Raw genomic sequence first — 60,948 nt, forward strand, 5'->3', positions numbered from 1 at the left:
CTTGCCAGGTCTGTTATGGGTTGTTTGTGCACTGTCTTGCTAGGTTTTTTTTTTTACAGAACTCTTTATTGCTTTCTGGGACTTGCTACTAGCACTCAGTGATAATTGAAATTGTGACTAAAATGCACACATTATTGAATTTCTCAAAGTCTGCATTATTGTGACTGGCTGGATTTGACAACCAATTAAATGAAAATAGAGAGGATGCATGGCTTACTGCACCATCAGTTAAATAAGTAATGTATTGACAGTGCCCTCCAGTGATATTGATCATTGATCAATACTGGTCATTTCTACACTTGATACACAGACATAAGAACAATTTTAGGATTTCAACATGTCGTTCATCTGTCTTCTTCTCTAATAGATTAATAAAATAAAATAAAAGTTCAGCAGTGTTGCTTTTACGTGAGAATATGTTTGCAATTTTGTTTCCCTCTCTCACTTTTTTTTTCAGTGTGCTCTTCACAGTACTTGGTGGCTTCAAGACAAAGACTGTCTCTTCATGTTACTGATTGTTTAGCCCTGGTTCCTCATTTTGCTTCCTCTGCGATTTTGCAATAGGATGTGGAAGAGGAATATGAGTGCATAGTTCTTCCTAAAGTTGATATAGCTTTATTTATTTTGATATTCATGCTCACCAATTTCTTTAGAGTCTCTAAAAACAGCTGCAGCTGATGTGCTTGGCATGTCTCACGAATTGAAACACTTGACACGTGCTCTGTTTTTGTAGTTCTCTGTATTAATCATCCTGTTTCAGAGAGTAGCCAGTGTGCAATTCAGGCTCCAGTCCGTTGGGCCGTGTCTGCTCTGCTATCTCCCAATCAGAGCTGTACTACTGCAGCTCACACCATCCGGAAGACATTATTTGTCTGCTTCTAATTAGGAGTAGGCACTGTTTGTTCACATTTGATTGGGTGGACCTCCTTCAGGATTCTTGGCACATTTAAACAATTTCTAAGCATCCTGTTTAAAACTGTTCTCTATATAAAGAACAAGACATACACAATGTACTGGACAGCATAATGGTGCATGTGTTCAGTACAAAATGTAGATTGTTTTACTTTGAATAGTAATTAATTTAATTAATTCCCCAACGGCCCAGGTTTGACCATGAGCTCAGGTTACTGTCTGTGCAGAGTTTTACATGTTCTCCCCATGTTTTTGTGGGCTTCCTTCAGGTTCTTCTGTTTCCTCCCACTGTCCATAAACATGCAGGTAGGCAGATTGGCTGTGCTAAACTGCCCCTAGGTGTCAATGAGTGTGTGAATTGTACCCTATAAAAGATTGGCACAATGTTCTTGAGACCCACCATGACCCTGGATTACAATTACAGTTTCCCTTCACTGGAACTAAGAGGCCCAAACCTGTTGAGTATGGCAATGGCCCTGTATACAAATCGAGCTCCATGAAGACATGGTTTGCCAAGGCTAAAATCGAAGAATTCAAGTGGCCTGCATGGAGTCCTGATATTTACCCTACTGAACACCTTTGAGATGAACTGGAACACTGACTGCACCTCAGACCTTCTCAACTGACATCCGTGCCTGATGTCACAGATGCTCTTGTGGCTGAGTGGACAAATCCTCACAGCCACACTCCAAAATCTAGTGGAAAGCCTTCCCAAAAGAGTGGAGATTACTATAACAGCAATGGGGGAATAAATCTGCAAAAGGATGTTCAAAATAGACATTTGGGTGTGTTTTTGGCCATGTAGTACAGTGCCCTCCACTAATATTGGCACCCCTTGGTAAATATGAGCAAAGAAGTCTGTGAAAAATTGTGTTAATTGTTTAACCTTTTGAACTTTAGTTAAAAAAAAATCACAAAAATATTCTGCTCTCATGGATATCAAACAATTGAAAACAAAACAGAGGTCTTTGTAAATCTTTGTTAAATATAGGTGTACAACAATTATTGACACCCTTTTAGTAAATACTTTGTGCTACCTCCCTTTGCCAAGATAACAGCTCTGAGTCTTCTATAATGAGGTTGTAGAATTCATGGCAAGGGATCTGAGACCATTCCTCCATACAGAATCTCTCCAGATCCTTCACATTTCCAGGTCCACGCTGGTGGACTCTCCTCTTCAGTTCACCCCACAGGTTTTCTATGGTTTTCACTTCAGGGGACTGGGATGGCCATGGTAGGACCTTGATTTTGTGGTCAGTAAACCATTTTTGTGTTGATTTTGATATATCAAAATCAATTTGGATCATTGTCCTGCTGGAAGATCCAACCACGGTCCATTGTAAGCTTTCTGGCAGAGGCAGTCAGGTTTCCATTTAATATCTGGTGATATTTAATAGAGTCCATGATACCATGTATCCTAACAAAATGTCCAGGTCCTCTGGCAGAAAAACAGCCCCAAAACATGAAAGATCCACCACCATATTTAACCGTGGGCATGAGGTACTTTTCCATATGCCTACCTCTCTGTGTGCGCCAAAACCACCTCTGGTGTTTATTGCCAAAAAAGCTCTATTCTGGTTTCATCTGACCAAAGAACACGATCCCATTTGAAGTTCCAGTAGTGTCTGGCAAGCTGAAGACGCTTGAGGGTTTTTTTTTGGATGAGAGTAGAGGCTTTTTTTGAAACCCTTCCAAACAACTTGTGGTGATGTAGATGATTGTAGTTTTGGAGACTTTCTGACCCCAAGACACAACTTGTGCAATTCTCCAGCTGTGATCCTTGGAGATTTATTGGCCACTCGAACCATCCTCTTCACAGTGCATTGAGACAATATAGACACACGTCCAATTCCAGGTTGATTCATAACATTTCCAGTTGACTGGAACGTCTTAACTATTGCCCTGATGGTGGAAATAGACATTTTCAATGCTTGTGTTATTTTCTTATAGCCACTTCCCATTTTGTGAAGCTCAACAATCTTTTGCCACACATCACAGCTATATTCCTTTGATCTTACCCATTGTTATGAATGACTAAGGGAATTTGGCCTAAGTGTTACCTCATATTTATACCCCTGTGAAACAGGAAATCATGGTTGAACAATTTCCTGTTCTTAGTTACCCAGGTGTACTAAAAATATTTAAAATATCACTGGGAATATACTTCAAATATATTTTTCTCATATGAATTCATAGTTGTGCCAATAATTGTTGAACACCTATATTTAACAAATTGGTTTTTTTTTCCACATCGGTTCTGCCTTCATCAGTGGATGTTCGTGGACGTCCACTTCTTGGTTGGTCCGCAACACTTCCTGTCTTTGAATTTGCTAATAAGTTTGGCAACAGTGTAGCGTGTAATGTGCTTGCTATGTTTACTGTTAAAGTCCATCGCACCCTTGCGACAGCTTCCTGATCCAGTCATGAGAATGATTTCAATACGTTCTTTTGTCAAAGGCATTCTTAAACACTATCTGAAAAATTTTTGGAAGACATTTTGCTAAAAAGTGTTAATCGCCCCCGTGTATGGAGACTTTGGATACACCCTGTAGTTATGATTTATATTAACTTTGTGATATTCACCACTTTTTAAACAAATCACTGACCCCCTGGCTATGCTTCTGATTCTACTTTGAGAAATATGGACATTCATTTCAATTTTTAATGTCTTTTTAACACCAGAAATATAGTTTTCTGGTACTGCATTGGAAAAAAAATTGGTTTCCAATATTTTTCATTTTAGCTATGACAATTTCTTCCTTAAGGGCTCATTGGATAGTTAAGAGTACTTAACTTCCTTAAAGGATTCTACATGTAACTAATTCTGATAGAGAAACACTTGGTTCTACATAGAACCTTTAACGGTTTCCCCAGAGAGGCAAGCAAAGAACTCTTAAGGCTTTTTTTAAGAGTGTAGACTTAAATGTTTATTGGCCACATTCAGAACACCTAGAACGTGTGATATACTGTATAACATTCCTGTCACGTAATGAGGGTTCGGACAGAAGCAGGAATGGCAGTTTAATAAAATAAGTCCAAGGGATCAGGCAGAAATCAATAAACAAAGACAGGCAGAGGTCAGGTGATCAGGCAAACAGTCCAAACAAGCCAAAAAGAACAAAGTCAAAACCAAAATAAACAAACACAGTATCAAGGCTTGATAACGGCAGCAACAAACCATAACTACACGTATACCTCACAATGGCTATCTGAGAGAGTATCTTAAGTAATGTGGTATCATTGATATTGTAATTGGTAACAGGTGTGTCTGATTAGTTTTCAAGTGAAGGTGCTGTGACAGTGTGTCACTTTGGGAGTTGAAGTCGTCGGCCATGTTTGTAGTTTGTGGTGTATTCTGGCTAATAGAGTCACTGTTTTGCCAGGACATGACAATTCCCAGCACTTTGTCCTTGAAACACTGAAGACTGAAGGTAATACTCGGTACATTCAGAACTGTGTCCTATAAAGCATTTTTGCCTTTCTCCACACATCCTTAGTATGATATTGATATATGAGTGTGTAATTCATTGTCAGTATGAGTGTGTAATTCATTGTCAGTATGAGTGTATAGTTCATTGTCAGTATGAGTGTATAGTTCATTGTCAGTATGAGTGTATAGTTCATTGTCAATAAGATATATCAGGACATAGAACAGCAAATCTTTACTTTACTGTACTGGAAGTCTCTTCCTTTTCGGCAAACTTTCTGCATTGTTTCACTGTAAGGAAATTAGAAAATATGTCTGTCACCTTCCTTATTGTGAGCTGTACGAAAAAAGCAACAATGACCCGTGATGATAAATAGTGCAGTGGGTATCTGTATATATTCCCCCACCATTTCCCACATCAGCAAACAGGAATTCAGGAAGGCTGACCTTTCCTTTTCTTATTCCCCTGGGCCACGAAGAAGCTTCTGGATTGAAGAGCACACTGATCCTGCTGCGCTGTTAAAAGTCTATTGTTACTATACCTTTGTACTTGTAGTGTTTGTATGGAACGAGAATTGGTTTCGCATTGCACAAGAACAATACTAGTGCATTGGGAAACTTGTTATCCATATCGTGATGAGACTATGGGGCTGACGCAGGCTCGAGCATTATTTTGTGATATCACAACAGTGCATTGCTAATTTTTTTTCTTTAACTGTTCTCGTCCAGTTGCTGTTCTTTTGTCGAGAAATAAATGTTCCTGTGTTTGGGTAGAGCAGCATAACCAGGGGTTTAAATATTTTAAATCTGCTGGAAAAGTGGTATTTAGGTCCAAAATTGCATTTATGTCATCATCTATAGAGAGCACCTCTTAGTGCAGACACAAAGGCAAAATGTTACTTTCCTGACTTAAAGTAAAACCCTATACTACTTCTTAAAATCATGTCTTGCAGATTTTATGCTATTTACGTTACCCCACTTTTATATATATAAATGGGCTACTTGACCCAAATAACTAAATGCAGTGAACTGAATTATTTTTCATACATAATAAATAAGAAGAAACAAATGATTTGGGATAAATGTGAACCAGTTGACAGTTGAATATCATGTACTTAAAAGAATCAATTGAAATTAAATGCCAGAATGATTACATTTATTGGCGTAATTGAGGCAATGTATAAATTCTATCATAGAGACTTACACATGAGTGAATACTCACAAAAACAGCCCTTATTTACTTTAATTAGATATTTTTAAATATTATTAGAACAGCATGATGGCGTAGTGGATAACACTGCAGCGACACACTGCTCCAGAGTCTCCCATTCAATCCGTCACTTGGGTTACTCTCTATGTAGATTTTTTGTGCATGTTGTCAGTGTGGTTTTCCGCCAGGTCCTCTAGTTTCCTCCCACCTCCCAAAAACATTCTGGAATCTTACATCTCTCTGTCTTTGTCTCACCACAGGATCGGTTATTCTTTGTTATGGAATATGTGAACGGAGGAGACCTGATGTTCCAGATCCAGCGCTCGCGGAAGTTTGATGAGGCCCGTTCACGTTTTTATGCTGCTGAAGTCACATCTGCCCTCATGTTCCTGCATCAAAATGGAGTCATCTATAGGTACATTGATGAATACACACTCTCACTGAAAATATATTAATGCGTAATATCCATGTATATACTCTGAAACACCTAAACGAGCCTAAAAGTTGTCCTGAAAGTGCAGTCACTGAGTACAACTCCAGTAGCCAAACCTCATCTAGCCTGCCCAGCCAGGCAATCCTGCTAATCTCAGAAAACCTGTTCTGCTAAAATCATCTGTAACATCTTCAGTGAAAAAGAGGGCTTTTTTTTTTGTGGTTGCGCCATGGGGTGAGAGCAAGTTTAGCCTAGACGTCAAAATCTGTGCTAGTCTTTCATTGCGGCATATTTTATTCAATTTTTTTGCATTGTCTCTCTTTATCGAATTCATTCAGAGGGACAGAGGTAATTGACAGTATGGAAGTTGGACCCCTGATTAAATGAACAGTGAGAGTTTGAACACTTATTCAGCAATTGGTAGAATCTTTATTACCTTATTATCTGCCACCATGGTGTGCAGTTGCGGGCAAACTACAGATACGCTGCCTTTCTTTCATTCCTCATTACTACATTCTTCAGAAAGTTTTCAAAGGAACGCTTTACTATCTCTGATGTAAAATGCTGACTTTACCAGTTTATCAAGAGTCCTCCTATCTTCTGTGTAGCTCTACGTTTATCTCCCATAGTACTTATTGACTAGAAATCACTACGCATTCATCAGAGTTGTTAGTTGAGTCTTCACTGTAGTTTTACAATACTTTTTCATTATCTGCAGTGGTAGAGTTTTGTACATAATGAACAGGAGGACTAAAGGAAAGAAAGATTAACTTAGTATGAGTTATCTTAATCAGAAAAAAAATGTATTGGGAATTGGTGAGTAATGGGGGAGGGAATTAACCTGTCAAACTCAACAGAATTTCACTTCTCCCCTGATTCTTTTTCTCAACTGATTCTTTGAACTTAATCTTCTTTGGACTCTTTATTCGCATGAAAGAGGTTATAGATGACAGCTCTTCAAGTGCCCCATGTCAACAAAAGAGTATCATTTGTTTTGATTACTACTTGAGCTTTTACAGATGTCAAGCGCAAAAATGCATGAAATAACTGTCATCACTACATTTCAAGCTGTCATCAGGTCATATTTCGGATGTTTCTTTGCAAGTCAGAACATACATATAATTTAATATTTGAGTACTGTTTAAAAGTTTGTGTGTGTGTGTGTGTGAGTTCAGTAAGACAGACAGAGGTACAACTGCTTATTTGTATAAAATGACTTTATGTAAATACGAAATACAGTGATTAGGAGCAGTCTAAAAACTTTCCCACACATTGTTCAGTAATTCCTGTCAGGGATAAGGGAGTAAAACACGACTGGTGGATCCAGACAGAAATATATCATAAAGTAGCATCTGCAAATGTTTTACACCAGGCCCTTGATATTGAAAAATCTGATCTTATCTGAATATGTCTTATGACTGACTACTATAGTAGGTAAAGTTTAACCATGATTTGCAAATGTTGTTGTTGTTGTTGTTGTTGTTTTTAATCAGAAAATGCACCTTACATAATGTAGTTATGGTTTAAAAAACAAACTGACCCTAGCCTATCCAAGCTGACCCTATCCAAGGCTGTAGATAAACATTTTTCAACTTCAAATCTGGAAGCACTTTTCTGGAAAAAGAAAGGAGCACAAACAATGAAAACAAAATTAGTTTCACTTTATGAATCCAAAGATCTCATTCTGGATCAGTACTATGTAAACTGCTTTCTGTTTACTGGCATTATGACTCTGGGCTTTCCCGTTAGGGTTTTCTTCAAAGAAGGTTTGAGAAATATTTGAAAGGTTTGTTTTTTGTCCCTGAGGAATAGAGAGCAGGAGAATGAGAGGAGCATGCTTTGACTTGCTGTTCTAGCTGTCCAGTCTGATTTAAATCTCCTGCCCTGCAGCACTTGCATTCTCTCTGCTTCGTCTAACTGTTGAAGGCATTGGACTTCTGATAAGAATGCTGCGAGTTCAAATCTCGGCACCACCAATGCACCCAATGTCGTTGGGTCCTTGAGCAAAACGCTTAATCCTCAACTGCTTAATTGTATCCTGTCTCAATTGTAAGCCACTCTGTAAATGTTATGCTGTGGTTATTTGTTTGTATGAAGTGAGTCCAGGCTTCTTGGCTGGGCTGGAATAGGGGGTTATCGTGACACAGAGACGTGAGTTTGTCCTGAAGTCCTATGGAACAATCACTCCACACTAATGAGGAACACACTTTCAATAGGGTCTGATTGAGTGTGTGTATGTGAATACATATGTGTGTATGCCTGTGAGGCTTAAACAAAGGGGGGGACGAAGCAAAAATAACATCATCAGGGCTTTGTAAACTATATCTACAAGCTGAGAGTCCAAGGGAGCACAGGACAATGTGTCACGTCTCCAATCAGCAAATGTTAGCTAGGAGTTTTGTCAGGTTTAAGATAAGAGTCCAGTTGCTTAACCAGAAAACTCGTAATGCAATGAGTTGCTGAACGTCTGACCGATTGAATGATTCCAGAAGTTAATGTTTCTGTCAGGGTTTTTTTTTTTTTTTCATTGTCATTTTGAGCAGCTCTCAGATTGAATTTAGAGCACTCAAAGCACAGCCTACTGGGAATCAGGCAGTGCTGTCATGTTAAGTGCATTTTGCTCTTAAATCATTTTTCCCCCAGTCTCCAAAATAGAACAGTTACATAAGATCAGTCTCCTGGCTCTTGTACGAACAGTGGCTCACAAAAACACCTCTGCTGGAGTGATGCTGGTGAAGCCATGTTGACATTTTTTACTGTTCAACCATCAAAGCCTAAGTCTTTTTCCTGGGAGACTTTATCTGGACATCTGCACACACACACACACACACACACACACACACTCACACACACACACACACCAAGAGATAGTATAAGAAAGGAAAATAGACATGCAACGCTGGAGATTCTAGAATTTGTTGAAAAGACTTAATGACCTAAATACATTTTTTATGAACATAATTTAGGAATAAACATGAAGTTGATTATTGATTGTCACCACCCTGAAGTTGATTATTTTCCAATAACAGCTTATTAAGTCTTTATTCTTCTTATACCACAGGAATTTGCCAATGCAAATATGAAAAAAAATAAAGAAGGACACATAAAAGGTTTTATCTGTTTATAGTCACATTTGATATTGTTGAATGTCTGCAGGGGGCCACTGTAGCTGGAGGTGTTCGAATCCCACCTCCGCCATGTATGCACGGAGTTTGCATGTTCTCCCTGTGCTTCGGGTTTCCACCAGGTACTCTGGTTTCCTCCCCCAGTTCAAAGACGTGTGTTGTAGGTGGATTGGCATTTCCAAATTGTCTGTATAGTGTGTGTGTGTGTGTGTGTGTGTGTGTGTGTGTGTGTCTGTGTGTGTCTGTGTTTGTGTGCACTGTGATGGGTTGGCACCACGTCCATGGTGTCCCGTACCTTGTGCCCCGAGTTCCCTGGGATAGCCTCCAGGCTCCCCTTGTGTAGGATAAGCGGTATGGAAAATGGATGGATGGATGGATGGAATGTCTGCAAATAAGTTTTACTCTGCCTTATAGTTAATAAGACAAAAAATTTAGCTTATGTTACTGAGAGACTTTCCTGTGTCAGAAACGTTACAGCTTTACCTCTATCTGCTAAAAAGTACTGGAGGGTCCTTCCAAAAATGCTAAATAAATGTGTTGCTTGTTACTATAGAAATGCTAACATTACAAAGAGTACATTTAATATTAACACCTTCTGACTAAATAGAATCAACAGCACTATGTATAGGAGATTATAATCACCTCTAAATTTTGCATAAATGAGTTATGCATGTTATTATTCATGAGGGTTCCGATCTGTCCTTGAAAATCTGGAAAATTATAAACTAGTTTTTTGAACTCATGGAAAACACCCAGAAAATATGAAAGTGAACAATATATCCTAGTATTATTCTAGAAAAGTATAAACTTATCCATAAACTTCCAGGGCCCATCAGCAGATCCAGATTTGAATTCCTTGTTCTTGTCTGATAACTAGCTATAGAACTAGTTGTGAAGGGTTGTTGCTGTTTTGAGAGTAGTTACTAAATATTATATAGTAGCTAGTGATTATCCTGCTTTTAAAGGGTTATGCCACTGACATTCTATATAACTTGTAAAAAAAATAAATAAATAAATGATATATAATATTACACACACACACATAACATTAGGGGCCAGTGAGAGTCACTGTCTAGATCATGTCACCCAGCAGAGTCAGTTTACTTACAGTAAATGTACTTATGTATTGCATATTAAAAGAAGAATCCCATTGGGTTAGAATTTTATTTATTTGGCTTTCTCACCAGAATTGGGATTGTTAAGATTTAAGTGTCAAATTATACATATTTTTCTTTCCTTTATTTTTTACAATCCATGAAATCTGAATGTTGTTCATATTCTTCTTGGTTCTTTGGTTTTTGTTTTGTTTTTTTTTGTTTGTTTTTTTTGGCATGGGGATTTATTGTGGTAGACAGGGGGACTTTAAAATGAAATAGTTAGTAAGCTCTACCAGTGAGTAATTCTGTGTATTTAACATCTAACAAAAGATCAAATGAGAATTGTTTGAGGAATGGTTTATCTCAGTGTGTTTCACAGTTAAGGGTCATTAGAGGTCATGTTGTTGACTTTAAAGTTAAAGATGTCGGCAAATGTGAGTCATCCTAAGATGATGATCCGTGGGCAGCAGCTGTCATATATAAGGTAAATGTCCTAGAAAGTTCCTGGAAAATGATTTAATAAAAAACAATGGAATCGCTGTAATGTCATTTGATGCCATATTCAGTGAAGTATTGAAATGAACTTTTTGTACTGTCACTTTATGGATCTTCACTCTGGTAAAAAGAACATATTACTAATGAGCTGACATACACACTTCACACAACAGATTTTTTTACCACTCTGGATCAACATCAGACACATCAACACTCACTGCAACACATGATGAGGACAAATATGCAGCGTGATGCCTCTCTCATTATTTACATTGGAAAGATGCTTAAGTAGCACATGGCAGAGTCTAATCTGAGTTCACCTTCTCTGCTTCCTGGCCTGCTCGCCTCAAACAGGTGCTTAAAGCCTAATGAGCTGCATGATGACAAACAACACTGAGCATGAATATTAAATACTCCTGTAGAGCAGACTGTAACTGGATTTTCTGTTTATGAAATGTCCCAGTGGTTTGTTTTGTTGTGAACATTTTAAAGTCATGCTGCTCTATTCCTTTCATCATCTTTTATACATCGGTGCATACGGAGTTCTTGAACTGTTTGAGTTGGAGTTTTTATTTATGATTGAAATAAATGGTACAGGTCATCTGTATGTGCAGGTTCACTAGCAATTGTTTCATTCCTCACAATAGGTGTGGATGATATGGCCAAAAAAAACAAAAAAAAAACATATCATGGTTTTAACCATATTATGTTATGTATGATGTCATTTATCAATACTGATATTTGCATACCTCTCTTCTTTACAGTGATCCAAGCTGTACAAAATGTTTGAACTCTTCTCCATTTCTGATTTTTCATAATTGCATTGACATGTTTGGTCCTCATGCTGAGAGCTAAACACAGCAAAGTCTCAAGTAAAATGGCACATGTAAAATCAATTGTAGAATTTTTGTAAGCTCTCTTGTTAGTACATAAATTAATTATGCAACCACATGCCAAGAAAACTATTTTATTGATCCATAATTATCCAATATAGATAATAAAGAAAGTATATACCCAGGATCAGACTGGAGCTCATGAACTCTAAGCCCTTTCCCCTGAGACACCGGCCCAAACATGTAATCAGTCACTGCTCCTTACTCTGCTTTCAGCTTCTTGGAAAAAGGAAAAAAAAAAAGCTTATCATCAAGGACAATCGCATAAGCCATGTTCTTCATTCCTGCCTCTGTGAAGCCAGTTTGTCCAAGAGTATGTGACAATCACACATGTGCATGACCTGTACTTTCCGTATATATAGACTCACATACCAGGATCAAATTGTTGTGTGATTTTGCCTTTGTCTTTATGCACCAAAGCATTACTACATTCTCTGGAGAAAAGAACCATAAATATGACATCCCTCACATACAAAACCACTTCTGATACGACTGGCATGTCACACATGACAAAAAATGTCATGCAAGCTGACAGATAGAGCTCCTATTGATACATGTTGAGATCCCTGACCTTGGTCTAGATTCCACTGTGTAATCTTCAATGGTGTGTGCAGAGAATTCAAATATAAGAGTGCGGAGGCATATATAGCTCCCCTCACCCTCCATGTGTTCTTTCCAGAAGCCAGTTAATTAAGCACAGAGATCAGACCTTTTCAGATAGGTTCAGTTTGATTCTCACACTCTTGAAACTTTACGTTACTGAGAAATGATATGTGCGTGTTTATGAGTGAGTGACTGAGGACATGGCCTAAGGGATGGAGATCTGGAGGAGGAAGAGCAGGACTCTGGGTGGATTGGTACAACAGGGGAAGGCAGCTGAGATGGAAGGATAAGATGAAAGCTGGCACTTTGGGTGGTCTAGTAGGTAATGACCTGCTAGGGGCACTGCAATGGCTTCTCAGTGTACAGACTGTTTACATGTTCATTCAGTCAGATGCTACATGACTCAAGCCTTTCTGACTTCTAAGACTCCATACTTTATTCATTTCTCAAATATAAGGGTTACATACAGCATATTTCATATATATTTGAAAAGCATTTGAAAACTGGTCGTTATGGAAACTGGCGTTATGGAAACTTTGAGGAATTAGAGTTACAGGCTTGTGTTTCCACTGCATTTCAGGGATCCTCTTTATCAGTCCGCATTTTGTTTCCCCTTTTTGCGGGGCTTAAAGGTAAGTCCTTAAATGCAGTGGTCTAAAAACATCTTGGACAACGCTACTCATGAATCCGCAGTAACTGTACTTAGGTAGTTTTAATAATCTGATTGGTTCAGAAAATCAGCTTAAGCACCTGCATAAGCCAACTCTGAATATGCAGAAATTTTGCAGTGTAAATATGCTTTCGAAATTATGTTGCCAAATTAAGCCACTAATAGTGTATGCTTGTTAGAGAAATGTCACTCCATGAAGATTGCGCTTGAAGAGTCATCCATGAACAGTATTGCAATGTCTGCCACAATAGTTGCTGGGATCCTATGAAGGAAACACCAATTGTACTCCCATTAATTTTTCTCAATAATTTGGTGATCTGCCTATTTCCACCCACCTGTCAGCCTTATCTGCACGCTTCCACATACATGAGCCCACAAACACCAAGGGAGAAACAGTAATGTCATCCCTCTCACCTAGAGAGCACAGTCAATTTTGCTCTCTTGATCTCCAGCCATGAGTGACCGTGGCATCATTGGGATTCAAACTTGCGATCTTATGAAAACAGGGCAGCTGCTTTTCTGTTGCGCCACTTGGGAGCTGTTTGTTGGTATTTTTAAAAGTGGCTTTTAAAGCATGCTTTGTTTTATAATGGTAATACAACATTGATAAATCTTTTCTCATGGGGACATGGGGCATAAAACAGATAAAAGCTTGCATAATTATACTATCACACTTGAAACAGACATTCTTTATGTCCATATGTGCTCAAATTCTCAGATTGGTTAGTAAATATTTTGTTTTGTTTTTTTTACTTAAGGTGGTTATGCTGCACCCGTATGCACCTGGCTATAATGAGGCCATTACTGTTCGTGTTAAGACCTGTTAAGACATAACCCTTTGTCAGTGAGTTCCCATAATTTAGTGTCTCTAGTAGTGGTGCTAAACCTTAAATAATGGTTGTACTTTGCAAAACCATTACTTTGACATTGTCCTGTAGTTTTTGATGTTAACCACCAAAATGGTTCCTCATGTTGACATGGGTTATGTGCAGATGAGGTTCACCTGGCTCATCTGACGCTATTTTTCTAAAGACCTTGGTGACCTGTGCACTTTTAACATCATAACCAGAAATGCAGAGCTATTCTGCCAATACTGGAGCTATTATGCCCTGGTGATCTCGACTGTCACTCAGCTCTAATCACAATTAACCTCGGGAGAAAAAAAAAATCATTCTGTTAATGATTTACAGAAGTGATTACTCTCTGCAGAAAGAGTACTCTCCCCATCACTCTCTCCTTCTGTCTTGTTCTTGCTGTGCTTTTGTCAGAGACCTGAAGCTTGATAACATTCTTCTGGATGCCGAAGGTCACTGTAAATTGGCGGATTTTGGCATGTGTAAAGAAGGAATCCTGAATGGTGTCACCACAACCACCTTCTGTGGCACTCCAGACTACATTGCCCCTGAGGTACAAAAATAAATGAAGAATTCAGACTTTTCTTGTCTTGCTGTCAGCATTGCTTGTCTGTGTATGTAATATTGCACACCTCTTCTAAGATCCTTCAAGAGTTGGAGTATGGCCCATCAGTCGACTGGTGGGCTCTGGGCGTGCTGATGTATGAGATGATGGCAGGTCAGCCACCGTTCGAAGCTGATAATGAGGATGATCTGTTCGAATCTATTCTCCATGACGATGTACTCTACCCTGTTTGGCTCAGCAAAGAGGCAGTCAGCATCCTCAAAGCAGTGAGTGACCTCTCCCTTATGAGCTACTGCACTTATAGTGCTCTTTTTGTCCTCCCTCTTCTTGTTTTTCTCCATCTCTGTGTGATTTCTGTGACGTCTTTTCCTCTAACTGCTTCACCCCTTCCTGTTCATTTCCTACCCTTTGACCTTCTTCCCTCATTTTCCCTTCACTCAAGTCCTCCTCAGTGGTGTCTCCATTTAAGCAGGTTCATGTGTTTGTGTTCATGTGTACTTCCCGATTCTCCAGTCTGGCAGCCTTCATATAGACCCTTTTCACATGACGTCACGCAACTTCCGTTCTGACTCAAAGCAGTGTATGGTTACTTCCGCCAGCATAGTGGAACACTGTGGAGTTTACCCAGTCCTTTCTACATCTGCCAGAAATACGTCTAGATGACGTACAGTGACTTGCAGACAAATTTTCACTTACGACACGTTCTAAACTTGATAAAGGATACAAATTCTTCATTGAGCAGTACCTGATTGATTATGAAGGTAAGAGTTTTTGTATTGTTCAGCCCAGCTTACATTAGCGGAGGAGTTAGGATAACGGTGGTTGTTAGCTTTCTCTTCTGCAAATAGAAAGTCTTTAAGTCCTTATTCTTGATTCATTTGCTATAATACAGACCTCAAACTCTTGTTGCTATCGTGTTTCCATATTACTGATGTTAGCTTTTGATTGTGTATTGTTAGATAAAAGTCAGTAACGTATTCATGGTTAACGTTGTGCCCTTTCACCAAAACATTGCATTGGAATATGATTTCGAATGTAGTTGTCGATGAGGGGACAGTGAGAGGGCGTTATCACAGGTCCATGAGGAAAAATAAGGAGGTTCATCAACTTCAGGTTTTTCTGATTGTTGTGTTCTGCTGTGGATGCAGAGGTGAGCGATTATACGTTAATATATAAAGTAAACACTTATTAACACTTTTTAGTAAACAACACAGGCCGAGAGCGATGCATATTTGTCTTGTTGCTGCTAGCTAGTCTACTTTCCCATCCAAGGCAGTTACACATTAAAGAATGGTAAACTGGAAATGATCAACATTATCAAAAGAATCAAAATACAAGAACCCATAAAAATCCATTATTGTTCTAGACTTTATCTTTCGTGTTGGTTAGCACGTTCCTGCATTTTCCTGAAATATCCAGCGTGCATAAGGAAAAACGGAAGTACGTATACACTGCTTTGTGGAAAGGCCGAAGTTTTCTGACCTCATTGTGAAAAGGGTCTTTTAACATCTAAAGAGTGAAAATCAGAGAGTAAATTAGCGGGATTGGAAAAAGCTTTTTTTTGTGCTGTTTACTGTGGGCTTATATATAGACACACAAATATGCTCACAAAATGTCAGATTAGAGTCAATGGTAAGTGGTTTCCTTAGTGCTTAAATTGCACTTGTTTTCCTGAGGTATTCTCAAATATGGCACTGGTGTAATTTTCACGTTTGGTTGGCAGTGTATCTCAGTAGTCAAGTCACTTACCTTCAAGTCAAGTCTAAAAGAGTCTGGTAGGGATCAGACTCTTTTGTACAGCATGGTGTGATAACATATTTGAGATCCGACATTTTGTTATTTACGTTGTCAAGTGAGTCGTACCTATGCTGAATATGGTTACCTTTCTAACCAGGGTCCCAGGAGTATATATGGGAAAGATATATGGGTTGTGCAGGAGACACTAGACAATAACATTTCTAGCAAGACTGTACATCACAGCGGTTGTAGTAATAGTGGTAGTAATACTACATTTAATGTAAATGAAACAAGCAGTATTAACATGCGATAATCATTATGTAGACCCTCTAGTTCAGGGATGTCCAAACTCTGTCCTGGAGTGCCACTGTCCTGCAGAGTTTAGCTTCACCTTGCCTGGAAGTTTCTAGTACACCTAGCAAGACCCTGATTAGCCGTTTCTTTCCTAGAACTCAATTATAAAATATTGTATAGTAGCACTACTTGTATTGTTCTCCTCTTGATATATTGCTTTGCTTATATTTCATCATTTGTAAGTCGCTTTGGATAAAAGCGTCTGCTAAATGAATAAATGTAAAAATGTAAATGAATAAATGTAGTAGTAGCAGTAGTAGTAGTAGTGTGTCATGACATTTCCATTAAGTAGAATTTGAAAACCAGAAAGTTCCATTTGGATGCCTTCTTTTTGAAAAAACTGTTAACTCTAGTGACAAGTGGGAATATGTCACCACCCTACAATCTCTAGAAAACTCCTCCTATTATCATGTAATGGAAAAGGGATGCAGGTACTCAACCAGGGTACAGAGATTTCTAGATTAAAATCAGTAACAACGCTAAAGCCACATCACACTGTCTGATGGAAAAGCATCACATTCTTATCCTAGTCAGATCTATACTTTTACTTGGCACGTCAGCCATTTCACACAAGTTAGACAGCATCGCATTCTGATGGCCCCACCCATTCTTCTACTTAGAGTAGAACAGGCTGCAACTGCTCAGTGCAAAAAGTAGCCATCAGTCCACAGGTCATTACTGGCATGGTTTAATGTATTATCCGGGTATTATACCTTATATCCCACTGAATTTCCCAGTGTTAACACACTACTCCCATTAAAAGCATGCAATGTATGCTACAATGCTAAGCTTTCTTTTCCAAAACAGCTATTAGTGTTGATTATTATCTATTAGCAGTGTTCTGAAGTCAGTTTGTCTTCAGATTATAGGCAATGTGGGTCCACTTATGATTTTTCAGAACCCAGAACCTAAATTTATTCTTATTTCAATTGTGAGCCACTTTGTTTTGTTGCTTTGGAGACAGCTATATTAAGTATTGAACTTCCTTTTTCAGCACTTTTCATTCAGCGGCAGTTCTGCTTCGTGTTAGCACCATGTAGGCACACTTAGGCCCTGGTGAAATCTATAAATATTTAATGAGTTCATTATTAAGTTACTGTGGATTAGATGTTGAATGTCGTTTTTATTGCCCTTTACTGAAGAGTGACAAAGTAATATTTGTCACTTGCATCAGTTAACGCTTGAGATTTGCCACTTAATAATGGTGTTGCAACATGATCCTGCTAATGGAAGCATGTGTACACAGAGCTACAGGCATGTCGTGCCTGTTTTAAACACTTAGAATATGATCTGTTATGTGAAGAAGCTGAATGTCTAATTTTCTGCTCCATTCTCAGTTTATGACGAAGAGCCCGAATAAAAGGCTGGGCTGTGTGGTGTCTCAAGGACTGGAGGAGGCTATTAAAGTTCATCCCTTTTTCCGGGAGATAGACTGGGTCCTGCTGGAGCAGAGGAAGATCAAACCGCCATTTAAACCACGCATTGTGAGTGCAGTCCTCAAACACACACACACACACACACACACACACACTTGCTATCCTAGTGACAATCTTCCATTGATGTAATTATTAATGCAACTAAATAATGCTATGCCTACACGTAAACATAACCCTTTACTTTAGCAAAAAATAAAAATGCTATTTATTAAGTGCTCACTTTAACTCTTACTCATTAAGTATACAGTGTGCAGAACACAGTAAAACTCACACCATCAGATTAGAGACTGCCTACTTTAACTGAAAGTGTGTCTTTGGTGTCTATGTGGTCTAGACTGAAAGTCAGATGCCACAACGACATCGCTCTGCTTCTGCTTTCCCATGGTCTGTGCCTGTGTGTGTCTGTATGTGAGCTGAGAGAGAGAGAGAGAGAGAGAGAGAGAGTGAGTTTGTGTCTAAATGTGTGTGGTAAATCATAGGGTCACAGAAAGGTTAGATGGAGATGCTGCCACCACTTGCTCTGTTGCCTTTCTATGTGACCGTCTTCTGACCTTCTCTGTCACCACATTGGCGTACCAAGTATCTGTACAAGTACAGTTATGAAAGTAAAGAAGCATCCCTTTCTGGAAAGTTTAAATAGTCCAACATGTTTGTGAAATTATTAGAATAAAGTGATCTGATCCTTGTACTTATCAAAGTCAGGTCAAGTCAAGAATGATGCTTTCCCCGTCGTGCATGTTTTCTATGAGATTTTGCTTATGTCATACAACGAAACAAGCGTTTCAATTGTCATCTCCCTGTTCTGTCCCTTTCATTAAAATATACTAGGTAAGCACAGTGTCTCTAGACGTAATACATAGTCACTGATTACTGGCAGGAAAGTTTTTTACCAGTCCTGATCAATTATTGCCAATTGTAGATTTAGAAAGAAATGTAGCCTCAGAACTCTGAACTTATATGTGCATATAAGGAACAACATTTGAGGTGCAGTCAAATCTTTTGCTAAAACATTTCAAATGAATAGCTCTCCCTCGTTGTATACATGACTTTCAAATAAAATCAAAAGTCCATGCACTGGTTTCTTAATATAGTAGAGATCAAGGAATTTCGATTAGTCTATACTAAATGTAATTACAGTGTAAATTTAGTCATAAGGAGTCTAGTGTGAGGGTTTTATTAATTTACCTAAACATCTGATAAATGTCTAATTTTTTCAAGAGTCTTTTATTATTATTATTTGCACCGTCAATGTGTGGGTCAGTACGTCAGACTTCATTCATTTCTCATTACAAAGTTAATAGTAGAAGTCCATATTTCCCAGTTTGCCTAGCACAGTTCTCATGACTTTTACCACTTTTACCACTGTGAGTGTATCATGTGTTTGACTTCCCATGTCACCTAAAAAACAGCTAGATGAAGTTGAACATCATTCCACGTTTCGTATGTTTGCTTTTTAAAATGTTTAACTTTTTAAAAATATATACATAATGGTCAGCTTTCGTGACGTTAACATGCAGGTGCTGCATGTACTCAGATATTCAGACTGTGTACTAAATCAGACTCAAAATTTTACTCAGCAGTTATTTTTCTATTAAGCAGATTATTAAGCAGATTATCCATCTGTTCAGTCAGTCAAAGTTCATTCACTCAACAGTCGAAATTCATTCAGTCCTTCGATTCCAATTTAGGAAAATGTGAAGATTTTTTCATCTGATTTCTTACTACGCTGCATGTAATACAATGCCACTACATGTATCTGTTTAATGCTTCAAATATTTGTATCTGTATTCGGATTTAAACGTGAAGTGGATGTGGCGTAAACCTAAAGGTTTGTTTTATTAAATATGTAAAACAACTGAGATTCAAATCTCACGCTGTCAGCATGGTGTGTACATTCTAGCCCTAACATTTCCTCAACCTCAGTTACAGCACTCAAGTTCATAATTCTGAATAAATCAATGCTGTAAATGTATCTCAGTCTTTTTTTTTTCTTTTCGTTTTGTTTTGTTGCAAGAGCTTTATATCTGACCCCTCACCTTTTATTTGTTGTATTCTGTGGGAACCCATTCCCAGCACACACCCTAGACTCAGTGAGCCTTTCTGATGCTCACTGAGTATGCAAATGTGTATTTAAATATGCAAATGTATAACTTTCTCTCTCTTTCCAGAAAACCAAGAAGGACGTGAACAACTTTGACCAGGATTTTACACGTGAGGACCCTGTCCTTACCCCTGTGGATGATTCCATTATAAAGCAGATCAACCAGGATGAGTTCAAGGGCTTCTCCTATTTTGGAGAAGAGGCGCTATCTTAAATGTCAGCCTCTAAGCACCTGTTCAGACACACATACAACAACATTCTCTCTCACACACACACAAACAGGCACATACACACACACACACACGCACACACATGATAATACGTAATAAATGTGGACAGAAATGCTGATATTGGGGTCAAGGCAAGAGGTCCGGGTGTGCATCTGAAGCAACTACTGCTTTTGTCCTTTTCCACCTCCAATCGCTTCCTCTTGCCTTCTTTCACTTCAGCTCTTTCCTTTTTTTCCCATCCCTTGCCTCTCCAGCCTCAGTGATGCTCCGTTAATTTAAAGCTACTTCCCAAACTGCTCAGAGTGTCTGCTTTTGGAGAGGAGGGGCAGGATTGCACTATGTTGAACCAAATTTGATTATACCAATGATTGTAGTAACATTAGCAATCAGATCTCTGATAGAAATTAAGAGAAAACAGTGACAATGATGTCGAAACAAGGAAGAATGTTATCCTGCATAAATGACCATGAAATGTGTTGTGCTGTGCAGTCCGATTTCTTCATGTGTATTCAGGTGAACATTTTGGGAGCAATTTTATTTATAATAATGTTACTATACAGTATATTTCTTGATAGTGTTATGAAGGCCTGCTGTATGTGGGTTGTGTTGATCCAAAGTGTTGACTGGTCAGTCCGTGCCCGTGTGCATGTGTTTGCATGAGCGAGTGCACATGCCATCTTTAAATCTCTTTCTTTTAGTAGTTGTGTTTCTCGTTTTGTTTTGTTTTGTTTTGTTTTTCACACACATTGATTCTCTTTTTCTGGCTGCTATGTGTGTTTAGTGACTTGCCACTATGCAACAGCAGACATAGAGGCCAGTGCCCGTAGCCATCTTGCCCTTTGTACAGTGTGTAATGTACATAATATCTGCTCCAAAGCCTGTGAACGCTTCAAATAGAGTAGTCAACTGTTGCATGGTCTGGCAAATGAAGCTATTATTTGAGTTGTACTATGTACTAAGTGTATGGAGAGAAAAACAAGTTTATGATATTCATGTGCAATACACTGAACACGTTTTTTTCTGTTATTATTCTTATCCTTCTGCTGTTGTTTGTTCTTCATTACTCTTGTGTTGTTGTCTCTTTCCTGTCCTTGAGCCTTGCTGATATTAAATGGAGAAGAGTGATGGGTCATACAGTAAGCCCGACTGAACAGCAAGATGTTCATGTTGACTTAAAGAGGAGGGTCTCTCTCTCTCTCTCTCTCTCTCTCGCTCTCTCATTCGCTTACTCACTCACTCTATCTATTTCTCTACTCATGTACATAAAGCATAAACTGTGGAATGTAGCTTTTAAACAATGTGTGTGTGGTCATAATTTATTTTCTGTCGTACACATAGTGACCCTCTGGTGTTAATAAGCAGGTCATTTCCTGCGTTTGCATGTTTCAGATAACTAAGCCTTGCCATTACACAGCTCCGTGATTCTTACATAAGGTTTTCCCTGTCCATCTTATACATTTAATAGTGAAGTCAGTTATTTATATAAAAAAAAATGTGAACAAACATGACGGAGAGGTCAATAAAAGAAACAGGGTACATTTCAGGCGCACTAATTAAACCTTACTGGAATGTGACAACTTTACGTGAACAACTCAGTGGCAGTTTGACAAATCGTTAGAGTTTTGTTTTTCCAACGTTGTTCTTTTTGAACGTTCATCACTTCTGTTTTTATTCCCTTTGGTTTTAAGTGTTTATTCTTTGAAACTGCATTGTTATTGAACTATTTGTAGCTTCTTCTTTTTGTCACATGCCAAACTTTCTGCTCTGGTCTGCTTTGTTCTTTCCACTTTCTTTTCTACTGTAAATGAATGAATTTGCTATTTAGGAATTCACAACAGTCTGTCTTCTAAGTACATAAAAAGAAATAGCTAAAATATTACCTCTTAAATTAAGTACAAAGGTTTGTCTGGCTGAATATTAAATATTTGTGCATACAGTATTACAGTACATAAGCATTTCATCATGTATGACAGTGCTGTATGTATTATATACATCTTGTATTAGATTTTAGATTTTGTTTGGTGAAGTTTTGTGTGAACAGAGATTTCTCTCTCCTATTTTTCCTGGATACTCTCTCTCTCTCTCTCTCTCTCTCTCTCTCTCTCTCTCTCTCTCAGTGTAAGCATTTTATTATGTGCCAAACGTACTGTAATCTAAAGGATGTGAATGTGTTTGGTTTTTCTTTTTGATCCTATTAAATACCATGATGTCAAAACCTGACGAGGTCTGGACTGATTACACTGATTAACTTTAATAGGTTTGGGACACACCCACACATTCAAAGAAAAGAATGTCTTTTAATTTCCAAAGCACCAGAGGGAGAAAAAAAAATGCAGCCTTTTGTTTTATTAAATGTTTGTTCATTGTAAACAGAAACGGTGTTTCTTTGTCTTCTAAAGGCTAACCTGTTGGGCCGGCTTGGTCGGGTGCTGTGATGATCAGCTAGTCTAGTTTGACCTTTAGTCCTGTTTTGCCCACAGCCCACCAGAGGAAATGCGCCATTGATCTTATATCCTGTCTGTCCCCTTAGAGCCACTAAATTAAACAGTTAACATGCGGTCACTGTTCAGATGATGGTTGTGTGTATATTATGCGCAGTATTTTTAATCTGCTTATTTTGGGCATGTACAAGAAAGATCTAGAGGTCAGAAAACACGCACCATTTCCAGTGAGGCGGTGCAAGACAACGGCAAGGTCCCACTGTGGAACGCCAAATGGATCACAAATATGGGCAATTTATACCCAGACTCTAACCTGAAATTAAAACTGCCTGTCTTTAAATTGTTCGATTGCACATGTATATTATTATTATCATCAACAATCACTTAAAATGAGGGGGGATCCCCCCAATCATTATGTCTTTTAACTATCTAACACCTCCAGGATTAAGGGTTCGATTCCTGTCTCCGCCAAGTGCTTCAGAGGCTTCCTCCGGGTACTTCTTCCCCCTGTCCAAAGACATGCAGTGTTCTCTGATTGGCATTTCTAAATTCCCCATAGTGTGTGAATGGGTGTTTGAATGTGTGTGATTGTGCCCTGCGATGGGTTGGTTCCCCGCCCAGGCTCCATGTGACCCTGTGTAGGATAAGCGGTACAGCAAATGGATGGATGGAATATTAAGTTCATCATGACAAACTTTGATGCTGGCTTGACAAAGCTGGTGTGAAAGTTTTAAATTGTTTCAAAAAGCTTGAAGATAGACAAGAAAGACAGACAGACAGTTGTTGGTAGAAAGATGGATGACAAATAGAGTGATACAAGTAGAAAGTCAGATGGAGTTAGAGAGTAACACAAGTAGAGAAACGGAGAGAGAGTATTATTAGTAGAAAAACAAGGAGTGAGAGTGATGCAGGTAGATTGATGGAAAGAAGTATGGAGAGAGTGAGTGTATGTGTGCTACTGGTAGATTTATAGAGAGATGGATGTAGAGAATATGCAGCATTGATAGAGAGATAGATGAAGTGAGAGTCTCTGGTATAGGTACATTGACAGAGTAAGAAGGAGAGAAGAGGGGCTTCAGACCGTGTGCAAGTAGGTGTTTATCTTTTCAGTCTTATGATATTCTTAGCCCATAGCCTATTTGTACTAGCAAGAGGCTATGTTTTTCAATCGAGACTTCAATGCTCCCATGTAATTCACTTTGTACCTCTGTATTTGTGTAAAAATGAAACCTTTAAGTCATTTACAATCACATTTATTAATTTATTTGGCATCACGTAACATTACATGGCTGTGACATATCTGCTTATTCATTTATTTCTAGGAAGCTAAAAGTTAACCGATATTAGGTGCTTTTTTAATCCCATCTTTTTTTAAAATCTACAAAGTGCTTTACACTGGTTCTCATTCACCCATTCACACACACACTCACAGAGCTGCCATGCAAGGCACCAGCTTGCCTTCGGGAGCAACTTGGGATTCAGCGTCTTGCCAAAGGCCACTTCAGCGTGTGGAGTCATGTGGGACAGGAATCGAACCACCAACCCTACGATTAGTGGACAACCTGACTAATCAGGTCTACTACCTGAGCCACAGCCACCCGATTATGTTATACCTGTACCTGTCATTATAATAGCCCCCCTAATCAGCCTGTGAGTAACAAAGCCACTTTGGTATACACTGTACTGAGGTCACAATTTGAGAAAGGTTTAATATGGATATGTGGCATCTAAATATAGCAAGTAGTTGCCAACATTTTCCAAAGCAAGATGCTGCACTGGACTGTAAAATCTATCTGGATGGGACTAAAATTATCAGAGTAAAAAACCAGTAGATCATTTGGTCTGTTATTTGTCAGGAAGGAGGAGGAAAAGCACAGACATAGCAAGACAGAAATAAAATCACAGAGTAGCGCCTGAAAAATCCCCATGTAGATCTAATCTGGTCAAAATACACTCTAAAGAATGCTGGGTTATATTTTCTACCCAGACGCTGGGTTGAGTCTTTTAGGTAATTTAATTGGGTTATTTTCTCAGTCTCTAAACAGTTTTTGGGTAGTTTTGTGTAACCCAACCGTTGGGTTAGTGGCTGGGTCATTTTCACTGACAGTTGAATCAATGCACCCTTCCCCATCCCCGGTACCTCAGCCCAGCTCCTTGGGTCAAATTAACTCAGCGCAGACTGTTTGAATTTACCTCAGGCGACGAAATGAAATGACCACAGGTGAGTTAACATTCAACACTATTTAGTGTTAATGCTGCTGATAATGCCTGGCCAGGTTTGTGATATTTAGGCAGGGAGCTCTTGAAAATGTATTCATTGTAAAACAGTAACTCAGCGAGTGATAATCAACTTTACCTATCGCGACAGCTTCAAAAGTGAATATCATGTACTGCTTCCTCAGTGTTAGCATTACGCTACTAGTATCATGTGTTTATGTTGGCTGTGAAATATGAGTGATGTTATTCTATAATTCTCTGGGTCTGTATCTTATCTGAGGCTCTGAGTTAGGGTTAGATAGCTGGATGCTGTCACCAGTAGAGATGAGTGATAATAACCTAGACCCTTACCTACCTGAGTTAATAACATTACTTTAGCATACAGCTTGCGGTAATGTTAGACATTACCATTACCTTTTTGAAAGTTGACAATAACATAGCATTACAGCTGTTGCACCATGATGTAATACGGAGAGTGGGTTAACATAAAATACATTTAGCAAGTGTTTTGGACAAGGCAAACTGTAGTAATTAGCATTATGAGGATAGGTTAGAGCTGTGTTTCTTCTGGTTAACAGGTACAGACAGTCAGTGGCTAACAGAACATAGCTAGCTCAGTAATGTTGTAGCCAAAATTCTTCACAAGGTTAACGTGACAAAAAGAGAGGGTTTCGGTTGTAATGCTTTCCACTATCTCTGTAATGTTGCATAAATTAATTAGGTTGTGCAGAACAATTGGTGGTGAGGTGATAAAGGCAGAAAAGTAAATATTTGCAAGTTAGCTAGATTTCCCTGGTGAGTCTACAGCGCCATTTTGTTCATTAGGAGAGTGCAGGTCACATTTCCAGAATTAAACAATTTGGGATTCTGTAATGTAATTTCTCAGTTAAAGCCCAAAGGTATTTGTCCATATTTTGTAGCTAACAAATAATCAACACTCTTTTTGCTCTTTTACAGCTTTTCAAACGGAAGGGAGTGGGACTCGTCTTCCCAGATGGCCGGGAGATTTGTAAGAAGATGCATCAACTCAAATTCTTACATCTATCAAATGTTTAAATGATTTTAATAAATGTCATCTGAATTTCATGCAATTGTTTGTTTATTTTGGAACATTTTAGTATATAGACAAATTGCATTTTAGGATAATTGTAGGGAAAAAGTATAAACCGCACATCTGTGTTATTTGTGTGTTATTTTTTAACACATCTCTGTGTGGAAATGTACTAATACACAGCATGTGTTAAAAGCAACACAAAAAGTGTTGTCCTTAACTAGACACGCAGGTGTGTTAAAAATTAACATATGATTGAGTGAAGGTTCAATATATTTATCCATAAAACCATTACTATTATACTAGAAAAAGCTAAATGTGGGATAACAGTCCAGTTTATATTACATTAAATGCACCACTATCTTCGTTCACGTTGGCTTACTTGTTTGTAATTCCCACTGGATCGTAAGTTTGTTATTCGGTTTTTTGGATGTTTTAAACGTCTCCTTTGATCAAAATCTGACTTATTTGAGTCATTTACTTCAAAGTCTATATATAAACACCACTTTAGCAGCTCTAGCAATACATTTCTGAACACTTTCTTCTGTATAAATAAAGGAGATACCATGTTGACATATTCGTTTATAATGTGGTATATTTCACATTTTCAAAGGGTAAAATAACCCTGAAATTATGAACCCATATATGAAATAAAATTAACCCAGCATTTTTCTAAAAATAAAACTATCCTTTGGGTTGAAAAGCAACCCATTTGCTGGGTTAAAATTAACAGCCCAACATCATGGGTTAGTTTATCCCAAATTGTGTTCTGTCCTATGTTTACCCAGCCGTCGGGATAAAAATTACCCAAGTTGGGTTGTTTTTAACCGTGTTTTTTTTTTTAGAGTGTAGTGTTTTAATGCCTCTTTTGTTGAAAAAGTTACTTGCTCTAACACGTCATTTTTGCATCCAGATTAAAAGAAAAATATCTTCAGACAGTCATGAATTCCTTGGAAAAAGTCTCAGAAAAGTTTTATGGTTCATACGACTTTGTTTCCCTATTCTGTATTGAGATCTCTTAAGTGCTGCACAAATGTGATCTGTTCTGGATATTTGCACTGGTTAACAAAAAAGAAAAAAAGATAAGAGTAGATGCATTCACAAAATGTTTTAAACTAATTTTTTATATAATTATTGGTTAATTCAGTGAACACCAACTCTGCACTGTTTATTGGGGGTTTGAATTAAATAAATTCAATTAGCTATTATTTTTCCTCAGTGTGTGTTCTCACATGCTCAATCTGCACTGCATAAAACAAGGAAAGCAGTCTATATGAGGAAAAAACACCGCATATGTGAAAGATCTACAGAAGCCCTAAGTGGCCATGCATTATTCATTTATTTCTTTCTTCTTTTCATGTGATCTCGACTGAATTTTATCATGATCTCGACATAACAAAAGTTGTTTTCTCGTGATCACTCAAAATAACATGTTTCTATCATTCTGGAGGCAGCAAAAGCTTAGCGCAATCCCGCAGCATCATAGATCATAGATGAACAAATCAATTTTAACTTTGATCAGGGACTCACTCAAGCTGAAATATCTCTGTGTCTGTCAGTGAATGATTAGTGTCCAACACGTCAGAATTGGATACTCCTCTCCTTTAATGTAGAGATACAGTCCATCTCTACAGCGGGCAATTATTAAATCTATGATGGCGATGGCGAAGACGCCAACGTACATGCGACACCAGTCCCGTTCACAAGGCACAGTATTTTCTTGCGATAAAATGACGTTGTGAGAAAACAGCTTTTTGTTATGTCGAGATCACGAGAAAATCCAGTTGTGGTCACCAGAAAACAAGAAAGATAAACGAGTAATAATGCATAGCCGCTTAGGGCTTCCCTAAAGACCCTTAAAACACGGGTAAAATCGGTGAGTATACTCCAATATGTTTGGTCCGTATGGCCTTCCATAGCAGACTGTAAATTTGCTCTCATCGAGACGCGTCGCCACGAGAGTTTTAGACCTTAAAGCGCTCGCGCCTCCCCGCCTTCTTCACACCGGAGAGGTAGTGCAATCCTCGGCAGTGTTCTGAGACTGCACTTTACTACTCCATTACTACTACATTCATCGGAAATTAACCTGAACCCAGAGCATGGACATTTCGGAGAATAACTAACGCTGGAGCTGGATAGTGACGAGTTTTTACGCGTGAAACTTTTTCCCCAAGAGTTTTATGAACTGCATGGTGTAGTGTTTGGGACGGGAATTAACCATGGCTTCTGAAAAAGAGAAGAAGAGGTAAGGGTTTATATATATATATATATATATATATATATATATATATATATATATATATATATATATATATGTATATGTATATATATTTCTTTCTTTCTTTCTTTCTTTCTTTCTTTTTTATTTCTGTTCTCAGAAATGGATCATGTGTATGTATAATGGTGTTTATTTTGGCATTGGTGGGTTTGTTAACTGCGCAGTTTTTATTTGGGCTACTGGTGCAGAAGTGCACTGTTTCACATTCACATCCAGCTGTGTGTTAAACACTTTTATTCAAAGGATTATTATAATGCGTCTTCTCATGTGAGCGCGCACTAACCGTAAATCAGTTAGTGCGCCTAATTGGGTAGCATCTTAGAAAAAGTTCTTCAGTGGTTCCTCATTGGGTTCTTTGAATAGATAAGAGTGCTTAGCTTTCTACTTGGGTTCTAGTTTGGAAACTCTTTTATAGGGTTCTAGAATCTAGAGAACCTTTAATGGTTCTGGATTTGACTATTTTTTGAAGGTGTCGTTTTTTAGTGTAACACGGATATGTTTCATTACGCAATATGGAAATTACTCGATTAAGTCTGCAAAAAAAAAAAAGTGCTTTATATGACGAGGTGTCAAAAGAAATAAAAAAGGTGTAACGGTGTAGTCAGTGTTATCTGTCAAAATCCTGAAGATCACTCAGCTCATAAACTTGCTTTAGACTTCTGGTGTGGTTTTCATTAATGTTTCCTTCCTTCTTTTTTTTTTTGGTTCACAACTGTGTGCTGGTAGTTAGATCAATAGAAAGAGAAAGCATGCATTCTTGCTATTTATGACCTACACATCAAGGGCCATTCAAGATGAGCCAGATAAGAACATGTTAAGGTACAGATGGACATTTGAGAATATCCTGAAGAAATGTGGGATTCATTCAGCGGAATTGAGTTTACTTGAAATAAATGCATAAAATAATATAAAAATAATAAATAAATAAATAATCATTCGGTTGTGGCTGATATCAGCAGAAGTGAGATTCATTCAGGAGTAATGATTTGTATTCCTGTCTCATTCTTGTACTGTATATTTCTGATACAGATACATAAAAATGAAAAAATAAAAATGAAATAGTCATGTGGAAATATACAGATATTGAAGATTACGTTCACATGAATGATACCTTCATATCTTTTCACCATGTAGGGTAGTGGTAGCTCTGTGGTTAAGATGTTGATTTACTCATCAGAAGGTTGTGAGTTCAAAACTGCCAAACTGCCACTGTTGGGCCCTTAACCCTCAACTGCTCAGTTGTATGAGATATATGTAAGTTGCGCTCAATAAGGGTGTCTGCCAAATGCCGTAAAATGAAAAAAATGTCAAATTTACACTTCCACCTTTGAAGGAATTTGGTGAGAGCAGCTACTTAACACCTCAGGTGTTTTCAAATTGTATTTCAGAGTAAACTCTCATGATAAAGTAAAAAGAGACTTTTCAGGTAATATCACTGTTTTACTGTCTTTCTCTCATGCTGTCTGTTGGAGCTAAAGAAATGGCCCTGTTTTGCATTTAGTACAAGGCGACACTGAGTGCCTTTTTATTGCCACCTGCACTGCTCTAGGCAGGCAGAGTCAAAAAGGTCCCTGTTAACCTCATAGTCACAATTCACTGCTATTGGTATCGTTTACGAATGAGACTTTATTCACATTGTAATGATGACTTTCTGTTTTAAACCACAATTTTCATTTTTGGTATATCATATCTACCAAGTGGGCATTTAATCGGAATATTAATCAGTAGTAGTGGTGTGAGCTGATGCTGGCTCTTTTATGTTCAAGGGACATTTACAGAAGGACTGATTTGTTCTTTGTGGCTGCACTCAGGATGTTATTTGCTTATTAGAGGGAACTTGATGTTCAAGGGAAGATTAAGATTAGCACTTTTTAGGTTTGGTGGAAAGCATGTGTTGGGCAGCTAGAACAGCTACTGATTAGGACTCATCAGTGCAGCTCCTATCCTGTCTAGTCTTCTCCTCACTTTATCAGGTCATCTCATGTCTCTCATGCGTAATTGTATTTTAACCCCATGTCTTTTTTGGAGTTTTGAAGATGAGCTAATGCATGCGTTTGTGTACATAATAATATAATCACCTGGAATGACCTTATGGGAGATTTTCTTTTCTCAATTATAAATGGTTTTCCTGTAGATGGCTGAGTAAAGGGCATATGTCTTTGGATAATAATTTAAATCCTCAAATTCCTTAAATTCCGTATGAATGGACTCTTGTGTTTCCATTTGGTGACTGAATTTGGTGTAATCTTGTTAGGTAGAGAGAGCAATTGAAAGAGGGGCGAGGGTCAGCTTAGCAGTCATGTGACTGCTTTTTTTTCTTGCCAATCAAGAGTAAAAAGGCCTCATGGTATTGAGGATACATGGGAGTTTTACCTCATTTAACCCCAATTGCATCCAACATTGTGATTTGGATTTGAGAAGCCAGTTTTCTTTTCTTTTATATAGTTTGCTATGGGGCCCCAAAACGGGTGCATTTCAAAGGGTATCTTTTATTTCTTTACAACATATTACAGTATAAATTTACTTAAATGTATGAGTTTAAATAAATAATTAATCAAATGGTTTTAATTAACAACTACAATCGTGTTATAGTACAGTTTCATTTCAAAGAGGCACACGGTTACTCATGAAACTGCTCAGAGTGAAATGTATTCACTTGTAAAATGGGATTAAACGGTTGTGCGATAGAAAAACGTCGACAACCTCTATCATTCGCTCTCTATCTTGTTCTATCTCTCCTAAATGTCTTTCACATCTCATCCAGATCTGATTTCTCTGAAGTGTTTTTTTCACATCTTGTGCTTGACTGACATGTTTAATCAAAGGCAATCTATAATTAGAAGCCAGAGGAAATGGCTAGTAAATAACTGTCAGCTAATATGCTTTTTGTTCATCGTGTTGTAATAATGAGTGATTATGCTGTCAGCCTAGGGCATGTGCACATAACACAGACGTATTAAAATTGCTGACAGCAGAATGTTCAGCACACCTTGACCTCCTTTTTTTTTCATTATCGAATGCTACAGAAGCATGTGAATTCCTTTAGTGCATGTATGCAGAGGCCCCTTTGCTCTGCTAAAGCTGACGTTCTGTGCAGTGCAGGCTTGAGTTGGAGGTCAGCAGCTGGAGTGTGTGGGAAAAAGACTTAGTACACTAGGCCACTTCATTCTGATGAACAGAGCCAGGAGGAATGAAGCCAAGGCTACTGCAGAGAGAGTCAGAGAGAGAGAGAGAGAGATAGAGAGAGAGAGAGAGAGTCAGAGAGAGAGAGAGAGAGAGAGAGACACTCGCAGCCAAAACAACACAGCTACCCAGATACAGTCTATTATGAGCTTTCTGGAGTTTAGGCAAATATGCAAGTTAATAGATTACATAAGTGCTCTAATCTAAGCTTATTTTGAGAGGACAAGATGAGTGTTAGCAGTGCCGGGGTTTGTGCAGATAGTACATATTTACTATGATATGAAAACTGTTGCAGAAGTCAGTATTATCCAGTAATATCATGCTTCAGAGTCTAATAACTATAGTTATGATAAAAGACCGTTTTTCAAATTGTCACTTCAACATGTTATTTAGAGCCACAATTCTGTTGTATCTCATGTTTTCTGAGGCACCTACATTATAGCTGCCCTCTGGAACAAAACTGGCTTGGGTTAAGGCCTGGTTTATACTTGATGCGTGACTGCGTGACTGCGTGCGGATGCAGCATTGACATCGTCAGCATTGTTCACATACTCACCTGTATGTTTTAAGTACATCTGGAAGATTAAAAGTAACATCCACTAGATGGCAGTTCAGAGCCAAAATGTCACTCACTGTCAGGTTTCTGTGAACCTGTAAAATATTTAGTGATTTCATGCAATATTAATCATGAAATTAATCATTAAAACTTTCCATTGTTGCTGTGATTGTTGTCATGAGTTGCCTCTCAAATGGAAAACTATGCCCTTACGTCAAACATATTGACCTTGCAATAAGATCCAGAAATATGTAGCATAGCCTTCTTACAGTAAAACACTCATGGTAAGGCAGTTAGTGTAGTTTATATCTGTATGAAATTGACGTACAGTGCTAGTTTGTTCAGTTGGTTGTGATCATCATATCACATCCCGCTATACTGCCCCACTATTTACGCTGTGCACGCTCAAATGAAGTGCAGAATTAATGCAGGAAACGCACAGGACATTGTGTACGTATAGGCCTAGTTAAAGCAAATATAACCCCTATAACTAGATTCATGTGTATTCTGATAACTGGTCATTTATTAAATGAATCAGATCAGTGTTTGACATTTGAGCTCTTGCTACTTCAGAGAACTTTAGATTTAGCTAGAAGCTCGCGTGCAAATGTTTTGCCTCAGGCTGTAAATGTTTCAGTAACAGGTGAAATGATGGCTGATGGGGAGAACATTCATTTAATCATATTTCACCTTGTCATTTGCACCACTAAGATTGATTGAGGATGTCATTGACTAACAGACTGATTGGTTCCAGGGCTCTACAGTAACAATTTTTTTAGGAGCAGTTGTGCTCCTAATTACAAAAATTTAGGAGTACAGTCAACAATTTAGGAGCACAGTTTATTTATTTATTTATTTATTTATTTAATTTTTATTTAACAAGAAATATATATAACGTATAACGTGCCACAATATAATGTACAAGTAGCATGAGAAAACTTGAGTTTGTCAATTATGACAGAATTTAGGAACATAGTGTGCGCCATAACAAATTAATTTACCTTCTGATAAACTAAATGTAGTATTTTCAATTAATTTTACAGACTGTATGCAAAAAAACAACAACCGTTGACCTGTTCCACCTTGTAAACAAATACAAAAAACCTCAATGTTCAGTCTTTGAAGTCTGCTCCTCTTATATATTTAAAGCTGCACCATTTTCCAAATTCTCCAAAGCCAATTCTCAAACTGCTCTGTGTATATTGTGTATATATCTGAATAATCTCATATAGGATATGATTTAACGCTTTAGTTTAACAATGTTCATTAGGGATGTCCCGATCAGGAATTTTACAGCCGATACTGATTTCTTGTCATCATGATCGACCGAAACCGATCCAGATACCAATCGTTTTTTTGTTTAAGCTTTAGTCAGGAGGTCTGTCATAAACAGTTAAATGTGAGCTCTCCACTTATGGTTACTGTTAATTGAATTAAAAAATAATAGCAATGACACAAACACTGTTGGTTAATTGATAAAATAAGCATAAAATATTTATTTTTAAATATCTTAAACAATAAAGAGTCGTAATTAAAAGTAAACTAACACAAAAATTATCCATATTAGGAAAAAGAAGGCTAATAGAGTTCTAAGGAAATAGCGAACTAAGCTTCATGTCAAATTGATATTGAATGCAACCCATTTATTACCCAGTAATTAATGATAATGAGTCTTTATTGGACACAATACATTACAACACAGTGAAATTCTTTTTTCTCTGCATATCCCAGCATGTTGAGAAGTTGGGGTCAGAGTGCAGGGTCAGCCATGATATAGCGCCCCTGGTGCAGAGAGGGTTAAGGGCCTTTCTGGACGGCCCAACAGTCTCAGCCTGGTAGTGCTGGGGCTTGAACCCCTGACCTGCCAATCAGCAACCCAAAGCATTAACCATCAATTTATTTATAACTAAGCACATTTTCTGTCTTTACATTTCATTTGTTTATTTTTTGTTTGTTTGTTTATCAGTTGTTCCTTTTAGCTCGATTCCCCCAGTACAGTGCTGCCATGTCCGCTGATAATATTGCATTTTTTTGCAAGTATGTATCGCTGCAGCCTGGAGACCTCCAGGTGGGAGGTACTTATGCTACAAGTAGGCAGGATTTCAGAAATCGGTGGAATTTAGGCAAAAATCCAGAAGTGATTGCAAGTATGCGGAAATCCCCAATCGTGCCAAGTGCAAAGGTGCGCAGTGATAATTGATGAAAAAACACAGAATTAAAACTAAATATCAACACTTTTTCTTGTAGTTTTAATTTAATTGCTTACAGTTTTGCTGTTGCACACACAGCAGGCACATTAAAAAACTGATAAAAAAGGTAATTCAACAAATAAAAAACACTTCCTGTTGTTGATTCTACATACTCTGGGAATTTAGTGTGTCAATATTTAAAATTTAAAAACTGCAAGTTTACCTGTTTAACCCGTATTGCCTCTGGAAGAAAGAAAACCCAACAGCTTATTTTACTGGAGGTTTGTACAGCTCACTTGGAGCTAAAGTCCCACCCATTTGGAGCTGAGTCTCCCATTTATAGCTGCCTCCGAATTAGTTTAACCCATCCCTTTTTTTAGGGGGATTAAATCAAAACATGAAAACTGGAGGTTACTTTTCTAGTGATATCTAGCAACCGTGAGCTTAAATGAAGTGAATGCGCTGTCTGTGTGAGCAAAATGGCCAGAAACGACCCTGGCGTTAGCATTATTATTAATTTACTCGCTGTGGCTACACGAGCATGTCACAGTCGCAGGTTCAGATCATTTTGGGTGATCAATAAAAGTTGGTGGTTTTTGGGGTTGGCAAGTTGAGAGACGCAGATGAAGTACAGTGTTACTCTAGTCATCATAATGGCTTCTTTGCAGTATTTGCACACTTTTTGGTTTACTGAGGTGATGAAAAGCAGTGTGAAAGTAACTGTTGCACAGTATAGATGCATTTTGGAGTTGTAGTTTTTATTCGCACCGGTGCGACTAAATATTTTCACAGTCGCACAAAGTACTTTTCATTCGCAAATGCGACTGAAATGGTCGCACTGTAGATCCCTGATGATTTGTCAGGGGTATGTTTTGTTACTTTTTTAACCAGGCACATTGTTGTGTACTTGCAATTGCTCTTTAGCTGGGGCTTTTTCTGCTTACCTGAATATTACTAGTATAGAAGACTATTAGTAGAATGTTACCTAAATAAATAAATTCTTGATCTTTTGTAGCTTGGTTAAATCCTTATTCATTTGATGAAAATTTAATTCTGGTAGTTTTCCTGGTTTTTCCTATATGTCTCAAATTATTGTTAGATTTTTATTCTTACTGAAATGTCACATCATGTGGGTGCATGTGCGTCACTTACCTTTGGAAAAGATGTCACCAGGATGCACTATGGGAAGAAGACAAGCCTGCAGAGGCAGTGTGATGCTCTGGACAATGTTCTGCTGGGAAACCTTGGCTCCTGGCATTCATGTGGATGTTGCTTTGACACGTACCACCTACCTAAACATTGTTGCAGACTAAGTACACCCCTTCATGGCAAAGGTATTCACTAATGGCAGTGGCCTCTTTCAGCAGGATAATGCGTGGGTCATAGAATGGACTTGTTTCTGTTGCCTAATATGCAAATCCCTTATGAATGGTTCAGCTCGTTCCAGCAGGCCAGGAACTTTGTTTTACACAAACCGTGGTTGAACTGAATGTAGGATTAGAGAAGCTAAGGGTGCTCACACACAATGCAAGTGACATAGGATTTATATACCCAATTCCCACAACAAAAGCAGAACTACCGCATGGCTGTTAATGCAGTTTATAGCATTGGTTTTGTATTTTTCACAGTGTTTATATTAATCTTATTAAAGGTAATTTAAAGCTCAGTATACTGACTGCTTTCTCTTCGACAACGAAAGAGGAAGCAAAGGTATATGATTTGGTCTGTGTATGGGTGGCATGGGTTACTGTGGTGTGCCACACATAGGGTACGTGGAGTTCAACCTCTTTCTGCGCACTTTCATAACCCAAGCTGTAAAGCCTCAGACCACAATGCCATTACTTCTGGAAATATAATGACTTCCATACAGATTCTTATTGATCATGATACATTTCTTTTGAAGTGTTCAGGCAAAATGAAAGGTATGCTTTCTCATATGTGCTTACAGTTTTGTTGTTTTTTTGTTTTTTTTTACAGAAAGAGGTAAAAAGGAGAAAATTGCTTACCTTTTGATTTTTGGCCAAACTATTCCTTTAAGACTTGAAAGACAATTTATTTTTTGTCTAATGTCATTGCTAATAAGTCAGTGGTCACTATATTTAATAAACTTCAGAATATTGAAGAATAAACTTGAATTTCAAGCAATTAACAGAAGTCTGTGAGTTCAAGGTCATTAGTGACCCTCATGATAAGTGAGCCATATTTGGCCATGCTGTAGTAATCCTGCTTCGCCCACGCGTTACCGTCCAATTTCATATTGTTGTCTGGCTCTGCACATTGTGATAATGACTTCATTGTTTCCCTTGGAGGGCATGTCCGCACACTCATTTACAGTGGATAAACAGGAAATAGTAGCGGTCTGCTCAGGTACGAACTGAAAAAGATCACCAGACATTCTGGCTCTGTGCAACTGTACAATCAAGGCCACTGGAATATTCATCCTGTTTTAAATATAGCGGAGATGTTTGGCGCACACCCTGACATCCTCCAGCAGTTGATTGATTTGTGTTGACCTTTGACCTTTGGCCTGTGTCCACAGACATCCTTCGGAACGGCGGAAAGAGAAATCGCGAGACGCAGCGCGATGCAGGCGGAGTAAGGAGACGGAGGTGTTCTACGAGCTGGCACATCAGCTGCCTCTGCCTTATAGCATCCGCTCACACCTGGACAAAGCATCCATCATGAGACTGACCATCAGCTTCCTCCGTACACGCAAACTTCTCACATCAGGTTTGGGTTTTACACACACACACACACACACACACACACACACCCCCTCCATCATACTCATCACCTTCCTCTGTGCACTTATAAATAAACCTGCACTGCTCACATACATTTACATTTACATAACCAAAAGTGTTTGGTTAACGCTTTTATCCAACGTGTTGAGCAGAGCAGGTGAGGGTTCTTCTGAATACACATCCTTCTTTTTTCAGATGCGTATGTATGTGTCTCCTGAATATTTATTTACACTGAAAATATTATGAATTATTTTCAAACCCCTTAATTGGCTCATTGGTTGTCATGGTGCTGCTTGTTTAGGTGTGTTGTCTGAAAAACTCCCGATATACTTGCAGTATATTGGGATCGAAAAAACTTTTCGTGTTGTACCTATATGGAAATTGAGCTAAAGAAGACATTTGAGGGCTTAGAATATATAATACTGTTTATTAAAGTAGCTTAAGCATCTTAATTTAATTTTGTCTGATCTTATACAATGTATTTGAAAACCCTTATTTCGATGGCAATTTAATGTATGCAGTAATTAATATGTAATTATTTTTTATGCAGAGTAATTACAGTTTTAAAAAGTAACTAGTAATTAGTAACTTACCCAACACAGATGGTTTCTAAACATGATGCTAAACTATGAATTCTGTGAGCCACAAACATCTCGACAAAAATGCTGCTGTTTGCAGTTGCTGCCGTTTTTGCTTCCTTTTTTTTTTTTCTAGTAAACTGCAGGTCAGTGAGGTTCAGCTTGGATGATTCAGTCAGGAATTAAATTAAATTGGCCAGATAGGAACATTTTATTTTTTTAGCCCTGAATAATGCATCTGTGCTTTTGGTAGGATGTTTCAGATCATCATTACGTCTCTGAGCTTTTGTGAGCAGCAAATAGGAGCAATTTCCTCACAGTGATTGGATGTTGTCAAATGCAGCCACAATCATGAGGTTCTGACAGAAGCACTGGTTTTAGATTTGTCTGATTTGCTAAGGTTAAGGTTAGAGTTCAATTTAGATGTAGGCATAGCATTAATTAGCCAGAACATCCATTATGTCTATGGAAGATTCTCACAAAGATAGATGAGGGATATCTGACCGTTTGGAACTTGTGGGGAGTTGGTAAACTGCAATAATAATGTAATGTAATGTAATCAAGGTTTCACAGAAAGTTTTGGGGCAGTGGTGGTGTAATGGTTAAAGGCTCTGGGTTACTGATCAGAAGGTCAGAAGTTCTGCCAAGCTACCACTATTGGACCCTTGGACAAGGCCCTTAACCCTCAAGTGCTCAGTTGTATAAATGAGATAAATATAAGTCGCTCTAGATAAGGAAAGCTGCCAAATGCCATAAATGTAATAACAGGAAAATAAAAGAATCAAATTGATTTCTTTTGGTGAATGAGATTTATGTTAAGGTTAGCTTTAGGAGTAGCAAAGTATTAATTAGTAACAACAATCATTACTTCAGAAAGATTTAAAGAGTGTGTGTGTGTGTGTGTGTGTGTGTGTGTGTGCGCACTAGCTGTTTCGGAGCAGCCGAAGAGACGTTCTGTACTCTGTGACACAATAAGATTATGATCTCAGGAACATAGACAAAGAACATGGGCGGTTTCTAAAGTTCTAAACTGATTACTAACTCACAGAGTTTTGTGTTTGTGTGTGTGTGTTTGTTTGTGTGTGTGTGTGTGTGTGTGGGTGGGTGGGTAGTAATTAGACTGTTTTTGTGACATACAAGTGTTTGCAATGGCAGAGAGCATAATATAAAGAGAGAGATAGAAGCAGATGGTGAAAATGTGCAAGTGGGTTGGGGTGAAAGACAAATTGTGGTGAAATTAGCTGATATAGTGTTTTGTGGTTGATATATAATGTTTTTTGTCTTCTTCTTCTTAAATGAAAACCTTAGCTCAAAATCACATATCACAAATGAGAAAACTGCTTTTCTGTTATTTTGTAGGTGACACACGTAAGAGCTCTTCCAGTCTCAGCCAGGAAACAAAACATGAGAGGTTTTTTCCTCCAATACTGTAGTTTGTCTTGTCTTTTTAGTACATCTGATGATCTAGAAAATTTGCTTGCGCTTGTGTTCTTGTGGTGTTGACTGGGATAATACATTTTTCGCTTCCTTCATGCATTTAAAATTTGCTTACAGTTGCAATCAAAATGATTCAACCCAGTCATTTTGACAATAAACCTGATTTGCAATGGGGGTTGAATCATTTTGATTGCAACCGTAGTAGTAGAACAGTATTAAACAAGCAGTCTGATATTTTCAGTGCCCTCTGCTGCCAGTAATGCAAATTTTAATGAAACGAGTAAGTTCTATTTTGGGTCTGGATGGAGATCATTTCTGGACCAGAAAATTTTAAGCAGAAGCTTGAAACAAAGAAACTAGCATGATCCACTGCATAGTAATATTGCAATCCACAGTTTTGCTGATAATTATGCCTCTAAAGACACATTTAGGCAAAAACATAAACTGTAGCTTTAACCTCTTAAATCCCTACCTTATTATTCAATTATTCCAGGACAGCCCTACTTTTCATTTACGTATTGTCCTGCAGTACTATGAAGCGGTTTAGTTGGAGAATAATGTGTGTTCAGGTTACGCTACTGGTAGATAGAATCTAGAAAAATCCGGTCCTGATTTTATCCAAGTCATCTAGATGCGATCAAGCATTGCACTTGCGCAAATCAAGCAGATCTCCTTTCCTCTCTGTCAATGGTCCGTGGTGCTCTGACAGAAAAGCGTAAAACAATATTTTGCTTGATGTGTGAAAACTACAGGTGAAATAGGCCAATGTGAATTATTATGCACTGGCACCATTCATGGTATAACAGTATTACTAGCTAATGTCTGGGTAATTATTGCTACCATCAGGCTATTTAGTAACTGCCCAAATTCACTTATAGCTAGCATAACTATCAAGCTGCTCAGGAAGTACAATCCATATTGACAAATTTACATACATGCACCTTTAAACGCCGATTAAACTGATATTACGCAAACTATTAATATACATTTAGCATAATGGGCAGCAAGTCATACAAATTATTAAAAGAAAACACATCAAAGACCTTTGGGACATTCTACTGTTGAGGTTTTATGAACAACGTTTATTTTTATATCAGAAACTGAAGACTAACTGGTGTAAGAGAATGGTAAATTGCCGCTCTTGCTAAGCCCCAAGACCAACACAAAGGAAATAGTTTCATAGATATTAAGGTAAAATTTAAGTTATCCTTTCAAAGCTTCATCTGTGCTTAATTTGAAATAAAATAATACAGAATGGATATTTGTATATTTGTAATGTAATGTGTGGGGAATGACATTCAGTAGAAAACCTGTATTTATTCTTTCCATCTGATATTTTTATGTGATATGATTTTAAAAGTAATTGTTCAGTCCACATCAAATCATAAGCTTATGTAAATTAATACAAATTGAAATGATTATTTTATATTATTATTTTAAATTGTATTACTTTATTTTATATATAAAATGGATTTCATTTGAAATCATTTTATATATTATTTTACTGTATGAACTATTTGCATTATTATATGTGGGATTAGTGTTAGGATATAAAACATGGCTACATGGTTGTTAGGGTGTCAGTTCGACTACAGTCTTTATTTGCTATTAAAGTACTCACAGTACGTTATTCAGTAACTGCTATGAATTGTTCGGTTACCATACTGAACTGAAACAGGCATGGACAGGCATGCTTAAACAAGAACTGCTTCTTGGGCAGTAGTGGTGATTGACAGAAAGCTTCAAAAGAATGTCAGGAATGTCAAAGTCTGGCACAGCGACAACCTAGTTGGACATGAAGGAGCAGTATTCATAGTGTGGAGATGTTTTTAAATACTGTAGGGCTAAAGGTAGAAGAAAGAGCAAGGAGTCTGACCTCTTGGTTGGGGGAGGAAAAAAAAACCTCTAAATGCAACATAAAGAACGCTGATATCCGTCTGGGTCAGAAAGACCACAGTCAGACCCTCGTGTCTACTCCCAGAGTTTGAGGGAAGGAAGGTCTTATCAGAGGGAAGCAGATTTCCACCTCCCAGCATGAAGCCTTGCTTTAATTATTGCCTGAAGTTCTTGAGATTGTTCAATGGCATTGTGTATGTTGAAGCTCCTCCCTTTACTGATGTTAGATCTGAGATGTGTTTTGGTTGAATTAGTTAGGAGGGGGAAAAGATGAGGATTTTTTTTTTGTAATGTGGGTATAGGAGTTATAATAAGATTAGAAATTCCCTATTTGAATGTTTTTTTATTAATGTGTGTTATTAGCAGGATGCATGAGCAGACAGCTTAAGGAGGACACACAGATGGACACTCTGTATCTGAAGGCCCTGCAAGGCTTTGTTGCTGTGGTGACTTCAGAAGGCGACATGATCTTCCTCTCAGAGAACATCAGTAAATTCATGGGTCTCACGCAGGTGAATCTTTTCTTCCTCTTTCCATCCCTCACTCCAGTATATCTAGTGTATATAGTGGTGTGTACTTTCTGTGTTCATTTTTCTGTACACTTTACAGGTGGAAATAACAGGACACAGCATTTTCGAATTCACACACCCTTGTGATCATGAGGAGATCCGGGAGAACCTCAGTGCCAAAGCAGGTCTGTAATTCTTGAGTTGTTGTTTCATTTGTATTTTGAGATGTGTAGCTCATTCTTTAAAGCCTGAGAAAGCTTGATTCTTCCTTATCTCTTTGCACAGTAGCAATGAAGATGCCCTTATGCTTTATGTCTTATCACCATTTTGAAGATACATTTCTTACATTCCTCAAGTGGTCTTTTATAAGAAATTTCTCACTCTTACCAAGAGGCCCTAGATCCATCCTTATTTTATTTACATTCTCATAGTTAGGAGAACGTACTTGCATCCTAACAATACTGTAAGTTAACAATCTGATAGAAGAAGAAGAAGCTGATAGATATATAAATTCTCTCTATGTGTGTTTGCATCATGATACATGATGAGTGCAAAAACAAACTGGTTCAGTGTGGTTACACGTTTTAAGAAGTTTCAAATAACTGTGAGCTTGGATGTGGTTAAGATGGACAGAATAAAGCTATAAATCAATGCATCATTCTGTCTGTTTAATAAGGACATTATCCAAAAAATGGTGGGATAAAATGGGAATAAACCAAAAAATCCTTTGCTTTGTACTGCTACTATCATTGTCATTTTTGACCCTTGCCCTAGGCACTATTTAATGTTTTAGTATATAGTGTATTTCATATATATTCATATTCTTTATACAGGTTTAAATTGGGTTCTGGTGACTGTGAAGTCCATAGCATTTTATGACATTTTACAAGTTACATTTCTATAATCACAAGCCATGCAGTGTGCCCTTTTGCCCTGTGTAAGGGGGCCGGGTTATCCTGGAATAGGCCGCTTCTATCAGGAAAGAAATGTTTTGTCATAGGATAAAGATCAGTCAGAAGTACTTTTTATTGATTTTCCGTTCCAGCAAAAGAGCCATTTGTTTTTCCTTTCATTTGTCAAACATTTGCATTTAATTAAATTACTTATAAAAATGCAGAATTTAAATATTGCTAATAATTTTGAACTATGGTGGAAGCCATACATCGGCTATATTTTTCCTATGTACTATAATTATGTTGAATGTGGTGTGTTTTTGACTAAACACTGGGACAAATTCCTAATATATGTTAATAAATTTGGTGAATAAATGGGATTCTGATTCTGAAATAATTGAAAATAAATGGCTTGAATGTGGCTGTTAGGGCCAGTCTATGGCAGGAGACATAAGGAGCTGAGCACAGAGAGAGATTTCTTCATGCGGATGAAGTGCACTGTCACCAACAGGGGACGCACAGTCAACCTTAAATCAGCCAGCTGGAAGGTAGGTGCATGTGGACTGCAGTATGTAAAAACACATACATGAACACATTTCTTTGGACAGGTCTATATTAGTTGATGATTATTAACCATCAGTGAACCCTGGTCTTTTTTTTAGTGTTATGTCTGACGTAGTATGTGTCTTCCCTCAGGTGCTGCACTGCACAGGGCATTTAAAGGTGTACCCCAGCCGGCCCCCTCATGTTTTGTGTGGGTTTGCTGAGCCCCCCATGACGTGCCTGGTAGTGTTGTGTGAGCCCATCCCTCATCCATCCAGTATGGACACACCAATTGGTGGCAAAACCTTCATGAGTCGACACAGCATGGACTTGATGTTCACCTACTGTGATGAGAGGCATGTAGCACTCTCTGACTATTCTGCCTGCTGAGTATTTCAGAAACTGCTGAGTATTGAGTATTTCAGAATTGGGCTTTTCACGCAGAACAGTTTCTAGAGGTTACACAGTATGTTGAGGAAAAACAAACAAAAAAAAAACATCAAGTGAGTGGCAGTTCTGCAGATCTTGTTGATTAGAGAGGTTAGAGGATAATAGCTAGGCTGGGTTGAGCTGACAAGATCACAGTCAACTGCTCGTTACAACCGTGGTGAGCAGAAAAGCATCTCAGAACACTTCAAACCTTAAGGCTGACAGAAGTGGAACTCAGTGTGGTCTTCCACTGAACTATCCAAAAATGCTGAGTTACCAGATTAAGCAATTTAGGAATAGTTTTAAAGTGTGTTTATATTAAATAAGCAATTTATACTATTCCTACATTAAACAACCCTGGAAAGCACCATTTCCACATACGTACAGTATGTATATCATTTAGGTGTATATTGTTGTATATTTATACTACTTGCTTGTGAGTTTTGGTATATTTTTGTGATTAAAGTTATGATGAAATTTATTATCTTCACTGAGATATAGTCGCACCTGTATCATTATTATTCTGTGTAAGAAGGAAAAGTAATTAGGATTATCTTTGTTTAGAGTTGGTCAAACTCTGACTGGTGTGTAGGAGTAGCTGCTGCATTCTTACATAACCAGCATGGATAGCTGACTTGACCTATAGAGGGGGAAAAAAGTCAGTCTATCAAGACTCTAAACATATACAAAATGTTCAGTGAAGAAAAAGCCTAAAAGCTTGAAGTACTATATATGTCTCACACCATACTGGTGCATAAATATCTGACACTGCAGTCACCAAAAGATTGATTTCTAAGAGAGTACTGGAGCTATATAAGTTTGCAGTGTATATATGAACGGATTTGCTGTGACTTGTTAGCTTCCTGTTGCCACAGGTTTTAAGGAGGAAAAGAGGCAGATATGTGTATATCCTGTAGTTTGTGTTAAAAAGTAGTTCAGCAGTAGGGAATTTTAGAACAGAGATGGCCATCACTAAGAGGTCAAAGCAATCACAAGGGTAAGAGGAGAAAAAACATAAGGACATTGATCAGTGAGATAAGTTGTGTGTTGATTAACGTTTCATTTCATACAGTGCCCTCCACTAATATTGGCACCCTTGGTAATTATGAACAAAGAATACATGAAAAATTAAAAATGCCATGTATTCTCCAACCTCATCAGGCATTATAGGAGAACACTCAGAGCTGTTATCTTGGCAAAGGGAGGTGGCACAATGTATTGATTAAAAGGGTGCCAATAATTGTTACACACCTATATTTAACAAAGATTTTTTTTATATATATAAACCTGTGTTTTGTTTGCAATTGTTTGATATCCATGAGAGCAGACTATTTTTGTGATTTTTTTAACAAAAGATCAAAACAATAAAGACAATTTTTCACAGCCTTCTTTGCTCATATTCCCAAGGGTGCCAATATTAGTGGAGGGCACTGTAGCTGCCTTTAATCATGCTAATGTATTAAGGTGGGCTCTTGTGGATTTAAAAACCTGAACTGCTCTTTGCACAGTACTGAAATCAGTCAAACAAAGCAAGGGCAGTGTCTCACAAGCAACAATATGCCCTTCACCAACATACAAGTATATAACTCAGTGTATTATTTCAACAAGCAAGAAAAAAACTCAAAATAACAGACAGTAAAAGAAAATCTCCAGAGAGAATGAGGGACAGAAGGATTTATTTTCTCAGAAAACAAAAAGCCCTGATTGTCAACAGTTGGCACTAAAGTGGGCAAGGCATTTACTTTGTCTTTTTTCTTGTCTCATTTAGTGAACTGATTGCTTGTCCTGTCTTTCATCAGCCTTTTACAGGAGCTGAGGCTAGATGAATGCTTTGTGAATGCTTGCTTTTTCTTCTTTCTTTTTTTTTTTCCCTTTTTTTTTTTTTTTTGCATTTGTGGAATTTCTGAAATATTTATGCATATTCTACCAAAGCTCTAACAGTGTTGACAATACAGTGTTGACAATACTTAGACCATAATACTGTATACAAGGTAGGTTATGGTTAGAAAAGTATTGTTTGGATTTTTTGATTGCTTATAACAAGTTTGAAGTTTAAACAGACTAAATCAATTATTTAACACTGTTTTGCAGTGTGAGAAATCTGATGGGCTACACACCAGAGGACTTAGTGGGGCGCTCTGTCTATGACTTCTACCATGCACTGGACGTGGACAATATGACTAAGAACCACCAGAATTGTGAGTACATACTTCACCCATTAGCTACTGTCTGTATCTGAAGTACATAGTGTATTCTCATAAACTCCTGTATAGGCAGGAAGTCATCTACTATTACATTTATTCACACTTCAACATGTATCACGTGCCCTAAAAGTCAGTGGAAATCATAAGCAGTTCCCTTTCCAAGAATGCACCAATTTCTGGACCAAAATGACCCTTTATTTGGCAGTGATCCATGTTTCTTATCTCTTATAATGGGTTAGACTGCTGTTTTGAAATCAGGCTTCCCTGGACATGAGGCACTTCCCATGCACCCGCTGACTGAGGGAAGCAGATGTCCAGCTTGCGTCGAAGAAATGTTGAGTTATTTATAAGCTCAATGGTTATTGCATTGCACTGTTTATTTGCTTAGCAGATGCCACGGTGCAACTGTTCCCCTCTGGCGCAGTAGCATTAAATGTTTCTTAATGGATTTTATGGCTTTACCCTTCAGAGTAGTCCAGGATAATAAAAAAAATGAACAGTTAAAAACCTTGGCTCTGTTCTTTTCAGTACAGCATTGGATGAAGTGATTTGTGGATAGTGTGATAGTTAGTAGGATTGTCCTCTGTATGGTTTATCCACAGTGGAGTTTGGTATGTGCAACCTGACCCACACATGTATTCAGCTTAGACCTTTCCACACTATCTATTAAAGCAACCTATGACACTTTCTGTATTTTATGCAATTTATATTTTATAAATTGTTAATAATAATAATAATAATAAACATGAGCTTGACCTCACCTTTATGTTTATCTAGTGGTACAGATAAGTGGTAAAGATTGCCATTGAGTACATGAATGTACTCAATGAGTGTTCTTTCTTCATTCTTTTTCCTCCAGACATACTGCTGATCCATTGTGTCGAAAAGTTCCATGTAAAGTTTTGAACCGGTTCATTTGTGTAAATTCAGTTATTATTGTGTATTGTGGACTATATGTAAACATCTGCTATGTGAAATAGCTTAACCAGGGCAGTACAAAATAATAAAAAAAATAACAAAATACAATTTTAATGATCCTTCTTATTATTATTTTTAAATTATTAACATTTTGTAGATTCTGCAAGGGGTATGTAAATTTATGACCACAACTGTATAAAGGCAGTTAATCTTTCACAAGGGAAATTTGTATAAATGGGAAGGGAAGCTAAATGTTTTAGAGAACGTTTTTAAAAATTACAAACTGCTCCTTTTAAATGTGTAAAAGAGGTCAGTGTGCAGCTTAATAACTTGAATGACCTCTAGACAAGTAACCAATTTGTATGCTGTCATGACCTCTGTGGACTTTTGAGACCAATTTCAATTCATTATAATGACTGGGGAGTGATTGGCTTATCATGATAAGGTGATATATGTAATCCACTATTTATTGTGCATGAACTAAATTGTGGCGAACTGTAATGAATACCTGTTCAAAAAAGTTCACATAAAACATTGTGAATTTCGTTTGTGTGCAGTGTGTGCCAAGGGCCAGGTGGTGAGTGGTCACTATCGGATGTTGGCTAAGCATGGTGGTTACGTATGGGTGGAGACGCATGGCACGGTCATCTACAACAGTCGCAACTCTCAGCCACAGTGCATCGTGTGCATCAACTATGTCTTAAGGTAAGACTTTATATGCTTTATTAGGTAAGATCATATGCTGGCCTAGTAACCATAACCAATGCTGCTACATATAATGATTTACAATTTACGTTCAATTTGCCCCGTCTGTTTAGCGTTGCAGCTTCCAGCATGAGCTCAAATGTTATTACTGTTCTGTTTCAGTGACGTTGAAGAGAAGTCCATTGTGCTCTCCATGGACCAGATGGAGTCGTTTTTCAAACCCCGAAACATGCTGGTCACTAGTGAACTCTTCCGTCAGAGCACAGAGACATCTAACATGCTCTTTACCAAACTCAAGGAGGAACCTGAAGAGATACCCCAGCTCGTGCCAACACCAGGAGAAGCTATCATTGCCCTGGACCTTGGTCAGAATTCCACGCACCGCTACTTTTATCCCCACAACAACTTCTGCCTGTACTCCACCCTATCCTTTGACAGCATGCCCACTCCTGTCCTGCATGCATGAACTCAATTAATTAATCTCAGTATTTATCATTTTCTACCTCAGAACCACAACACGCACATATGCAGTGCCCGTAGTCATGAGCTTTGCAATGGCAGCCTTTGTAAAGTTGCATGCGTGTAGCTTGGCTTTGCAGCAGGGTACGCATTATATAAAAATATAAACATTTGATATCACTGCTCTGAAGAAAATTACGCCTGATTCAGCATAGCATGGGCACATTTAAAAATTGATTACAACCATGAAAATGATTGGGTTTTTTTTTGTTTTTTTTTAATAAATTTTTTTTAAAGAATGTTTCCCTGGTGTAAACAATTGAGTTTCATATTTCGGGGTGCTGGTGGTGTGTCATGCTCTGATGGTTCTGGGTTTTAATGGGTATGCAATTTCATCTATTATCATAATTTTTTGCATGCAATGGAAACAAACAATTTTTTCTTTTGTCTATTTTAGATGAAACCTTGGGAGCATGTGTGGTCTGATTTTCCCTTGCCATTCTCACTCTCTCATCTTTCATTCATAAACATGTTTATGTTGGGCAGGAACCCTAACATCCCCAACTAATGTTGTGATAGTTTATACTGGACCAATGCAAAGCATATGAAATTGGTCTTAAAGGAATACTTCAGTGGTTTTTCATTCTAGATTCTGTGTACCACATCTGTAGCTTATGTGTGATTACCACAGACAATAATTTTGACAGGTTTCCCCCTGCTGGGAACACAGGAAACATGTTTACTCGAAAATTACACAGATTAATTCACATATATCTTTGAAGAATTAAGGCAGGTTTTCTACAAATATGTTATTATTAATTAATAATTTAACTTGGACTTCCATTATAAATGAAACTTGAGTTTTTCATTCTTTTTTTTTATAACAGAGAGACATCCAAATTCCTGTCCATAGTATCCACACATATGCTACAGACATTAGTATGCAAAATATTAAACTACATGTACATCATACAATGCTTCTGAGCGCGTTAAGGTTTTAGACTGGTTTTTGGCTACAACAATGACCTGCATGTTCTGCACTTTGCCTTTACAGGAAGTCCAGAGTTTGAAACTCCTACTACCTTCTACAAATCTCCCAGTCAGGCGTCAGTCAATAAGTTGTGGGAAATGGAGTCTCCACAACAAAGTTCTGATAGTGGCCTGTCCAGTGCTTCATCCAGCTCAACGACAAGCCTGAGCAACAGCAGCAGCTCCACTGTATGTTCCCTCTGTGTCCCTCATATCCATCTAAAGAATCATGCTGATTATTGTATTGTCTTTTAGAGCTGGGAGCTTACCTTGATGACACCTTTATGTATAATTTATAATCATGTTGCCTGCTTGTGGTGTGCAGCCTGATAGTGCAGGACGAGGTTACTATGGCAGTGAGGAGACTGAGCTGAAGGTCGAGCTGACAGAACGGCTTTTTGCGCAGGACACTGACAATGAAGTACGTTCATTACACATTTTGGCACAAAACTGTAGTCTGTCTGAGGCGTCAACATCTACTGTTTAACCGTAGCGTTTATAATTTCTGACTCCGGGACACTGGAAAACTGCACTTCTCTGCTTTTTCAGCTAATGCAACAGTCAGTATAAGCAAGAAAAAAAACTGCCTGGTAAAAAAATAAATTCACTGAAGGGGAAAGGACAAGAAAGAACTGCATTTGATCCTAGTAGTAGTTACATCAATACAAAAAAGACATCTTAGCAGGTGGACATATCTTGAATATAGTCATATTTGCCTAGTCTTTCCTATTATCAGATTAAAATTAACCACATTTTAAGATCATTAAACCTATTTGTTAATAATTAGCCTTACTAACTTATCAGTCTTGTTCTATCGTAAATAGTAAACAATTTAGCAGATAATTTTGCTCATTTTAAGCATTTATTACTAGAAAGAATCTAAATTATCTCTCAAGTTTGAAAGTAGTAAAAAGTGTCTCAAAATAGGTTTAATAATCTTATATTTGCGATCTTATAATAGGAAAAGCTAGATAAATTTTTAATATATTTCCACTTGATTTGAATATATTTCACTAAGATTTTTTTTGTAGTGTTCAGCTACATGCTGGCTCTATCTAGGTGATCTTTGACATGTGAACTCACAAGCTTTGTGAGCTAATAGAAACCATGTGTGCAGGACTGTGGTCTCTTTAGAAGGTAAATATAAATGTAGCTGCTTAAAATTATGTAGTAACCACTCTGGATTTTTGCCTCTTACTTGCTTTCTTACTGTTGCTTGGCACAGATCTTGAAAAAAAAAATAGCTGTCTTGTCCACTGAAATACTAGTTTTGTGGTAAAGTTCAGTTTTTTCTCTCTTCCTGATAGGGTTTTCTTAATAGCAGTGTTGGCCGCTCTGTTCTGTGCATTATGACTGTGATGATTTACAGTCATCTAGGTCAGTGGTTCTAAACCAGGGGGGCGCGGAGGGATCGGAAGGGGGCACAAATTGTTTTCAAGAAAAAAAATCAGACAGGGCATATTTTGCTTTTAAAATAGAATGTACATAAATGAAAAACCCTGCATTTTCTCTCCCTCTGCATTTTCTTTTTGCTGGGGAGAGGCGGAGCTTAGCCTGTCTTTTATCTAGCTGTCAGTGCAGACCAGTGTTGCCAACTTATACCGTCAGTACTGTCCTGCAAGCGCGAAGTCTTGCTTTCCCCCTGCACTCTCACTTCTCTCTGCATCTGCTCTGTTCAGTGAGGGGCTGAGAGCCGGAGCAGCACTTCCCGTTGATCGCACCCCAGCTGACAGACATGAATGTAAAAAGAAGCAAGCGCAGGTGTCCCACTGATTGATTTAACAATGTCATAGTTAACGAGACGTGCCCTTCATCCCAATTTACATAATTGATATACGAATGTTTTTAAAATGCAAGACGAATGCAATGAAACATGTTTTACATGTAAAATAGTACATGTTATTACAACCTAGTTCTCTTGTTCAAAGTAGGTATAGTGTTCAGAAACACTTTTGATCATTCATGTTTCTTACCCCTCCATTATATTGGTTTATAAATGTCATAAAAGTAATTTAAAATAGTAAAAAAACACAAAAGCAAAAAAATCTATCAATCTATCTATTTATCTATCTATCGAAACAAATTATAGATGGGGTTATATAAAGATAGATTTTATATAGAATAGATAATCATTATACCTGGTCTCCTCCAATATGGGAATATTCGGGGGGGGGGGGGGGGTTACAAAATGTTGAGAACCTCTGGTGTAGGTTATTTCAAATTGTCTAATACTAGTTGAGATGACTAAGTTTGTGTCAATTCTAGAGCTGTATTGTAACTCACCTTTTGATTTTAAATTAAAATTTAAAGGGGAACAAAAAAAAGGAAAGAAATGAATGACATTCTGCTGGTTGAATTTTCAGCAGTGGGACTTCAGTGACCTGGACCTGGAGACTTTGGCTCCCTACATCCCCATGGATGGTGAGGACTTTCAGCTCAACCCCATTGATCAGGATGAGTCCTTATCTAAGTCCAGCTCAACCCTTTGTGCCCAGCCTCAGTATAAGTTCAGCAATGTGACAAGCCTCTTGCAGCCTTTGGACCCCCTCACTTCTGAAAACAAGAAATGCCCCAGCCCCTACCCTGAGATACCACTCGTTCCTCCTTACCAGGCTCCCCCAAGTATCCCGCACCCGTCCGGAGCAGGCATGTGCCTTGATCAGATTACTCAGGCTAACAATTTCAAACGAAAGAGACAGGATGAATTTGGTTCTTCGTGCTCATTTCCAGATATTCCTAAAGTAAGTTTTAAAGAAATTTCCCATGCAGATTTGAAAATGCTTAATTTTAACACAACTGTCCAAATGAATACGTTTCTCTATGTGTTTGAAGTGTATTAAGCAGGATGGAATAAGTCGCAGTGAGTCAGTAGACAACATGTGGAAGCAAATTAAGACAGCAGATGGGTGTGCCTTTTCTACCAGGAAACCCCCTGATCCCAGAGGTACATAGAAACTGTTTCTAAATATCCATATTTTTGTTTTGTCTGTTTCTCATTCCATAACATTTGATGTGCTTGATTTTTCTCAGCTGGGCGAGTAGGCAAACATTTGCAACCTATTCATTGTTGGCCTCCTAAAGATTCCCGGATCTCTGGAGAGCTCAAACAGCCTTTTACTGATTGCTTCTGCTCTTCAGCGTACAGTCAGTATGGCATGCCACCTTCCATAAAACTCACAGGTCAGTACTGTAAGTTGTGTTTGTGCATGCATTTCTTTCATTGTATACATTTACTCTACATTCATACATAACTTGAGCAAGGATACAGTCCAACCAGTTAAGGGCTTTTAAGAGTGGCTTCCTTTCAGTTTGGGGATTTTAACTAGCAACCTGCCACTCATTACCTCATAGTCTTAACTGCTGAGTCTTAACATCACCTTTAATACATGTTGTGTCTCTTAGGGGTTGCAAGTCGATTGCTAGCCCCTTCTTTTGGCCCGTACTGCTTGGCGGAGCTGACGCAGTATGACTGTGACGTGAATGTGCCGCTGCAGGGAAATCTTCACATGCTACAGGGCAACGATCTGCTCAGAGCTTTAGACCAGTCCACATAGATTGTGAAATATTTAAGTTACACACAGTCTGGGTCTCTCCATTTATTCTGTGCCTACTACATACATGCCTTTCTCATAATGGTTGCCTTTCCATTCACATATATCTTCAATTTCAGATTGCAGAATACACTATCCATAACTCAGAGACAACTGTTTCAGCTTCAGACATATACATATGAGCTCTATGAAATGTGCATTTTATTTTTTTATATAAGAGTCATTACTACCTTATAAACTGTTATTATCAGTTAATAATGCATAACTTTACCTGCTTTTGTTTTGCTGTTGAATATTATTAGCACAATCAGACATATTATACTGAGAGTAATTTGTTTAAGATGGTATAGATTAATATTGGTATTACTGGTGCATTCTTCTCTTTTACACACACACACACACACACACACACATACATATATATATATATATATATATATATATATATATATATATATATATATATATGTATATATATATATATATATATATATATATATATATATGAAAGGTATTATATTATTTAGTCTCAAGTCATTTTTGATGTCGCAAAGCAAAATGCAGCTATTTAAGAGTAAGTAAAACATTTTCATTTAGGGTTTGGGGTAAAAAAAAATAAATAAATAAAATTCCATTTGCAAAAATTCATGGAAATTCAAATCGTGAATGTTTTATACAATTTCGATCCTTTGTAAAGTACCCTTTTCTTGCTTCTTTTATTTTGTTTCAGCCGATATTTCAAATTCCTCAATCTACCCAAACAACTGTGGTGCTATATGTTGCATATCTCTCCTCTACATCTTATGAAGCACTTTATTTAAAGAACATTAAAATGGACCCTTTTGTTTTCATAGACCAAATACAAGAGAACATAATATTTCTTTTGCAAGTGATGCTTTCATTACTGAACATCCCTTCATCCACATCCCACTTTAACCAGTACCAACCAACTCTTCGTAGTTTTCTGTCTTATCCTTCTCACTAGCATCACCAGCAGCAATGGTTAAAAGGTGTTATATATTCTCATATAGCTATGTGCAGTGTCTGTAGCTGGTGCTGATCAGTGCCTAGGTAGAAACTGTAGATGTTCTTTTCTGCATTCTTAACGCAGTTTAAAGTTAAATGTATGATTTGGTTTTGGGGTTGTTTTTTTTTTTTTGCAGCTCAAGCTAATGTATATAACCTCCATTTGATACTATGGAGCTCTTATATGTTTCATTAGTGAACATCTAAAAGGATTTCTGTCTAAGACTGTCAGTGCTTTTTTTTAAGGAAAGGTCATTATAAACATGCGCAAAACAGTGGCATATAACAATAATAATGATTACTTTTAACTGTTCCCGTCTAATTATGTAGCAATTATTCAAGATTTTTCAAAATATAACTGAACATGTATTTAACACATGGCCTTGTAAGCTGTATTAACTCACGCACATTTTAATGATGAACCATAGTACCTGGTCAGTATTTATTTTTCTAATGATCCTCATTTTTCTGACAAAGCCTTGCTTAAATGTTGCTGATGTTCATGATTATTTTGTAATGCCCTATTTCACAAAGTAGTACAAAACTATGCTATATATACATATACACACACATATATGTGTATATACACACACACACATATGTATATGTATGTGTATATATGTGTGTGTGTGTGTGTGTGTGTGTGTGTGTGTGTGTATTATGAAGTAGTATATGCCAGTAACTGTTACAGTTACCGGCATGTACTACTACATAAAATATGTGGCATAAATGAATAATAATTAATTCATTTGTAATTTATTAAGTTTGTCCATAAACTGTATATTTGCTGTTAATAAAATTGATGTCTTGAATAACAAACTATCTGTAAGTTTAGGACAAACAGGGTCAATCAAATGCAAAGTGAAAATGATTAACTTACAATGCAATGTTACATAATTGTTCTCTGAAGGGAGATCCACTGGTGGGGTTTTCAGGAAGCATAAGATACTGAAAAAATTCATGTAACTTTATGTGATATTATGAATTGCCTATATATCAAGATGTTACTTTCTTGTTTCTTTTACTCCATGTAAAGAAGCACTTTGTTGGGCTCTTTTTTGGTAATAAAAGGAGTTGTCAATAAAGCCTATGTTTCTATCTTTTTTGTACTTGTATAAAATATTAATGATTGATTATTTTACAGAAGTATATAATGTTCAATAAACGGGTTAGATCTTGAATCTGAAAGTAATCTAAAATTTAAAACATCTTTTGGTGTGTAGTATGTGAGTACTGGGTTACATGAGTAATTCTACCCAACACTGCAGTTATTCTAAGAGTGAGCTTTATTACCAATTTCTGCCTCTGAATGTGTGATAAGCTCTTAGATATTCAATAGTAGCATGTATATTTGTGCTGAATGTGCAACCAACTGAACCATAGTTTCTTGACCTGAAAATTAACCCACTGTTGAAGTCACACGGATGTCTAGTAACAAGTAGAACAGGAACTATAAAAACTGAACTAGTAAAATGCTGCACACTACATTTTTGTTAGAACATTTTTTTTCTTTTTCTTTGCATACCTAAAATGGGGAATAAAGAGGAACAGGTTTTATTACTCTGTATTCTGTAGTATTCTGTATTTAACAGCGAGGCTTAAAATATTAAGATATCATATTCCAGAGAGATAAAAATGGTCAAATAAATGAAAGTAATGAATGAAAATCACAATACAATACAAGTACAGGGCATGGATTGACTCCTGGTAAATTCCCCACCCCATAAACTGTTAGAACTGTTAGTGAATTCTATACAATTCCTCAATTTCATCAAAACATACAGACTATTTCTTATTAGTCTTATTGAAAATGCTCAGGTTAGAAGAACTGTATAATACCACAGAGGAAACTGAAATAATGGTGCATTCAGACCCCCTCACTTTTACCTTATTTTGTTAGTGAGCCTTACTCTAAAATGGATCTGCATCAATAACAAGTTGCAACAAAGTTTTGTTTAAATAAAAGAAAAAAACCCACTTAAATATCAAATTATACCCTTTACTCAATACTTTGTTGAAGGACTTTGTCAGTGATTAGATGTTTGAGTCAGAACCTCTCAAGCCCTGTCATGAGAGAATGTGTCAACATACTAGCCTGAACAAAGCAGGATGGCAGGATAGATCCATGATTTCACATTGCCCATGTCAAATTCTGACTATACCACCTGCCCGACAACGTAGCATCAGAAATCCTGATTTGCTAGACCAGGCTACAGATGTCCAATCTATATTTACACTATATTTCCAAAGAAGCAATATATTAATGCTTAACTAATGCGTTCATAATGATTAATACATGCACTAATCCTTAGCGCTTTAGCAAATAATGAAGCCTAATACCTTAACAGCCAACTGAGTTGTTCATGAATATCCATTAATATAATGGTAGTTAAGTATTAACATATTGTTCATTCTTTTTGTCAATTAATAAACTGATTTATGCACTATTACAATAACTAAAATACTTTTAAATATGATTACGTTTCAATTAATGTGTGAAACCATTTACCATCTTATTACTGAAATGTCCTTTTCCATGTGTCATCCATTATTGGTTATAAAATATGTACATTTTAGTGTCCCACAAATTTCACTCAACCCTGTAACCTGAACACATTCACTTCTGCAAAATATTTAGCATATTTCATAAGTCACATGCTCAACAGGAAGTTGCATCATCCAAATTTTTGAAGATTATGGGAATAGTAAAATTCTGACATTCTCTCTTTGAAAGTACAATCCTGCTGTCAAAATTATAGACTGAAAGTAAATTATTACAAATATATTTTAATTAATTTTAGCAATTCTGCTAGTTGGTGTATTTGCTAATTTTATGATTAAAACCCCCTACAACTCTGTTACTCATTTAAAAGAAAATGCAGCCACTGTCAGCAAAGAAACCTAAATAATAAGATATTGCCTGAGGTGAGTTATCATAATCATTAGAATCATAATTATAAATAATGTGTATTATGCATCATTAGGAATCATCTGTTTTCTTGGATTCAATGTTAAAAAAAAAAAAAAAAAATGCAATATTTACAAGCGCTAAATGGTATCCCAATCATGAAATCACCCATATAATCACCCATAACACCCAAAATTGTATTGTGTCAGAATTGAGTAGGTTGTATGTTTTCTTCATGCTATTATAGCTATACAGTCCCCTTTGAAAGTATTGGAACAGCAAGGCCAAATCTTTTGCTTTCACTATACACTAAAGACATTTGGGTTTGCGATCAAAAGATGAATATGAGACGACAGATCAGAATTTCAGCATTCACTTCCTCATATTTACATCTATATGTAAATATCTTAGAACATGGCACCTTTTGTTTGAACGCACCCATATTTTCAAGGTTTTTTTTTTTTTTAAGTGATCAAGCATATTGGAACATGTGACTGATAGGTGTTTCTTGCTGCCCAGATGTGCACTGTTAAATGTATTGTTTAAAGAATTAATAGGTCTGAATATCTACTCTTGGTTCGAGCCCTAGGTTTCACTGCATTTGTTGTTAAAAAGGATAAACCAACATAACGACCAGAGAGCTATCTATGGGTCGAAAAGCAAGCCATTTTGAAGCTGAAAAAAGAGAGAAAATCTATCAGAGTCACTGCACAAGCATTGGACATACAACAATACAACAATTTGGAATGTCCTGAAAAGAAAGAAATTACTGGTATACTAACAACCAGACACGGAACAGGTTGGCCAAGGAAAACAACAATTGATGACAGAAACATTGTGAGAGCTGTGAAGAAAAACTCAAAAACAACAGTCAGTGACATCAAAAACAACCTCCACGAGGCAGGGGTGATGGTATCGCAATCCATCATTTGACGAAGACTTCAAGTGCAGAAATATAGAGGCCATACCACAAGACACAAGCCACTCATCAATAGTAAGAATCAGAAAGCCAGATTGGAATTCACAAAGAAATACAGAGATGTATTTAAAAGGTTCTGGAACCAAGATTAACCTCTACCGAAGTGATGGAAGGAACAAAAATATCAAGTGATAGAAAGCGAGGATCACAGTGAACACTCTCTCTATATAATATTAACTTTAAAATGCTTTTGGAAACTGACCCTGTGTAATGTTTTTCTCTTACATTTGGTCACATATATAACAAAATACAATACAAGATCATATTATTAATATGAATAACATATTAATAATATAAAAAGTGTGTTATAAATTATCATGTGCTACTGGATGCCGCTGTAGTAACATAATTATTTAAGTGACAGTCATTTTCATGACTGCTTGCAATAGTCTGGCCATTAACACTTTAATTAAAAAATTATCCATATATTCACCGTCAGAATTCACACACACTGGATTTTTTTTCGCCACAGCATGTGACTATCCAAGATCAGCAATTTCTGAGATTCTCAAATGACCCAGACATCAGTGAGTTCAATCCATTCACCGTTTTGACGGTTGATATGAACTGAAACTCATGACCATGTCTGCCTTATGTTTTTGCATTTCGTGGCTGCCACTCAATGTACAACATAAAAATGTAGAGCTTAATTAGTGATGTCACATAATGCATTTAAATGAAGGCATGCGCACTGATTTTTCAAAATGACCAGAAAATGAGTTCGATATAATATTAGTTCAGATTTCACAGACAATTGATTACCAGCCAGTAACTCCTCTAAAGATGTTACATCTAATTCTATTCTGGATTGAGTATTCATTTTTTGATGTCAGTAATATTAGCCCTGGCATCCATTTCTCTGAACTAAACAGTAAACAGAGTTGTTCTTTCTCACGAAAGTTATGGAGCCCAGCCAAGTGTTGTTATTCTCAGTGGAGCACACAGTGGAGTCTTTAAGAGGTGCAGGGTCTCTGCAGCGGAGCACTGTTTTCCATGGCTGAAAGGAAACTCACTGTGTCAACACATCACTTTGAGCAAATACGAATATATTTTGTAATATTTTCCTAAATGGGGCACACTACTCCAATTAAGGAGTTCGAAAGCTGAATGAAGGTGAAGGAACCATTCCTTGCATTCCTATTGTGGCCTCCAAAATGGCACATGATAATACTTAACATGACAATCAAAGAGTAGACTTTTCTGGAACAGGAAATTCCCATTCACTTGTTTATCCCAATAGTCCCATCTACTTGAATTATGTCTTATGCAACAAAGTCAGCTGGTTTATGTTAACCAGTAAACTCACTTGCTGAGAATAATGTTTTGGTGGACAGAAAGGATTAAAATAATAAATTTATATAAATGTGAACGCACTACTCAAGTCATATTCCCATATAGAATATAAATTAATTTTCTATATTTTAGAGCTTTCAGATAGGGTTTTTTTATCTTTAAAAAAGAATTCATAGATAATAAAAATAATAATAATCACTGATCTCCTGTTGGCGGTGGTGCAGTCTTGGCAATTTATTACTAAATTCTTGACTCAGACTTCAAACCAAGATATTAATTAACCCAAACTGGGACATGCTTTTGCTGATTTCAGGCTTTTATTTCTTACAAGAAGCAAAATTACATTCAGGTTACACAACCAGTGATTGTGTAGACCTTCCGGTAACTTCTCTATGAATGCTATCTCTTTTGAGTTTTGTTTTTGTGGCCTGAGTGTTTTTATTATTTATATTTATTTATTTATTTGTAATATTAGCCCTATGATCTACCGTTTATGTTGGTTTTTTTTTTTTTTCTTTCTAGCCAGACAAAGGCCATTTCAAACTGGTAATTATTTAAGTATCAAGAAGTAGGCTCGATTATCTTATATTAGTTATTTGCCAATATATCAGTTTTACAGTGTTTGGTAAATGAAACATCATCTACTGGAACATCTGGTTCCACTGACGTTTAGTGTATTTTTTTCCTCAGTGTTTCATTGCCATATTTAAATGATTACTGAGGGGTTTTTTTTTCCCTGATGAACTATAAAAAATCAGCTTATCAGGAAGCACAAATCAAAATGATTGAAATATAATTCTAAGAATAATCTACTGTATTTCTCTACTTTTCATGTGGAAAAAGTATTCACCTAAAGACACACAAAAAAGAACGACTGAAATATTAAATCCTTTGCCCCCATGTCTTTCATAGTTACAGTTATAAATAGAGCTTACGCTTCACTGACATTGGCAGTTAGTTGAGACACAAGAGAAACCTGTCTGTGATTATATCTGGGTACAACATCCTGTGTGACCTCTGAGTGACTTTTTGAGGTGACTGTATTAGGGAAGCCAATCTGTAGCCTTGTGAGGGACGTTGATTATAAGTTCTCAATGTAACACGGTTATAACTGTGATTGGCCATTGAGTAGCATGATTCGAGAATGCTCTGATCTGGATAGTGCACTATTTGAATAAAAATACAGTGCTTGAGCTTATGAGGTTGTAATCGACTTCACGTCTGCAGTGCTTTGTGATGTTGTCTCTCAGGCAAGCCGATGCTGTGTTATATACACAGAAAAAAACCCACATTGACCACAGCTTCCGGCAGCAAGGCACACGACAGGAGCTTTCTCGTGGGAACTTGTTCAACTCTTTGCCTTGCACCCCTCCTACACTTACACACTTCTGTCTGTTGGATGTGTCATGGGTGCGTATGTGTGTAAGTATGTAGTAAATCTGTGGATGTGTGGTTCTCTCTGTGCTTATGATTGTGATTACAGTATGTAATGAATCTCTGTGTGTGTAATCCTTTGTGTTTAGCACTCATTGTGGGTCCTTTTATGTGTTATAAAACTTACCAGGCATAACCAAATCTGTTGAACACAGAAAGCCCTTTAAGGTCTTGTGGGCCTTAATACTGGATGCTGAGGTATCATTTGGAAGGTTGTGAATAAGGGAGAGTCCCTTTAAACAGTCATTACCCAGCATTCATTGTACAGAAAAGCCAAGTACACCAATCTGATCTTTAGGGAAGGAGCACTAGATTCTCTAAACCTTAACACGTAATCACCTAATGATTGTGTGTTATCAACCCTGACTCTTCACCATCCATACCAACAATTGCGCCTGCAAAGATCCTTCTGTAAAAATTCTAAAGTCGATGATGGCACAACACTCTTTTTTTCTTAAGACACAGAGATGAGTCAGCTTACATGTAAGTGCTGGTCCTGGTGCAGTGATTAAAGATTGCCCATGCCCCCCCCCCCCCCCCCAGCACGAAGAAGGACATGTGGCAGTTGAAGATATTTACCAGTGTTTTGTTTGGTTCTACCACCTACAACCAATGTTTTATATGATTTGAAGAGAAGATCATTGGCTGTGACTTCCCCTTCCTCACCAACCATCATGACTGCAGACCCAAGAAGAATACAGTTAAGGCAGTGGTAGCTTAGTGGTTACGACGTTGGACTACTGATCAGAAGGTTGTGAATTCAAATCCCACCACTTGCACAAGTGGGCCCTTGGGCAAGGCCCTTAACCCTCAACTGCTCAGTTGTATAAATGAGATAAATGTAAGTTGCTCTGGATAAGGGTGTCTGCCAAATGCCATAAATGTAAATGTAAGATTGTCTGTGACCTCTCTCACTCTGATCACCCACTTATTTAACCACATCCTTCAGGGTGAGATACTGAACCATGATACTAAAACTCTCTAGACATAGAGACAGTTTCTTCCACTGAGCTGTAGTCCTGGTCTGGACAAATTTCATTAACAAACCGGTGCATTGCTGAATTTACTGTATATTCCCAGCTAGTGCATGTCATCTCAAACTGGTTCATACAGCACTCATCATTTTGCACGTGTTGTTATATTCTATATGATGTTATGATCTTATATTATATATTCTTTCCATTTTTGAATCCTATTTTTCCCCGTACCTCTCTAACTCACGGATTGGGGTCAGTTTAGTCTCTGTTAAAAGAGCAAAGTAAAAAATTTTACAGCTATATGGCGCCCTCATCTGGCCTAACAATATAAGCAACATTTTCCTGCTAAATACAAATGCTCAGAAAATCAAGAGTGGTT

General features: G+C 37.4%; 2 protein-coding genes across 4 annotated transcripts in view; both read left to right on the forward strand.

Annotated features, from left to right (window-relative positions):
• Positions 1–20,148, forward strand: part of prkcea (protein kinase C, epsilon a) — a 68,106-nt gene extending 47,958 nt beyond the window's left edge. The window contains exons 11-15 of the mRNA XM_053639105.1: positions 5,810–5,964; positions 14,134–14,272; positions 14,362–14,550; positions 17,713–17,859; positions 19,980–20,148. Coding sequence (XP_053495080.1) covers positions 5,810–5,964; positions 14,134–14,272; positions 14,362–14,550; positions 17,713–17,859; positions 19,980–20,126 — 777 coding nt within the window. The 3' untranslated portion in view covers positions 20,127–20,148. The remainder of the gene's footprint in view (positions 1–5,809; positions 5,965–14,133; positions 14,273–14,361; positions 14,551–17,712; positions 17,860–19,979) is intronic.
• Positions 20,149–27,830: 7,682 nt separating this feature from the next.
• On the forward strand, positions 27,831–54,076 carry epas1a (endothelial PAS domain protein 1a). Of its 3 annotated transcripts, XR_008387471.1 has the most exons (16): positions 27,832–28,096; positions 36,597–36,787; positions 41,076–41,224; positions 41,322–41,406; positions 42,544–42,662; positions 42,811–43,013; positions 45,178–45,284; positions 46,766–46,913; positions 47,076–47,278; positions 48,427–48,590; positions 48,727–48,822; positions 50,765–51,142; positions 51,234–51,345; positions 51,432–51,581; positions 51,804–52,954; positions 52,994–54,076. XR_008387471.1 is itself a non-coding variant. In XM_053639485.1 (15 exons), exons 1-15 carry the CDS (start codon positions 28,071–28,073, stop codon positions 51,953–51,955), a joined length of 2,280 nt encoding a protein of 759 aa, XP_053495460.1. In that variant the 5' UTR covers positions 27,831–28,070; the 3' UTR covers positions 51,956–54,076. The 3 variants fall into 3 exon arrangements, 2 of the variants coding, with proteins under 2 accessions (XP_053495460.1, XP_053495459.1); XM_053639485.1 differs by having other exon boundaries at positions 27,831–28,096; positions 41,079–41,224; positions 51,804–54,076; XM_053639484.1 differs by having other exon boundaries at positions 51,804–54,076.
• The last annotated feature ends 6,872 nt before the right edge of the window (positions 54,077–60,948 follow it).

The sequence above is a fragment of the Ictalurus furcatus genome, chromosome 13, assembly GCF_023375685.1.
Source record: "Ictalurus furcatus strain D&B chromosome 13, Billie_1.0, whole genome shotgun sequence".
NCBI classification, from domain to species: Eukaryota; Metazoa; Chordata; class Actinopteri; order Siluriformes; family Ictaluridae; genus Ictalurus; species Ictalurus furcatus.

Coding starts and splice junctions, on each gene's coding strand:
- epas1a (XM_053639484.1), top strand. CDS start 28,071: ATGGCTTCTGAAAAAGAGAAGAAGAG. Junction 42,663..42,810: donor TTAAATCAGCCAGCTGGAAG/GTAGGTGCATGT, acceptor GTCTTCCCTCAG/GTGCTGCACTGCACAGGGCA. Junction 46,914..47,075: donor TGCATCAACTATGTCTTAAG/GTAAGACTTTAT, acceptor GTTCTGTTTCAG/TGACGTTGAAGAGAAGTCCA.